The sequence below is a fragment of the Peromyscus leucopus genome, chromosome 8b (genome assembly GCF_004664715.2).
Source record: "Peromyscus leucopus breed LL Stock chromosome 8b, UCI_PerLeu_2.1, whole genome shotgun sequence".
NCBI lineage: Eukaryota > Metazoa > Chordata > Mammalia > Rodentia > Cricetidae > Peromyscus > Peromyscus leucopus.
The window spans coordinates 66440430-66499027 of record NC_051086.1 but is presented as its reverse complement, the minus strand read 5'-3'; the positions used below and the strand labels follow the sequence as shown (position 1 = coordinate 66499027).

Below are 58598 nucleotides of genomic sequence, written 5' to 3'. Positions count from 1 at the left end.
GAGATAAACATCTGCTCTTTAGAGTCAAGGACACTCTATACACCTGGACAAGACTATTGTTGCCGGGTAGAAACCCAAAGACCACTCAGCATGACCAAAGTTTGAATTGAGAGTCTGTATTAAGCCTTGAACACATATTACAGGGAGTTTTTAAAGACAAAGAACACAGAAAACTACATCCCGGTTGGCAGTTGAAGGGGGAAGTGAAGCAAGACAGCAGCTTAACAAGAGCCAACACTTGCAATCAGCTGGGGGATTTCCACCCTGAGCTTCTAGAGCAGGGTGTAGGGCTTTCCCTCTAGAAACACAGCCAGTGCTTCTAATCTCTGAGCCATTTCTCCAGCCCCATTAAATGAATAAACACCAGGTAGCACACTAATTGTCTATCCTGGAGTCTCTACATCGAAGAATGGAGGATCTTCTTGAGGTAATATTTCTTTTATTTTATTTTCTTTTTTAAAGATTTATTCATTTATTATGTATGCAGTGTTCTGCCTGCATGCATTCCCGTAGGCTAGAGAGGACACCATATCTCATTACAGATGGTTGTAAGCCACCATGTGGTTGTGGGGAATTGAACTCAGGACCTCTGGAAGAGCTGCCAGTGCTCTTAGCCTGTGCTCTTAACTTCTGAGCCATCTCTCCAGCCCCTGAGTTATATTTCTAGAGCAACATTTGAGGTGTCCTTCTTTGCCACCTTTGCATACACCACTCGTGTGAAAGGAGACATATGCTCTGGGGCCAGGTGGAGGGGTGCACTCAAGGAAGCTAAAAGGCATCTTCCTAACAAAAGGGTAGGACATTCAGGAAGACCTAAAAGATGAGAGAAACTAAACCTCCGAGTCTCCTGTACACAGTTCAGTGAATCCTAGGTGCTAATCAACACCAGTTGTCACAGTTTCATGCAGGGAGCTGTCCTGGGTTCAGTCAGGCAGAGCAGAAAGTCTGTATTCAAAAGGAAAGTAATACTTTTACCTGCCACTTCCGGCCTCCAGTTGCTAAAGAGACCTTCGGCAGAAATAGTGATGCTGGAGCTTCCAGAAGACCCAATCCTCCAGTCATGTTCTAGAGCCATAGTAACAGAAACAGTGTGGCCCTAGTACAAAACCCACACATGTAGACCCGTGGAATAAAAGAGAGGACCCAGAAATAAGCCACACAGTTACAGCCACCTAAGCTTCAACAAAGCCCTAAAAATACACATTAGAACACAGCCTCTTGACCGACTTATCCTACTTCCTGTTTGTGCTCACTGCTCATCTCTGAGTGTCATGCTTAGGCAGGCAGCTTTCTAATACAATCAGACACCACGTCCTTCTTTAGGTCTCGGTGGTTTAAGAGTCGCATGGTTGGCAGCAGCCATTCTGACCGGGGGTGAGACAGGATATCAAAGCAGTTTTAATTTTCATTTCCCGGATGATTAAGCACCATTACTCTTTTTAAAAACTTTTGAGAGTATGTATTGGTCGTTTGTATTTCTGAGGATTACCTTTTAACATCCACTTAATGACCCCTGTAGGCTTCACTCGAGAGATTCCAAGTGTTGCTCTGGTACTAATTTCTATTGGGCTTTTAATGCTTCATGTGATGGAGATCTGCTGGTGACAAATCCCTTGCTGGATCATTTTGTCAGGAAAGAACGTCATTATTTTCTGTCCAGTGGGGGGAGGGGGGGATTGAATTCTAGGTTGACTGTAGTTTCTTTCAACACTGTAGATTCATGGTCCTTGGTTATATAAACAACCTGGAAAATAAGCATTTTAAATAAAAATTTGAAGATGGTGGTCTGAAGACATACTGAACTGGAAAATGGAGTTTAGAAGCATGGGAAAACAGGTTATGAACTAAAATGCATATCGTGATGCCGTTAACTGTTTTAACACATGTCTGATAAGTGTAAATGCGTTAGGAACACACAACATATAAAGATCTGCAAGTATGAAGGGTTAATGGTGGTTAGTTTTCACCTCCGAGGACAGGGGGTGAGATCCTGATAAAAGCTCCTCTCTCACTCCCTAGACTAGCGTGAATCTCTGCTCCTGCCAGAAGCTTTCCACTGCAGAGAACTCGGCCTTCAGGCAGAGGCAGCAGCTCAGGGCTGTAACCCACTGGGCCAGGCCTGCAGTGAGGAGTTCTGCCCACGGCCCAGGATGAGGGTTTAGCTGGAGAGAGAAGGGCTGCTAGACAGTCCAATCCACCCTAAACCAACAGTGAGCTCAAGCTGGCAGCGTGCCAAAGACCTGCAGCCGGCCCAAAAAAAAAAAAAAAAAAAAAAACGAACAGTTTCGTTTTCCCCTAAGCAGAGTACTGAAGTTAGAAGGGTTGATTTCAACAGTTGGCTGCGACCACTGTCCTACCCAAGCTGGAGACAGAGCTGCTCCTCTGCGCCTCACAGGCCGGTGACCAGTCCCCCACTGGAACTCCACCCGACCACAGACCCGCAGGATTTGTGCCAGTGACTGATTTCTGGAAGGCAAAGGTTCGTGCCTGTTTCCAACTTCTGTTTTCCGAGGCAGCCAGGGGAAGCGGAGCAAGAACTCGGAGTTCTTTCCCTCAGATTAAGAGGTGAGGATTGGGCGCAACCTTCGAAGGGGCCAGGGTCGGATGGGAGGCGGGAGGCAGAGGTGAGGGCCTGGGGAAGAGCTTTTCTCCTCTGGAATGAGTTTTATCGCATCTTGTGTAATTAATATAGGCATATGAATAGATTCGATAAATAGATTGATTGATAGATGCAGATCGATGGGCAGGTGCCTGAGCGCTTGGAGAGCCGAAGAGCAGGAAGGAGTAAGAATGGCGACGGAGACCAAAAGAGGAACTAAAGACGCCAGGAACAACTCGGAAGCTCAATGTATCTAACGTTTAGGATGGTTAAAGTTTAGCTTACGAGTTTCAAGTTTCCCGGTATTTAGTAGACTTCCTATTGGTCTCTGTTTCCGCAGCTTTGGCAGGGAGCAGAGCAACCATTGGAAAGGAAAGGCGGGACCTTACGGCCAGCCTGCCAAACTTATGCCCTGCAGCCCTAGCGCCACCACCGAGGTCTAGCCCGCCAAATCCGGAACCTGGTTGAGCAGCCCAGAAGCCAAGGTGACATCTGTGTGTCTCTTCAGCCTGAAGACCCAGGTATTTTATCAGGCTCAGCCACAAGTTCCTTAAAAAGGATGAGGATGATAGGGGATGATCCTGACTAGGCTCGCACAGGGGAAGGGAGACCAGCAGAGACAGAGGAGTGAGGGAAGGGGGGAGGGGCGGCGGCGTGGGGGGCGGAACAACGCATGCATGCACGCAAGGGCTGCCCTCAGCAGCAGGTTTCTGTGCTGGCAGAGCCTGTCACGGTTATCAGGTGCAAGTTAGATTCCGAGAGTGCAAGTGCTCAGGCCCCCAGCTGCAGTTTTTGAAATTGCAATGTTGAGATTCTACAGATGCGACTTAGAAACCCCTGTAAGATAGTGCCCTTAACTGAGGCACTGAGAGGCAGAAATAGCACTGTTACTGTCTAACCCGGAGTTTATAATCTAGAAGCTGTTGGAAAAGAGCCAAAGGACCCTGTGATTTCAGTTTCCCAAATGTCTCTCGTTCTACAGCTCTATTTCTTTCTGTTCTGGTTCTGCCTCAAGATAGCCAGTTCCAACTTGTTTTGCTCAGTGTACTGCTCCAGCCCGTCTACAGTTTTGTTCGTCCCACCCTTGCTTTCCACACACATCCATCAGAGGCCTAATCTTTCACCAACAGTTTCTACGGTAGTGTAAGGCAGACAAAGATCACTTTTCTTCAGTTCTCATAGAATGGTGCTATTGACTCTGAACCTGTTGTCCCACAGGCCCCTCCATGGTAGCTCACCCATTTCCTGTTGGGAGGCATTCTGCCTATCAAACTCTAGTATAGCATTGTTCTGTGTTATGTGACATTTTTAAGATTTTACTTCCTAAAAATATGTGGAGAGTGGGCTGGGGAGATGGCTCAGGAGTGAAGAAGACTTCTTGTTTCTGCAGAAAAGCCAGGTTCAATTCCAGCACCCACATAGCAGTGAACAACTGTCTATAACTCTGGTCCTAGGGATCCGATGCCCTTTTCTGACCTCTACTGGCACCAGGCAGTTAGCAAGGACATAGGGTTAGGCATTTTTAGTATCCAGATAAATATAACAATAGTATGTTGTAACAAGTCTTTCTCTGTCCCACCAGCCAGTTCCCAAATAATGACATGGAGAATTCTTAGTAATTATGAATGCTCAGCTTTAGCTTAGGCTTGTTTCCAACTAGCTCCAAAACTTAACCCATTTCTATTAATCTACATGTTGCCATGTGGCTCATGGCTTTTACCTCTCCTCTTGCATGTCCTGCTTCCTCTGTGTTCTGCTGGTGACTCTGCCTTTCTTCTTCCCAGAGTCCTATCTATACCCAGAAGTCCTGCCTAACCTCTTTCTGCTTAGTGATTGGCAATTCAGCTCTTTATTAAACCAATCACAGTGACACATCTTCACAGAGTGTAAAGCAATATTCTGCAACATTTCCCCCATTTTGTCTAAATAAAAAGGAAAGGTTTTAACTCTAACATAATAAAACTATAAACAATAAGAACAATTATCAGGTAAGAATTACATTCACAATGTCCAGTCCATTTGTATTTGGCAAATTCAGAGAAAATATATCTGTCCTATCCTGGTGAGTCCAACATTTTGTAACTAATTCACTTCTATCCTAATTTGTATTACCAACCCAAAACTTCTTTTAGACCTCAAAACATTTTCTTAGATAAATATTTTAAGCTTTTATGTCTCTCAACCTTATATACTTTACAACACTTTTGTGAGATTCAAATTTTCTGAATTTGGTAACAAAGAAAACTGTAACTATAACTATGTATTCTTCAACTCCATCCAAGAAGGATATCACATTACCTGAGTGTAGCAGGAATCTTAAAAGTTCTTATTAATAAAATCAAACCCGAGGCGAGTTATTGGGTTCCATGCTGGTAGATCAGAGAAACAGAACAAGCCACAGCTATCTCACCTCGCCGGATCCTCAGCTGGTCTTGTCTCCTCAGACTGGAGGCTTCTGAGTCCTCATCCGGAATGGGTCTCAGCTGAACTGTGCTCAAAAGCCTGAAGCTTAACCAGGCCAAATTCTTAACCAGCCAAATGCCTTCTTGTTTCTGGTTCTCACGCCTTATATATCTTTCTGCTTTCTACCACCACTCCCTGGGATTAAAGGCTGGCTTTCTGGGATTAAAGGCGTGTGTCACCTTGCTTGGTTATTTCCAATGTGGCCTTGAACTCACAGAGATCCAGAGGGATTTCTATCTCTGGAATGCTAGAATTAAAGGTGTGAGTGCCACCATTTTCTAGCCTTTGTATCTAGTGGCTGTCTGTTCTCTGACCCCAGATAAATTTATTAAGGTACACAATATTTTGGGGAACACAATACTACCACACCTGAGTAAACAGAAGTGCAGAACAAACAACTTCCAAAACTATAGAAATGAAAGAAACAGCTGGCTGTCTGAACAGTCTCCCAAGGTTCCTCTGTAACATTGGGACATCCATTTTAACCTACAGGCCTAGAATATCTGACAGACTTTTCTGTGAAGCAGAAATTTTGAATGACTGTCCCACCTTGTCTTGGCAGAGTTTGGCAGTCACTTTCTTTTGTGTCCCACTTGTCCAGTTTGGACAGCATAATGTCAGCATTCAAGGCAAGAGCAGTTCCCTGCCCAGTGGCTAACCTTGCCACAAAGAAAGCAAACTCCATGTGAAGATTCTTGACATCCATCATCCTTTCATGAAGTAGATTGGTGCTGCCAGGAGCAAATATGTCTCATTGTCATGAAAAGCCTTAGGTTATTAAAACATCTTAAATGCCATATTCTGTAGGTCTCTGAAGTGCTTGAAGACCATCTATCTATCTACAACATATCAGTTTAACCATGAAAACGTGTAATGTGACTACAAATTTGATTGTCATAGATGACTGACTATTAATCTGTGTTTTTTATCCTGAATCACTTTCAGGGACTAAAACTTTACATTTTTAAATGAGCTGCACAGGTACAATACCTTAAACAAGAATAGAAACATATATACAGTATAACAAAAACAACCTTAAATTTGTATCAATATACAAAAATATCTTAAACAAGAGTAGAAACATATAGACAGTATAACAAAGATAACTCTAAATTTGTATCAATATACAAAAATCCAAACCAATGTAAGATATTTGAGACTAGTAGTTGGTTTTTTAGTTTGAAAGTAGATTCAATAATCTACCCTTTTACCCTATTATTTCTGTATCCCCCTTTTTCTTCTCAGAATGAGATCCCTGAATCTAATCTCCTTTGCTGAGTTTTCTCCCTGACTATAACCAATAACAACTTGAAGTCAACCCCCCCCCAAACAATGATAAACATCCATAATCTACTGAACAACTAAAAACCACCCACCCCACTTCTTGAGAATGTGGATGTCATGTTTTCTAGACGGCTTTCTGTTGTCTGGGGGTGATGAATTCTTTAAAGGACCCTGAAAAAATGGAGATAATGGCCCTGGGAGAGCTAGCTGTATCATTTGTTGTCCAGTCTCTGAGTAATGGGAACGTTCAGGGCTTATCTGAAGTCCTGGCTGGAGGAGTGCATGAGGCTAGACCATTTCAGCTAGCAGCTTCGAAGTTCTGGATGTAGAACTTTGAGGACACTAATAGAGGCATTCTGAGGTGCTGGACCACCTGGGCTACTTGTCTTCATTGGCGTTTGGTCCTTTTTTCTGAAAACACACAAACTTTTAAAGGTAACATATATATCTGCATTAATACAAGTATGGCGTGTGTAGTGTATACTAATCAGCTAAAGATGATTTTCTGTTTTATGTTTGAGCAGGTAAAACACATCTGCCAACTTTATAAGTTTGGTTGGACTGTATAACCAAACCTCTATTCATGCCATATGAAAGGATGGCATGTAATAATAAATCATGAGGACTCTGTAGCCAACAAGATTTATCATGTCTCATCCAATCTCAGAGCTGTTCCCATATCGAGGGATCAGCTTATACAAGACTATCTTGTAGTCTTTCTTGACTTTTTCCCTCATATCTGTAGCCAAGATTTTCAGGAGATGTTCCCAGGTCAAATCTGATCTCAGTTTATTTGAAGGAATACATAGCTTTTCATTTCCTGTGGAAACAAAAACACAACCTCTCCCCCAATACCACATGTTATCTGACTTCCATTCTGAAGCCAAGACATCCCTAAAGTATAATGGTAATTTAATTCAGCAATCACTTCCACAATCAAATGTCTCTCAGCAGCTGTTGTTCTCTGTTCATTAACATTTTAAAAAATTCAAAATTAACAAAGCACCATAAAGGATCCAGGCACCCTGTGTATTTTCATCCTTATGTTGCTTGTACTTTTTTATATTATTTTACTCTCTCTTTAAAGACTTTATTATGTTTAAACCATTTTTTCTATGACTGTCTATACCCATTTTCTTTTCTTTCTTCAGCATCTAAGCACATTTTTAAATATACTGTACCCTTTTACAGGTTTTCTGTGTCTGAACCTGACTTTACTAAGCATCTATAGTATTCTCTGACCAGGTGGGACAAATCTTAAACTGCTACCACATCAGCCACCACATGGCTCAGCTTAGTGCATAGCACTCCCACACAGTACCGGCAACTGACCCAGCTCACAGTCAACAGCTAGTAACCATGCCTCTGTATGCCACTGAGCACCAGCCCGACTGAGACACTGCAAGACTAGGAAGCTAAATCTGGGTCCTTGTCCAGAACTTTTCTTAGCTTTCTCAGGCCCTGTGTTTGGATATTTGAGCCCCACATTGGGCACCATATATAACAAGTCTTTCTCTGTTCACAAGGCAGCTTCCAAATAATGACATGGAGAATTCTTAGTAATTGTGAATGCTCAGCCTTGGCTAAGGCTTGTTTCTAACTGGCTCTTATAACTTAAATTAACCCATTTCTATTCATCTGAGTGTTGCCATGTGGCTGGTGGCTTTTACCTTTCCTCCTGCATGTCTTGCTCCTTCTGTATCTGGCTGACAACTCTGCCTTTCTTCTTCCCCAAGTCCTTCCTGTCCCCAGAAGTTATGTCTAACCTCTTTCTGCCTAGCTATTGGCCATTCAGCTCTTTAATAAACCAATCACAAAGACACATCTTCACACTGTATAAAGAAATATTCTGCAACAGTGTGTGATAGAAATTGCAAGCCAAGCCATGTCTGTTGGCATTCATCTCTAAGACCTCAGCTTCTGCAGTCCTTTCAAGTCACCAGTGTGTCATTCATTAAATACTTTTTGTGGGGGGTGGAGTTTTTGAGAGAGAGTTTCTCTGTGTAGTCCTGGCTGTCCTGGAACTCATTCTGTAGACCAGGCTGGGCTTGAACTCAGAGATCCTCCTACCTCTCTCACTACCTCTGCCTCCCAAGTGCTGGGATAAAACTCATGCACCACCACCTCCTGGCATTTCACTAAATCATACAATAGACTTTCCAATCTCAACTTGCAGCACCTGTCATTAGCTTACATACCTGAATTCTCAGCAGGTGGCCCTGTGCTCCATTCTCTTATACCTTATTCCCTTTGTGTTTCTCCTGCCTCTCCAGGTTTTCATGACTTTTTGATATCTCCTTCCAGTATATTCTCTATATGCCCCCTAGTTCATTGGGAATATGTTCCAAGCTGTGAAATCTCATGCCATGGCACACCCTTGTATTAGGTGATTCCTCCTGCTACTGTACCTCAATGCTGATGGCTTCACTCTAACAATTCCAGTGAGTAGGTGACATTAGATACTCCTGGGAGCATTATTAAACTACAGTTTAATGGGCAAATATGTTCAGACACCTCTTTAATGTGCTTTTCCTCCCATAGCCCATATCACATGCGATGGTAAGTTCTACTTTCATTACCCCCAAAACAATTTCTAAAGAGAAAAGACTATTTTTATTACTTGATATTTTATTGCTTTGACAGGATATATTTGACTAAGACTAAATATTTTCAGTAAGTAGATGAATGAATTGTGTGCATGAGAGAATTAATTGTAGTAAGGGTAAAACAAGTGTTTGGATTGTTTGACTGTAGGACCAACATGGAAACAAATCTCTGCTTAGAGGTGACACAGTCTCACCCAGACTTGGTCATCTGTGTAAAAGAAGTGACTCTTGGGGAAGAAAACCGAAAGAAAATGGACTTAGTGAAGAGAAAGCTGGAGAAGACAAATATTACAAAGGCTGCCTGTGCTCTGTTAAACTCTGGAGGAGGAGTGATTGAGATACAAATGGCCAACAACAGTGATCATCCTGTGGAGATGGGACTGGACTTGGAACAGTCTTTGAGAGAGCTTATCCAGTCTTCTGATTTGCAGACTTTCTTTGAGACCCAACAACGAGGAAAACATTTTTACATTTTTGTTAAATCTTGGACCTGTGGGCCTAGAAGTGGTTCTGCTAAGCCTCGTATTTGCAGCCAAAATTCTTCCTTGTACCGTAGATCTGGAACTTCTGTGATTGAAATGAATTTTATAGATGCATTCACATTTCTAAAGGACAAGAAGAGTGTCAAATGTAGTCTGACTGATGAAGGAACTTCACCTGCTAAAAAATCCAAAACTATGCATCAGAACAACCCTGAATTAAAATCTGCTTCTGAAATTTTCCAGTGTGAGAAACTTGAATATGGTCAAATCTTACCTTTTCCTGAATCTACTTATATAGAGTTTAAACAATTCTCTACAAAAAAAATCCAAAACTATATAAAAAATATAATTCCAGAGTATGTCTCTGCATTTGCAAATACCCTTGGAGGCTACCTTTTCATTGGAGTGGATGACAAGAGTAAGAGGGTCCTGGGATGCCCAAAAGACAATATTGATCGGGACTCTTTGGAAAGAGTGGCAAAGGAAGCAATATCCAAGTTGCCAGTTTTCCATTTTTGTTCATCTGAAGGAAAGGTGTCTCCCCAGACCAAAGTCATAGATGTGTTTCACGAAGGGAATTTGCATGGTTATCTCTGTGTGATCAAAGTGGAGGCTTTCTGCTGTGCTGTGTTCTCAGAAGATCCCACTTCATGGATGGTAGACAAGGAGAAACGTATCTACAACCTGACTACTAAGGAGTGGGTAGACATAATGATGGATGCTGGTCCAGGTAAGAGGGGAGAGTTCTTCCTTCTCTGTCCTTTCCAACTCTTTTGAGTTCCTCTGTATCCTTCCTACTCTGAAAGTCTGAGTTCTTTCACCTACTGAAGTTGGCTTTCTCTGGATCTTGATGCTTTTTGGATACAAGAAATTTGTAGGACTGGAGACATGGCTCAGCAGTTGAGAGCACTGGCTGTTCTTCCAGAGGTCCTGAGTTCAATTCCCAGCAACCACATGGTGGCTCACAACCATCTGTAATGAGATCTGGTGCCCTCTTCTGTCATGCAGGTTTACATGCAGGCAGAACACTGTATATAATAAATAAATAAATCTTTTTTAAAAGTTTGAAATAGATTTCTTTTGTGGCACTGGTGTGCATATGCCACAGTTCACACATGGAGGTCAGAGACCAACATGAGTCACTTCTCCTTCCACCAAGTAGGTGCCAGAATTCGAACTCAGGTCATCAAGCATGGAGGCAGGCGCCTGTCTTAGTCATGGTTTCTACTGCTGTGAAGAGACACTATGGCCACAGCACCTCTTATAAAGGAAAATACTTAACTGGGGTGGCTTGCTTACAGTTTCAGAGGTTCAGTCCATTATTGTCATGGTGGGACATGGCAGTGTGCAGGCAGATGGTTGCTGGAGAAGTAGATGAGAGTATTACATCTTGCAGGCAACAGGAAGTGATCTGAGAGACTGGACAGTATCTTGAGCACATATGAGACCTCAAAGTCAGTCTCCATGCAGACGGGGCTACCCACCATCCCCACATTTCCCCATAGTGGTCTTGAGTGAGAGTAGCAGCAAATATTAGACAGAAGGATTATAGAGGGTGGAGATAAAGATAGAAAATATAGGATAGTCTCGAGAGGGCCTGGAACCTATTCCATCAGGGTTAGACGGTCTCTGCCCTAGGGTATTTAAAGGAATGCCAAGGGGAGGAGAAAAAGACCTCCCCCAGGCACAGCCAAGTGCAGACCATTTCAGGCACCTGCACACAGGCCCGTGGTCCAATCACCCTCTCTATGCAGACCTGCTGGCTAAAGCCACTAAGAAACCTGAAAATGGGCTTCCACACCTTCACACTGGCATACTTCCTCCAACAAGGCCACACTTCTCAATAGTGCCACTCCCTTTGGGGGCCATTTTCTTTCAAACCACCACAGCACCTTTACCCACTGAGCCATCTCACCAGTACCAGGAAAATGGATTTCTTATTTATACACTTATTATTTAAAATCCAGCACTATAAGATGCTGGAACCTCATAATAATGATCACCTGGTAACAAAGTTTAGCATGTTACCAACTCTGGGAGTCAGGAACCCACAAGAGATGTGGTATATTTCGGTTGGACTTAATTTATCTTTTTGCTAAATCTTCATTGGCTAATCAGTTTCTTGTTCTTCTATATAGACTTCAGGATGTTTTTCTTAGTTCTGTGAAAAGTATCATTAGAATTTGATAGGGTTTGTATGGACTCATTGGCCTGAGTTTAGTTACAGCCATTTTCACAGGAGGCTTTTTATTCTGGTTCCTACCTCAGGGTTGAAAGTTTTCATTAGAGAGGCCTCTTGCCTCCTTTGTTAGGTATGTTCTCAGGGATTTTTTTAAAAGCAGTCATTAAGGAGATTTTCCAGATCTGTTTCTCAGCAAGTTTGTTACTGATATATAGAAGAGCTGCTGGGTTTGTCTATTGGTTTTTATATCCTGCTACTCTGCGGGAGGTTATCAAGTATAAGAGCTCACTGGTAGAGTCTTTAAGGTCTTTAAGTTTAGGGTCAGATCATCTGCAAATGGGACAATTGACTTCTTTTCTATTTGTACACTTGCCTTGAATAAGAGTGAACCTTGATTTTAGAGACAGTTCTTTTAGTTTTTTCTCACCTAGTACAATGCTAGGCTTAGGTTTGTTATATGCAGCCTTTATCATGTTGATGTTTGTTCTTTCTGTCCCTGGTTTCTTCAGGGCTTTTATTATGGAAAGATGTAAAATTCCAACACACTCATTTTCTGCATCTAGTGAGATGATCTGTGATTTTTGTCCCAGATTCTACTTATGTGACACGTTGCATTTATTCATTTGCCTATATTAAGCCACCCTTGCCTCTCTGGAATGCAGCCTACTTGATCATGGGAGGTGATCTTTTCAGAGTTGGGTTAAGTTTGGTTTGCAGGTCCTTTTAAAGTTTATCATGGAAATCGAGCAGCTAATTTTTTTATTTTATCTTTTTATGGTTGTGCTACCAAAACAATACAGCTTTATGGGGTGGATTAATAGTGTTTCTCCCCTTCTATTTCACAGAATAGTTTGAGGAACATTGCTGTTAATTCATCAGTGACGGTCTATTAGAAGTCAACATGAATCCACCCAGTTCTGGGCTTTTCTTTGCTAGGATTCTCTACATCTTCCTGTTGGGTATGCACAGATGGGAGGTTGTATTTCTGTCTCAGCTCTTTGCAAATAGACAACACAATCTTCATGCAAATGTGAGAAGGTGCATTGAATTGAAAGGGATTTAGCTGAATTTTGGCAGCTGCCACTTGAGCAATCTTGATTTAGTTTGGGTAAGTGATACATGTGCAAGGATTTCTCCTTTGATCCTAAACCCTAGATTTTTCACCTCTTTAGAATACAGGTTTTCAAAGTGTTCCCTTACGATCCTCTGGATTTTACTGATACCTGTTGTAATGTTATGTCTTCTCTTTCATTAGTTGGTTTAGCTAAGGGTTTATCAATCTTATCTATTTTTTAAAAGGTCTGTTTTACTCATTCTTTTGATTATTCTTTTCATTTCTACTTCATTAATTTCTACCCTGATGATTATTATTTTTTTTCTATATACTAATTTTTGGTTTGGGTTGTTCTTGTTTGGTGAATTGTTTCTCTGAGTTGAAATTCCATGATGCTACTTACTTGAAATGGCTCTGGTTTTTCCATGTAATCATTCATAGCTATAACCTCCACTATTGGATGTGCCTTTGAAACATTCCAAAGGTTCCTATAACTGCTGCTTCCATTTTCATTTGGTTATGTGAATGTTTTACTTTCCTGATTTCATCAATGATGTGCTGGTCATTTGTTATTTAATCTCCATGTGTTTTTAAACTTCTGTAGTTTCTCTTGCTATTGGTTTATAAATTTATTTAATTTTGGTCTAATGAGAAACTAGACATTACTATTATTTTATTTAATTTTGGTCTAATGAGAAACTAGACATTACTTTTATTTTCTTTTTTGGTTTTTCAAGACTGGATTTCTCTGCATAGCTCTGGCTATCCTGGAACCTGCTCTATATCCAGAATGGCCTCGAACTCACATAGATCTGTAATGCCTCTCCCTCCCAGCTAGTGCTCTTGAGCTCTGAGCCATCTCTCCACCCCAAGCTTCTCTTTCTGAGTCCAGCCTCCTCCTTCCTTGCCATGTCAGTGCCCTGTCCTTCCTTGCCCCATGCTTACCTTTCACAGCTGTCCCCTGCCCACAAACAGTGGCAGGCAGACATCAGGATCCCTGATTTGAGATTGTTTCTTACTATCAGGACCCCAGGGTAGCTCAGTACTCACCAGTGGGTCCTCTATCCAGTTGACACCCAGTGAAGTGACATGGTGGACCTCCTCTCCACTGCTTACCTGTGATGTCAGAGGAGTCACTGCCTCTCCAGAACCTTCTAATTGGATTTGAAGCTTTTGAGGATTCTGATGTTGTCATGTGGATGGGACTTCCAGTCTCTTCACCAGGGCTGCTTATATTACCTTCTGGATCAAGCTTCAACTTCCCTTCTGTATGATTTCTGGTGTTCTTTCAATTTTTTCCCTTTGGAATAGAGCCTATGCTTTGTTTTTCTGATTGTTTTCATTCACTGGGTCACACAGAGGCAGCTGCCAATCAGTCATCTTCCCTCCGTAACCTGTGTGAAGACTTTGAGTCTCAGCTGAGTCTCTCCAACAGCCCTCCATGCTGCAGACCAGTGTATTCTAAGAAAGGACTGGAGAATAAAGTCGAGCTCCAAAAGCGTTTATTTCCAGGTATGAACAGCTAGTTTTTCTATTAAGAGTAAGAGACCATTTAATACCTTTGCTAAAAAAGAAATCAGTGAGACTGCCTTCTGCAACACCAAGTTTATGATGCAATAGTACTACAAATCCCTTGGGAATGAGGTGTGGGTACTGTTGAAGTCATCTACCAGGGTAACTGCAAAATCTGATAAATATGCAGCAGTAAAGGCCCACACCAGGAATTTAAGACATAATGTTGCCAGGGCTTGAGCACGTGCATTTAAGTCGGCTTCTCAAGGGTTCAGACACTGGGTTCAGAACTCACTGAACCAGTACAGCCAAAGCAAAAGCCTTACACTGGAAGCACAATGACACAGTTGACGGTTTTGTCAGCTTTTAGGGACAGAGGAAAGAACACAAGCATTCACATGGCGGAATAGGAGGGCACACAGGAACCATGAGTAATTTGTCTTCAAAGAAGGTGATGAGAATGAGTCACTAGGGTCTGGGCTTGGTTCAAAATAATAATTTAAGATGATAGATTATGTCAGCTTTTAGCTATGTCTAGGAATTCCTACTTAGGAAAGATCAGGGTTTCTAAAAGAAGGAAATAGCCTCTTTAACTTCACACTCTGAATATTTGTGAGATCTATTAATTGAATACAATACAGAGACATCCTGTGTATATATAAACATGTATGATGTCCCAGATAATTAATGTATTAGGATAGCCATAGATCCATTTTATTTTTTATTTATTTTTTTTCTTTTTTTGGGTTTTGAGACAAGTTCTCTGTGTAGCTTTAATGCCTGTTCTGGATCTTGTTCTGTAGACCAGGCTGGCCTTGAACTCACAGAGATCTGCCAGGGTCTGCATCCCAGTGCTGGGATTAAAGGTGTGCGCCACCAATGCCCAGCATCATAGATCCATTTTCAAAGTTAATTTACCTGAACTCTTTTTTACTTTTTAGTTTATCAGATTTTTTTTAACCTTCCACAAAGGAATCTGATATAAAAATAACTGCACAGATTTTCTTGCACTTTTTTAGGGTCAATAAATTCCATTTTGCTTGGCACAGACTTTTCTGTAAAATAATGGGAAGGTCACATCATTCCATCAGCTTGGTGGGATATGAGTTAAAGGGGATCTCTTAAGTTGTACTACACAGAAGAGCTTAGTTCCCTTTTTATTTTTAAAATGTATTATAATTTTAATTTTTATTAAAAACAGATTTTTTCATACAATATATTCTGATTACAGTTTCCCCTCCCCTGCTCCTCCCAGATCTTTGACACCTCCCCACCCACTCAAATCCACATCCTTTCTCTCTCTCTCTCTCTCTCTCTCTCTCTCTCTCTCTCTGTCTCATTACACAACAAATGGGCAACTAAAACAAAACAAACAGAAAAAAAATTAAAAAAACAAGAAACACATACAGAGCGCACGCATGCGCGCGCGCGCACACACACACACACACACACACACACACACACACACACACCACAATAATGCAAAATTGTAAACCATAATAAATAAGCAAAAGACCTGTAAGGTAAGAAGTATACCCAGACCAAACATGTGAGAAAAAAAAAAAAACTCCAAAAAACACCATTGAGTTTCTTTTGTGCTGGCTATCTATTTAATTCTCCATTTTAGACATAGTATGTGAATCATACGAAACAATACAAACACTTATTTGAAATCTTATCTATTCTTTCCATGTCCAGTGTCACCAGGACGTTTGACATATACTCCTGAATCCCTCTGGAGCGAGCTGTGCTCAGAGCATGAGAGATTGGAGAACTTAATAAACCAGGAAATGGGTTCTGTCTCCTGTGGTTTGCTGATTGTCTCTAGAAGCTGGGCTGTGGACCTGGACCTGGAAGAGAGGCAGGGAGTCATCTGTGATGCTCTGCTGATTGCAGAGAATAGCTCCCCCACCCTCTACACCATTCTTGAGGAGCAGGATGAGTGGGGAAAGGACTACTGTACCCACACTGCCTTTACTCTGAAGCAGAAGCTAGTGAACACTGGTGGCTACACTGGGCGGGTGTGTGTCATAACCAAGGTTCTCTGTCTGAGTTGTGAGAGCAATGTAGAGACCAGTGAGTTGTCAGCCTCTTCTTTAGATTACCCACGTTCCTACAACCTTGCAAACACCCAGGAAATGGAAGCCTTGCTGCAGGCCCTTGTGATTGTCTTGCTCAACTTCAGATCTTTCTTGAGTGACCAGCTTGGCTGTGAAATTTTGAATCTTCTCACAGCCCAACAGTATGAGATATTCTCAAAAAATCTCCGCAAAGCCAAGAAACTGTTTGTGCATGGCTTGCCGGGGTCAGGGAAGACAATCATGGCCATGAAGATCATGGAAAAGATCAGAAACACATTCCACTGTGAAACAGATAGAATTCTCTACATCTGTGAAAATCAGCGTTTGAGGGACTTTATCGGGTAAGTGTTTGGATCTTCTGTCTGTGTGTTATCAATCTGGGTTTGAATTTTTCTCTTAAGTTACCCTGATTCTTGGGAATTAGAAAGTACAATGACCTGTCACAGCAGTACTGTGTTGCTGGGCATGTGATACAGTTAGAGAAACACCTAATGTCCTTTTCACTGTTACAGGGCAAAAAATATTTGCCGGGCAGTGACCCGGAAAACTTTCATGAAAAATGAATTTGAGACAGACAGAATCCAACACATCATTGTTGATGAAGCTCAGAATTTCCGCACTGAAAATGGGGACTGGTATAATAAGGCAAGAGTCATCATTCAGAGAGAGAAAAATTCTACCAGAATTCTCTGGATCTTCCTGGACTATTTTCAGACCAGCCACACGCAACAGAGTGGCCTCCCAAGTTTCTCATGCCAGGATCCAAAGGAAGAGCTCACAAGAGTGATACGCAATGCAGACAGAATAGCTGTGTTCTTACAAAAGGAGTTACAGGAAATCAGAGATAACCTTCCACCCAGGATCCCTCCCAAGTGCCTGGATATACTCAATGAATTTACCTGGGCTCAAGGTGTATCAGGCAGCTTGGAGCTCAGACAATTGAGCATGGAAGACATGGTGATCTATGTAGCAGATAAGTGCAATTTTTTCCTGAGGAATGGCTATTCTCCCCAAGATATCGCTGTGCTTTTCAGCACAGAGGAGCAAAAGAATATACATAAAGGTGATTTCCTGAGAGAAATGAGGAAGAAGAGAGTGTCTCAGATGGATGATGTCACGTTTGACAGCATCCGTCGATTCTCAGGCCTGGAAAGAACCATTGTGTTTGGTATTGATCCCCATTCAATTGAGTGGCGCATTTCCCACAACCTTCTGCTCTGCTTGGCTTCCAGAGCAAGGAAACATCTGTATATTCTGAGGCTTCCTGGTCATTTTGCTCCTGTTGATATAGCTCAGTAGTAGAAGGGGATGCTTGAGGCCTAGGTTCATTCACTGGCGATAGGAAAACAAAACCTCATCTAGGCCCTTCTGTACAAGAAGAAAGGTAAAGATAGTACAAAGCTCTGTCCCGCAGTTTCAGAAAATGCTGACAAAAAGATTACCAGTGGACACTGAAAGTTGCTGTGCATCTCAGGCTGAAAACTAAGTTGCAGAAAAGAACGGCAAAACAATGTGCACATGACACATGCTGTGAAAAAACTAAAACCACAAAGATTGAAACTATAGATAAAAACAATACAACATAGTAAGTCATATCTGAGTTCTAAAATAGACTGCCATTTTAAATTGTTAAATACATTTATGAAAACTAAATGTATTTATTTATAAGTATAAGGACCAAAAACACCCAGGGCTCAGAAGAGAAACACAGGCCCACCTTGCAGCACCAGCCAGCAGGCCACTATTAGAGTGAGCAGAGGTACAGTATGGTGTCTTATTTGGATGGGGTGAGGAGAGAGAGAGAGAGAGTTCAAGTCCTATGGACAGAGGCATATCTGAAGAAATAAGAGAGGAAGGGAGTGGGCTGAGACGGTGAGGGAGCTGACTTCTTGACCAGCAGCAACACACTGGAAAGCAGGCCCTGCACTTTGTCGGGGCAACATAGCAAAGGTGATCACACTCACGCTGAGGACATGAGTGTGGGAGAGCTAGCCCCACTCCTCATCAGCCACAAGTGGCATGGGATGGGGAGAGATGCCCTTCCACCTCCCCTCTGCCCTGCGCCCAACAACACTGGAGGCAGGTGAGAGAGCTGGCCCTGTGGTCATAAGAGTGGGAGAGCCATCCCTGACCCCCACCAGCTGTAACACTCAGGAGAGCAGGCGCTACACCTCCAGGGCAGCACAATAGAGCCAATACTGTTAGTGCAGGTGTAGGTGATCCAGTCCTGAAATTGTGACTATGGAAGAGCTGTCTCCATCACCCATCTGTTGGACCAACCCTGCAGCTGCCCAGGCCCAGAACCAGGGTTATGACTTGGCCTGCCCCAACATCCACTCCATCTATGATCTGCTGGAACACGTGAAGGAACCTGACCCACAGAAACAAAGCTGCAGGATCTCCACAACACAGGGTGGCATCGGGACGTCCCGGAAGAGTCCTAGTGGAGGCCCTGCATCGAATGTGTAGTGGAGACCAGGGGCCTCAAACCAGACAAATGACTCTTTGCAATGAACACTTGCAAGTAGAGATGTATGGACAAAGGGGTTCACAGTGTGACTTGTTGGGTCACAATGCAGCTTCCATGATGAGATTTTTAATTCCTTCCCCTTTTTTAAAATTTTTCTCATTTATTTTCTTCCTTTTTTTTCTCTTCCATTTTGTTTTGGGGATACAGGGTACATGAGTGGAGGTCAGGTGCAAAGGGACAGGGAATGGACACAATCCAGATACATGATGTGAAAAACACATAGAATAAAAAAAATATTAAAAACATAATACTATTAAGTGGTAGTGAATAGTCTGGTCCTTGTTTCCATCTAAGCACCAGCTTTCCTGCTGTAGCTGGAGTTTTCCTGCCTTGCCCACAGTCAGGACAAACCTCTGTCACCCCCCAGTCCCACAGTCACTCAGACCCAACCAAGTAAACACAGAGACTTACATTGCTTACAAACTGTATGGCCGTGGCAGGCTTCTTGTTAACTGTTCTTATATCTTAAAGTAACCCATTTCTACAAATCTATACCTTGCCACGTGGCTCGTGGCTTACCAGCATCTTCACATGCTGCTTGTCCTGGCAGTGGCTGGCAGTGACTCCTGCCTTCCTGTTCTTTTTTTTTCTCCTCTCTGTTAGTCCCGCCTATACTTCCTGCCTAGCCACAACCAATCAGGTTTTATTTATTGACCAATCAGAGCAACTTGACATACAGACCATCCCCCAGTACAGCCAAGTGCAGACCATCTCAGACACCTGCACTCAGGCCCATGGTCCTAATCATCCTCTATGCAGACCTGCTGGGTAACGCCACAAGGAGCCCAAGAAGGGCTCCCACAGGACATACATTAACATCCCACAGCACTTCCCCTTTCTTTTTTTAAAAGGAAGGTTTTAACTTTTACACATCCCCAAAGTCAGCTTGGTATATTTGGGAATTTGGGCGTAGCTTCTCTTACTACTTCCTGCTGAAGGGGGCGCTGTATCTTATGGGGACACAAAGAAAATTTTAGGATCATGGAGTAGTCCGTGAGACAGTATCGTCTGAGCCAGTTGCCTTGAAACGATTCTGGATGTTGGATCATCTGGGCCATGGTGTCATCGGAGACCTTTCAGGTGGTCTTGGCTGGTCAAACCTGATGTATCTTAATCTGGAACAAATCCATAGCCTCTGGCTTTCTGTGGGAACAAAAGCAGAGTCTCCTTTCCAAAGCAAAACATCCTTAGACATAAATTTCAAAATTGAAATACCTTTAAAATATACACATTGATTTAACTGAGCAGTCTTTACAATCAAATGTCTTTCTGCAGTTAAAAATCCCAAAGACAATATAATCCAGACTCTCTGTGTGATATCCATCTTTACATGGCTTATTTTTTATATTACTTTTACTTTCTCTTTAAAGACTTTATTATTTTAAAACTTTCTATTTCTTTATATAACTGTCTATGTTCCTTTTCCTCTCTCTTCCAAGCCTATGTACATTTTTACTCACATTGTAAAGCATTTAAAGTCTTGTTCCATCTGAATCTGTCTTATTGTGAATCTATTGCTTTAAACTGCAGCATTTGTAAGACTAAAACGGTGCTATGGCTGCTGGCTCCGCCCACCTCAGCTTCCCAACATGGCGGTGGTACATTCACCCCCAGCTCTGGGAGCTATTGAGGGTCTATGCTTTTATCCAAGCAGCGTGTAGCCCAGAAACCTTTTTTGTTTTGTACTAGCAAAGGCTAAATCCACCACACAGCTTAATGTGCCACTTGCAGAGGCCTCATTCCCGCCATACTGCAGGTCGAGCACACACACTAGGAACCTGCCAGTAGCTCAAACCTGCAGCTGCCGCTCATTTGAGAGACACAATTAGGAAGCTGTTTTTAGCTCCATTTTAGAATCTTTTTTCAGGTTTTAGGTAGAAACTCTTGCCCTCTCGTTGGGCGCCATTTGTAGCTGGAGTTTTCCTGCCTTGCCCACAGTCAGGACAAACCTCTGTCACCCCCCAGTCCCACAGTCACTCAGACCCAACCAAGTAAACACAGAGACTTACATTGCTTACAAACTATATGGCCGTGGCAGGCTTCTTGTTAACTGTTCTTATATCTTAAAGTAACCCATTTCTACAAATCTATACCTTGCCACGTGGCTCGTGGCTTACCAGCATCTTCACATGCTGCTTGTCCTGGCAGTGGCTGGCAGTGACTCCTGCCTTCCTGTTCTTTTTTTTTCTCCTCTCTGTTAGTCCCGCCTATACTTCCTGCCTAGCCACAACCAATCAGGTTTTATTTATTGACCAATCAGAGCAACTTGACATACAGACCATCCCCCAGTACAGCCAAGTGCAGACCATCTCAGACACCTGCACTCAGGCCCATGGTCCTAATCATCCTCTATGCAGACCTGCTGGGTAACACCACAAGGAACCCAAGAAGGGCTCCCACAGGACATACATTAACATCCCACAGCATCCTGCAGCCTTGCAGGCAGCCCAGTTAAGAGGCCAATGGAAGGATGCACTGCACTTGACCTCTACAATGTGCCTGCAGGTCTGTTCTTTATACCACTCCGGGTTTTTAAGAAAGGATTTAAAAAAAATAATAAACTGACCAGATCAGTACTTGAAGTAATTCCATTCAAAGACAAAGAGGCAGGAAGAAGCAAAGAAGGAAGGGGGGGCGGGAATCACACAAGATGAAACCCTGCCCCCAGTGAGAGGAAACACAGAAAACAAGGGAGAGCCAGAGGAGGAGGAAGAACCAGCAGAGGAGGAAAAATCTGAAGAAACTTCTAGGGAAAGGTCATTTGCGACTCTGTAGAGGCTAGAGAGGATTCACACAGCTGGCCTTTGAACAGTAGAGAGATGTACAGCTTAGGGGATGTCTGCTTAGGGGAGTGGATGAAATAGAAGAGATAAGAATCTGAAACAAAGGTGTAGTGATGCTTTGGAAGGCTACTCAAAACCATCCTTACCCCTAGTTCACGTAGCTTGCCTTGATTTCTGTTTTATCTGCTATACCATGGTGTGGTAGTTTGAATGTAATTGTCCCCCATAATCCCAAAGAATCTTAATCATAATCCCAAAGAACGTGAATCTTAAAAGGTCTTATTAATAAAAACCAACCCGGTGCCAGTTATCGGGGTGAACGCTGGAAGATCAGAGAAGCAGAACAGGCCACAGCTAACCTCACCTGATCTCATTTCCTCAAACTGGAAGCCTCTGTGTCCTCATCCGAATGGATCTCAGCTGAACTGTTGCTCAGAAGCCTAAAAGCTTAACTGGTTCTAGTTCCTGATCCTCATGCCTTATATACCTTTCTGCTTCCTGCCATCACTTCCTGGGATTAAAGGCGTGTGTCACCATGCCTGGCTGTTTCCAGTGTGGCTTTGAACTCACAGAGATTTAGACGGATCTCTGCCTTTTGGAATGCTAGGATTAAATGTATGAGTGCCACCATTTTCTGTACTCTGTCTATCTTGAGACTGTTCTGTTCTCTGACCCCAGATAAGTTTATTAGTGTTCACAATATATTGGGGAACTCAATATCACAAGTGGCAATATTGGGAGGTGTGGTTTTGTTAGAGTGGGTATGGCCTTGTTGGAGGAAGTGTGTCACTGTGGGGGCCGGCTTTGAGGTTTTCTATTCACAGGATACCACCCAGGGTCCCAGCCAACTTCCTGTTGTCTACAAGATGTGGGACTCTCAGCTATTCTTCCAGCACCTCATCTGCCTACACGCCACCATGCTCCTCATAATGATGATAATGGATTGAACCTGAAACTGTAAACAAGTCACCCAAATTAAATGTCTTCCTTATAAGAGTTGCCATGGTTGCCAGGTGGCGGTGATGCACGCCTTTAATCCCAGCACTCGGGAGGCAGAGTCAGAGGCTTCTCTGTGAGTTCAAGGCCAGCCTGGTCTATAGAGCAAGATTCAGGACAGGCACCAAAACTACACAGAGAAACCCTGTCTAGAAAAAAAAAAAAAGAGTTGCCATGGTCATGGTGTTTCTTCACAGCAATAAAAACCGAAACCAAGACACTTGGTGATACAGCTTTCTTTTTATCAGCATTTTCATGATACTCATTTACCCATCTTCCTACACTGAATCTGTTGCTGTTGGTGGTTTTAGATATAGCTCTTGTTTGTACCTTAGTGTTCATTATATTTGGAACCAGTCTACAGATCTCTGGGTTTTATTTAATAAAAGTTCTTTACTGATGTGTAAAAACCTGAGCTTCTGATAGGGTACAAAGTAAGAAAAGGTTGACAAAGTAATATGAGAATATTCTACTTTGAAAGACAAGAGTACCTTGTATATTACATATATGTACATGCAAACTTGTGAAAGACATAAGAATCCAATTTCAATGGTTGAATTATAAATGATATTTTCTGCTTTCTTTTGTTTTTTTCAAGACAGTGTTTCACTGTGTAGCCCTGACTGTCCTGGAACTTGCTTTGTAGACCAGGCTGTTCTTGAACTCACGGAGATCCACCTGCCTCTGCCTCTCAAATGCTAAGATTAAAGGCATGCACCAACACCGCCCAGCAAAATGGAAGCATTTAATTGGGGGCTTGCTTATAGTTTTAGAGGGTTAGTTCATGATCATCACAGCAGGAACCAAAAAGCAAAGCACTGGAGCAGTAGCTAAGATCTTTACATCCTGATCAGCAGGCAACAGACAGAGATTGGGCCTGGGTGCTACTGAAGCTTCAAAGTGCACATCCAGGAGCACACCTCCTCCAACAAAGCCACACCTTCTCCCACAAGGCCACACCTAATCCTTTCCAAACAGTTCCACTAACTGGGACAAAGCATTTAAACATATGAGAGCAATAGAGGCCATTCTTACTTAAACCATCACGCAAGGTCTCTCTACATAGCTCTGGCTGGCCTGGAACTCACAGAGATCTGCCTGTTTCTGTCTCTGGAGTGCTGGGATTAAGGCCAATACGCCTGACGCTACAGTTCTTTTTGGTCTATGTAGAAGTGAATCAGTTTCTCCTTCATAATCAAGATCGGTCACACAGGAAGTACAATTAACTTTTCTGACAATCAGTTCAGCAACCCGAGAAGTCCAAAGAGCCCAGGACAAGAGTCTTGGCTCGACATGTCATAGGACCAGCTCTATCCAGGGTATTGGATCTCCAAGACCACTAGACCCAAGGTGACAGTATTGGCAGCACCACTTCCCTAAAACCATATTAGATATGATCATGAGATGGTCTGCTGTGATCCATTCTACCTCTTGATTGTCAGACAGTTATGTTCTAATATATTCTACCTTCTGTAGAGGGCTCTCAACCTTGTGGTATTGTCTCTAAGTTTGAGCTGAGATTAATCCTGTAACAGGTAATGTCTACATTTGTATACAAATTGGCTGATTCTGAATGAAGGACACATGATCCAAGAGTTGTATAACCTTGAGCACATTGCTAAGCCATTGTGGTATAATTTCAGCTGGAATATAGTCCTTCGGGTTACCTTGAAGAACCCTGCTGTCATGAGGACTTGTGTGCCAGCAGAATGATGGCTAAGCATTGGTGCCATCCTGTTCATTCTTAGTCAGGGAATGTTCAAGTTGCTTAGCTCTCTATTTCAGAAACGTAGGATCACACCAGGATTCCAGTGTGTGGAACCCCAGCTGTGAACCTTCAAAGGAAATTTAAAACCAAATGGAAAACATTAGTCTCAAATAGTCCCTCTAGACTTATAGAATGCATAGGAATAGGTATTTCCATTTGTGTGCAATTATTCTAGAGTATTGAAAAAAAAAAGTTCACTCTTCATTTGCAAGAACATTTCCATAGAAAACCTGTAAACAGTTCTAATAAAATGCGTTCAGAATTCTTCTCTACATGTGGATAGTTGTTTGCTGTGATCAAATTGAGACAAGAAGCAACTTCAGGCCGGGTGTAGTGGTGCACGCCTTTGATCCCAGTACTTGGGAGGCAGAGGCAGGCGGATCTCTGTGAGTTTGAGTCCAGCCTGGTCTGCAGAGCAAGTTCCAGTACAGCCAAGGCTATTACACAAAAGAAACCCTGTCTCAAAAAAAAAAAACAAACAAAACAAAACAAAAAAGCAATTTAAGAAAGGAAGGGTGTATTTTTTTTTATTACAGTTTGAGGTTCTAACTTAGGAAAATGAGGCAGTTTTTAATGGAATTAAATTTAAAATGTTTTAAAGGAAAAATCACCTCTTAATACGATTGTATCCACAGTGAGGAAACAGAGAAAAATGAATGTTCATGCCCAGCCCATACAATTACCCCACCCACAATTAAGTTGGACCACTTCAGTAAGCCAAATGTAGAAACCCCCTCACAGACATGCCTAGATACGTGTCTCCTGGTGATTCTAGATTCTGACAAATTGACAATATTTCTTACTTATTTTCTGAGACAAGGTCTCACTGTGTCACCCTGACTGGCCTGGAACTGGCTCTGTAGACCAGGCTGGCCTGAAAGTCACAGAGATTCACCTGCCTCTATCTTTTGGATGCTAGGATTAAAGGCATGTACCAATACCTGGCTACAAGTTAACAATATTGACCATCATAACAGTATAGCTGGTGTATTAAAATAAGGTAGCATTTGTCTCAGGGATGTTACGCATAATTTTCTTCTCCCACAAGTGTAACAGATTCATTTATCTTAAGATTCAATTTAATATGTGGAAATCCATTATGATCCGTTGCATCATGGTTCGTTAAAGGAAAAAACCTGACAATTATCTCAATAGAGACAAAAATGTAACTTAGTACTACATGTCACACTCTCCAGAAAAAGCTCCACAGAAGGTTGAAACCAAAGGGGAACTTTCTTTTCCTGTGACTGGGAAAAGACCTCTGCTTCTGGGGTCTTTTCAAAGTCACCGGTTATGTCATTTCACTGAATCCTTTGTGGGGAGGGGAGTGTTGAAACAGGGTTTCTCTATTTAACAGCCCTGGCTGTCCTGGATCTCGCTCTGTAGACCAGGCTGGCCTTGAACTCAGAGATCTGCCTGCCTCGCCTCCTGGGTGCTAGGGCAAATAGCATGGGCCACCACCATATGGCTGACATTTCCCAAGGTTCCCAGCAAACCTTTGAACGGTTGGAATAATAGATATTTTATAGGGTCTATGTGAGGCAGTTCAAGAATGGCTCATTCTTACAAACCACCCACTACCTAGGAATGACCTTGGCCTCTTTGTTGGACATCTATCTAGTTAATTGGAGGGAGTCTGTCTTTGGATGTAACAAAATAAGAGATAAAGCGATGCCCTGGATTCCCCGGGGGTTAGTAGGAAAGGAGAGGAGAAACTGGAGCTGACTCCCACATCATCAGGTGCTACAGTTTCAGTTCTACTAACTGCCTACAGATCCAGACCAATCCAGTGTGATGGTGAAGCCAAGGAACCTTCTTCCCAAAGGATGAGCTCAGCCAAAACTCAGAGAAGAGGGAGGAGGCAAAGAAAAATCCCTCCAAACCCAGAGGTCATCACTCCTCCCCAACCCCAGACTTCTGCTCCAAACCCAGAGGCCAGCACTCCTCCCCCACCCCAGCTTCAGCTCCAAACCCAAAGTCTAGATTGGAACCCTGTCTGCACCTCACTTTTTCTTCAGTGATGGGCTGTGAGATGGCCCTCCAGAAACACTCACATTCCTGGGGTAGGGGTAGTGGCATCCCTGCTGCCATTTGAGGACATTTAGGTACATACATCCCAACCCTCACTCCTGGCCAAGGGCAAATGAGACCTGGGTTGACCATCAGGCTGTCAGTATGCCAACTGGCAATAACTGGGACGTAAGATACAAATGAGATCAGCTAAGGCCTGAACAAACTCAGACATAAGTTCCTTAAGCAACAAGGTGTTGCTGTGGCAGACTCCTGTACCAATAATATATCTATTTTCAGCCAAAACTTTGGGTAATTCTAGTTGAACAACCCAGAAGTATTCCTGTATATCACACTAATATAGCATGTGTGATCCATGACTTTGAACTAAATGCATCCCAAAGTATGACTAACTTACCTTTCTTTTTAAATTATGACCTTAAAGTAAGTATTCCTTTGGTATGTACTCCTTTACTGAGCATGCTCAGGAACAGGCCCTGGGATGGCTTGAATGAGAATGGCCCCCATAGGTTCATAGATTTGAATGCCTGGTTTGCACTTGGTGGAACTCTTCAAGATAGATTAGGAAGTGTGGAGCTGAAGGTGTGTCACACTGGGGGTGAGCTTTGAGGTTTCAAAAGCCCATGCCAAGCTGGGTGGTGATGGTGCATGCTTTTAATCCCAGCACTAGGGAGGCAGAGACAGGTAGATCTCGGAGTTCAAGGCCAGCCTGGTCTACAGAGCAAGTTCCAGGATGGCCAGGGCTACACAGCAAAGCCTGTCTCAAATAGACAGACAGACAAATAATGAATGAATGAATGAATGAATGAATGAATGAATGAAATAAAAAGCCCATGAAGCTCTCAGCTATTGCTCCAGTATCATGTGTTAATTCCACCGGGTAAGAATAAGACTACTACCACAATTTTTAAGCCAAATTTGAAGCAAGCTTTGTTAAATACTGGCCAGGTCCATGGATACTGGCCAGATCCACACCTGGGATTCCCAGAGTATAGCCCCAAAGTACATTCATCAGGAGTTGATAGAGGCAAAACCCACACATCTATGTACCTCATATCCTCCTCCAATGAGGGACAAGCACACATCCTGACAGACTTCCTGCCTATGTACCTCCTGCCTATGTGTGATACAGCACACACTTTGTGCAATTGGTGTGAGCACGCTTGTTTGCAGACGTGAAAACACCGCACTTGTTACCTTACATGAACCCCCAGTGTCCCCTCTGTCCCTGGAGGAGTGAGGCTTACAGGCTAGAGGTGTTTTTGTCTTATATATGTCTTAAGCACAGTAGTTTAAACTTCAAAATAACTTTAGCAGTCACTCATGCCCACCTGCCTGCTGCCATGCTCTCCACCATGATGGCCTTGGAGTCTAGCCCTCTGGAACTGTGAGCCCCCAAATTAAATGCTTTTTCAAATAATTTTTCTTGGTCATGGTGTTCTGTCACAGCAATAGAAAGTAACGAAGACCGACCCACCCCTACATGAGTGGCCACAGGACCACGGAACCACTTCTGTTTGACAAGAACCTTGTTTTGGAAATGACTCTCATTTTTCTTTTTTCTTTTTTTGAATAAAGTTTGCTCCTGGTTTAATAGACTTTGGTGGTCTGTCCCCCATTATTGCGAGTCCCGGGACCCAACAGATTGTGCTTTGCCATCACCAGGATTTGAACTCCCAGCATCCTGTCAGTTACAGTGTTAAGTTATTTTGCCAAAATGGGAAGAGGAGAGGCAGGGTGGCCCCTATGAACTTTTGATTTGAATCTTTGTGCATTTTGCCTTAACTTTAAATTAATTTAATTTAAAGACTGTTTTGCCGGGCAGTGGTGGCGCACGCCTTTAATCCCAGCACTTGGGAGGCAGAGGCAGGTGGATCTCTGTGAGTTCGAGGCCAGCCTGGGCTACCAAGTTAGTTCCAGGAAAGGCGCAAAGCTACACAGAGAAACCCTGTCTCGAAAAACCAAAAAAAAAATAAAATAAAATAAAGACTGTTTTACAGAAAGGGGGGGTCACCACCTCTTATATAACAAGAAATAGCAGAGAAATTGTTGTCTCTGATCCAGCGAAACTACACAATTGCCCCAGTCTTGGAACCTTGCCCAGTGTGTCTCTCTGGGACATACTGGGGAAGTTTGACCTTCCCCAAGGGGATATACTATCTCTCTACAAAGGCATACTATCTCTGTTTGGCTAGGAGTTAAATACTGGATAAAGTCCACAGGAGGAAAAAAAGTATTTAATGTTACTTAGATCTTGAAGAAAAATGAGAACATGGCTGCTGCTAGGCAAGCCATGAAAGGAAAATGGGGGGTGAGGAATGAGAGAGAGGGGGGCGTTAGAAGAGAGAGGACAGGCAGACCAAGAAAGGAGCCTAGGACCAAGAGAGTGCATGGCTGAAATGGCAGGGTTAATAGAGAAATAAGAAGCTGGGCAAAGGGAAGCAAAGCCCATGGGCTAGAGAGGGTTAAGTTAGGGGGCAGGGTGAGAAGTACTGGGAAGAGCCATAGGTACTGACTGAGCCCTGTCCTGGGCTTCTTAGGGAGCTGGCAGATCTCTGTTACAAAGACTAACAGATCTCTCTTTTAAACAACTGAAACTGTGAGTGAAGGATGTAGCCATAAGTTTCTCTGCCCAGTCCCTCAGTCAGGGCATAGTCAGGACTAATCTCTCCCACCTGCATCTCGAAGCTGCTTGATCCCAAGCAAACACACAGAGGCTTATATTACTTACAGACTGTATGGCCTACGGGTCAGCTTCTTACAACCTAGCTCTCATAACTTAACTCAACCCATTCCTATTAATCTATGTGTTGCCACATGGCCGTGGCAATACCTGTCTGCTGGCATCTTGTTGCTCCTTGGGTGGCAGGCTGGCATCTCGACACCGCCCTTATTCACCCCGTCTTCAGTTTGAATGTACCACCTAACCTGCCATAGGCCAATGAAGCTTTTTTTATCAACCAATCAGAGCAACAGCATACAGAAAGACATCCCACAGCAGAAGGAAACCTTGTTGAAACAACCTAAAGTAAGGCAGAGAAAAGCCAGATCCCAGAAACATTACTGTCATCCTCACAACCCCAGACTGTTTAATGCTTAAAAATTATATGTATGTATTTATTGTGTCGGGGAGGCGTGTGTGCCAAAGCAGTCATTGGAAGTCAGAGGACAATTGTGGATTCTGCTTTCTCTTTTCACCGTGTGGGTTACAGGGATCAAACTCCAGTTATCAGGATTGGTGCCAAGTGCCTCTACCTGCTGTGCTATCTCGAATCCCACTCCATTTACTTTTGTGGAAACTACAGATGCTGGCAGGCAGGCAACTCCTTCTTCTGACAGCTCCCACTGCCTTAAGTGCCCATAGCTGCTTGAAGAGGCTTGGTTTCAGCAGCATGTGCTGCAAGGAAATTTCCAGACGGTCACAGAAACCGTGGTAGTCCTTGCATAGCTCCTGCAGAAACCACCTCATCTGTTTCAGAGCAAGGCCACCATGATGACAGCAGCCTAGACTCTAGGACAGCCACCATCGAGGGTTGTCTAAGCAGTGCCCCCACCCCCCAGTATCAGCATGTCCAAGTCCAGGAAACCTTGATCCCAGGCATTGCCCTCCTGTGTTACAGCAGAGACCCCAGTAAAGCTCTGTCTGGGCTTCTTTATTTGTCTATGCCTGAGCCTTTAATCAAGAAAAGAGTGAGCTGGGCTAGTTGCACGAAGAGCAGACAGCACCAGAGCTGGTGAGCCAAGCACACTATTAGGGTTTTAACTGCTGTGACAAAACACCATGACCAAAAGCAAGTTGGGGAGGAGAGGGTTTATTTTGCTTGCACTTCCAGGTACCGGCCCATCACTGGGGAAGGTCGGGGCGGAAACTCAAATAGGGCAGGAATCTGTATCCACTTCCCCAGTGCTGGGATTGTGTGTACATCACCACACCCCACTTCTTTACATGGTTTCTGGGGTTTGAACTCTGCATGGCAAGCACTCCACTGTCTGAGCAATTTCCCCAGCCCTCTACTGCCTTTAGAATTACTATTGTTGCTAGAGAAATCAAATGCCAGTCATTTGAATTCCTAATGTCTTGCCTTCCACCTTCTTTCTAATGGCTAGTGTGGTCTGATGCCATCACCTCGTGTGTGTGTGTGTGTGTGTGTGTGTGTGTGTGTGTGTGTGTGTGTCACTAACAAATATCCCGAAGACCTGATTGTTGTTGTCCTTGAGGGAAAGAAAAAGAGAGTAATAAGATACAAAAGAAACAAGAATAATTCCATTTTAGTTGCAATATTTTATGTCTTTAAAAAAAAGAGCTTGAAGCAAATCCAACAATAAGTCAGCATTTCTAAATCTTATGTGCTTTAAAAAAAAAAAACTATTATCTTGTGTAGTTTTCAAATCCCCCCATTCACTATACATCAATATTCACTATGATTATGAAATGTCTATCCAGGATACAGGTTAATAAAAACTGAGAAAGTAATTCATAAAGCCATTACATTCATAAGTAAAAACACATGCCAGGTAAGATCCCATCAAGTATTACATGGTATAGAATCTAGAGTCCTAAAAGCAGAAGCTGTGGACTCCCTTCAGCATCAATTTCCCTTCCTCAGAGTCAAATACTGCTACCAATTTTAAGGAGCATCTCCAGAAATCCTTAATGTGTCTACAAGCACATGTGTCAACTCCAGAGGCATAGGATAGACATTGTTTTTGGATGATGCTTTGTTCACAACACAAAACATCTTAGAGATGGTCCCACATAGATACAATGAAGATCTCACTTTTTATGGCTTCATGGTATGATGGATGTTGTAACATTCTGCAAATTACTCCCTTTGATCCACTTGAATAGATATTTACTATTATTCTGCATTCTGATACTAGAAGCAAAGCTCTACACTTCCATCCAGAAGCCTTTTACACGCGTACAAGTTGTCTGTGTAGAATAAGTTCCTTGGGGATGAATCCCAAGCTAAAAATGTGTAAGCACTCAAGCTTTTCATGGCCATTGCTAGATCCTTCTGGAAGGAGGTAGACACCAGGCAGATTTCCCACCAAACGGCATGTCATCCATCATACATGCTGGTTACGTCACACTCCTGCCACCATCGGTAATGACACCATGTGTAGGAACTGTTTGAACTTCTGTGACCTTCCACCCATCACATTGCTTGTCCAACTTTCTTTTGATCTTGGAAATTTTCTTTTATGTCCACAAAAAATTTTTTGAAGCCAGGTCTCACTCTGCCACCCTGTCTGGCCTGGAGCTCACTCTATTAACCAGGCTGACCTCAAGCTCACAGAGATCCACCTGTCTCTGCCTCCTGAGTGTTGGGATTAAACCACCATGCATAGGAACTTTAGAGAGGAAAAAAAAACCATTGCTGCCAGCATTTCCCCAGCATACTGTTTCTTAGCCCTTTTGTCTTTTTGTTATTGTTATTGTTGTTGTTTGTTTCTCAATACAGGGTTTCTCTGTGTATCCCTGACTGTCCTAGAACTCACTCTGTAGACCAAACCTGGCCTCAAACTCAGAGATCCTCCTGCCTTTGCCTCCCAGGCGCTGGGATTAAAGGTGTGCATCCCATCCCAAGTTTTTTGTCAATTTTTTCTACAATGCTTTTAATTAGTCAATATTTTCTTTCTTCTTTTTTTCTTTTTTCTCTCTTCTTCTTCTTCTTCTTCTTCTTCTTCTTCTTCTTCTTCTTCTTCTTCTTCTTCTTCTTCTTCTTCTTCTTCTAAGATAGGGTCTCTCTACAGAGTCCTGACTGTCCTGAAGCTCACTTTGTAGACCAAGCTGGCCTGAAACTCACAGAGATTCACCTGCCTCTGCCTCCTGAGTGCTGGGATTAAAGGGGTGCACCACAATGCCTTCCATCACACACACACACACACACACACACACACACACACACACACACACCACTGAGAGAGACAGAGACAGAAACAGAGAGACAGAGAGAAAGAGAGAGGGAGAGAGAGATCTCAATGCCAGCTAATTACCCTGATGTCTCTTACTACTGTCTGAATTCTTCATACTTGTACTTGCCCCTAGCGTCGAGGAGAGTACATGACTTCGCAGGTGACTGCATATTAAATATCTTGGTATTTAAAAGTTTAGATCAAAGAGTTTCAAATTCATCTAGAGACCAACTCTACCTAATTGAAAACTGGTATCTTCCTAACAAAGTGAAACCTTTATAATATAGAGATGGGTTCTTGCCCTGGAAGCCAGACAGAGCAACAGATTGTAGAAAATGGCTGTCTCAGATTCCACTGGAATGATCCCAAACACTATGCTTCTTTCCATGCCTGAAAATTGGTGGACACTAGTCAATGTGATGTGATTACCCAGAGCATCCAACTCCTCCCTGACCTGCACTACAAAACTGGATTCCTCACTGAACTGAGACACGCTCCTCCTCCTCAATGCTAGAAGAATCTTTTCTTTACACTTTCCTATATCTCTGCTTTTGTTGAAAAGTACAGCAACATCCCTGGGATAATAGCCAGACCCCCAGAGACGTTCGCACTTCTCTGCTACAAAGATTGCCATCTGCTCCAAATTCAAGTCATCAGTTATCTCCAGAGTGCCTGTGACACCTGGAGCCCATTCAAGTTCTTGGCTCATCCTCAGGGCCTCTGGGGGCACATTCGGGGGAGGATTCTCACTGATTTGCTGCATTATATCTAGTAGGTAGTTGGCTATGTTGTCTCCATTGCGGAGCATCCTGGTGAGCTTCAGTACTGGCTTCTGTTGCTGGAGGTCAGGGAGGCCACTGCAACACAAGTGGTTGGTCTGGAAGTAATCCAGAAAAACATAGAGAACCCCTGGATCCTCTCTCCTTCGCTGGATGATGGATTTTGCCTTCGTGTACCAGTCCCCATCTTCGGTTCGGAAATTCTGAGCTTCATCCACGACGATGTGTTGAATGTTAGCAAAGGTTTTTTTCATGAAGGTTTTCCGTGTCACTGCCTGGCAGATGTTTCTCTTGCTGAAAGTGTAAGGAAAACAGTTAGGTTTCTTCACCCCAAGCCAAGCAAGTCAACCCAACCTATAGTTACAGTCCCTGAACACAGTTACTATAATCCAGAGCTTAGCCCGTGAAAGCCACACCTGCTAAAATTGCCCAGCAGAAAGAAATGAATGGAGTCAGACTACATACCTCACAAACTTCTTCAAAGACTGATTCTCACAGATGTAGAGAATGTTGTCAGCTGGACAGCTGAACACATTCCTAATCTTCTCCATGATCCTGAGAGCGAGAGTAGTCTTCCCTGATCCAGGAGAGCCATGAACAAACAGCTCCCTGCTCTTGCAAAGATCCTTTAAAAGCAACTGATACTGTTGGTCCGTGAGTAAGGTCACCACCTCAGAGTTTAACTCTCCAGGTAAGAAGGATCTGAACCCAAACAAGACGATCACAAGGGACTGCAGCAGAGCTTCCATCTGCTGCACGGTTGTGAAGTTGTAGGATTCGGGGTAAATGGGCATTTCTAAACCAGTCCTTACTCTTTGATCAGGACCCAGCTGGCAGACCAAGGGAATGATACCTAATCTCCCAGGGTATCCACCCATGTTCACCAGCCTCTGCTTCAGGGTATAGGCGACTGTCATAGAATATCTCCTGTATCCCAGATCACACTTGTCACAAATGGTATACAGAATTGGGACATTGTTTGGGGAAATTAGAAGAGCATCGCAGATGACACCCTGCTTCCTTGGAAGACCCAGGTCCACGGCCCAGCTGTGGGAGAAAATCAGTGTCCCTTGAGAGAAAGAGCGCATTTCCGTATTTATTAAGTTTCGTAGTCCTTTGTGTTCTGAGACGAGGTCCTTGTAGATGCTCTCTGGGATATATGTAATCCTGTCGGGTTGCACTAGACAGGAAAAGAATCCAAATGAATTAGAGACTCACAGGACAAGCTAATAATGACCGTGACTGTGGGAATCTTTCTGGAGTAAGCACTCGGACGCCAATGAGAGTGGAAGAGGCGATGTCACCAAGAGAGCTCCTGAAAGCCTTCAAATCCCAGGTCCAGTTCGCACTTGCATTTTATACTCTAAAACAGCAGGTAGAGTGGGCAAGCAAGCAAGATTTTACAGAAGGATACAGGGCAGTCAGCAGGACTTTAAGGGCCATGACCTATCATTGTTTCAGCTATTTCTCCAGGTTACTCTGTTTCAGGTAGCAAGCAAAGTCACCCTTGGCAAGCAAGCAGTACAAGCAGGACTTTCAGTAAACGATTAAATAAATTGATAAATAAGTATATAACAATTCTACCTTACTCTGCCACCATTACATGATGTAGATCCTGCCAACCTTTGGGCGCTACCATGTGTCAAGGATCAGTTTTATGTTAGTAACAAAAAGATAAGCAATCCTGTGTCTGGGGAAGCCCATAAACAGTTGCCATAGACCCAGACAACTCTGAATACAAAGTAGCAAAGGCAGCAAGAAAGAGCCCCTCTAGGACTGTGTGAATATTAGTGGAAAATACAGCTTAGCAAAAAAAGACAGTTGCAAGTCTTTATGGAAAGGAGACAGCTCAACTGAGCCTCAGAGGGTGCCATCTAGTTAGCCAGAGAAAGCATGTAAGAACAGAGAAATAATAAAAGGAGAAGCATGAGCTGGGAGTTTGGGCACTTATCTTTAATACCAGGCAGGACTCAGGAGGCAGAGGCAAGTGGATCTCTGTGGAGTTATAGGTCAACCAGGGCCACACGGTAAGACTGTAGTAGAGGTGTGTGTAAACATGGAGGCAACCAACGCCACAGTCCATTCAGATAACTCCACACAGTTTGTATTTCCAAAAGTGGGAGGCAAAGAAAGGGAGATGGTGGCATAGGGAAAGCATTCAAGAGCCACCTGGACACTTGGCAAAAGCCACATACTGGCTGGTTCGGGGAGCAGATCAATACCTGCCACAGGTTGTGAGTTAGGGCAGTTAGATTACAGGAGACGCAGCACGAGGGAGGTTCCCTTTGTGAATGATGGAACTGTTTTGTATGTTGACTGTGACGGTGGGCACACAAAACTACGGGTGTGATAACATCCACAACTACACAAGAGAAATGTCTGCCTCATGTAGGTTAATACTGATGTTTAAAAGTCTCTGAAAAGATTTTTATGTATTATATATATGAGTATATATAAAGATGCAAGACACCTATAAAGACTATTTGGATGTACACTATTAATAAATGATGTATACCTATTGGGTATAATATATATATGAGTCTCTTAAAACTTTGGAGGGTTATAAACCCTGATTGGAATCTAACTCAAACTATGAATACGCTTCAAAAAAATCAAATTCACACTTGAAAGGCAGAGGCAAGTGGGTCTCTGTGAGTTCAAGGCCAGTCTGATCTACATAGTGAATTCCAAGACAGCCAGGACTACATAGTGAGACCCTGTCTCAAAACAAAGACAGAAACAAAACCAAAAAAATATCAAAATAAAACCAAAATCTGTGTTTCTAATTCAAGGTACAAAGCAGAACCAGGGATGAGTCCATATTTCTGCGTTTGATTGAATGGACAATAGATACTCCAAACGATTTTTGAATTTTGAACAATTTTTTTCTTTTTTTTTTTAAAGATTTGTTTATTTTTTATGTGCATGGATGTTTGTCTGGATGAATGTCTGTGTACTGTATGTGTACCGTTACTGCAGAAGCCAGAAGGTGGCGTCTGATCTCCTGCAACTGTATAGTTTCAAATGTTTGTTAGCCATCATGTGAGTGCTGGGAATCAAACTAGGGGGGCCCTGCAAGAGCAACAAATGTTCTTAACTGCTGAGCCATCTTTCCAGCCCCTGAACAATTAATTTTTAAAGTACTTACATAGAGCAATATGCAGATTCTAAAGAAAAATGGGAGGTTGTCATAACAGTACATACATCTTGGTGATGCTTAGTTGGCCATATGGCTGGCACCATACACCGGATACACAGACAACTTGGACACACCAATGAAGTTTGTCTGGGCTAAGAAAAATGCTAGAGGGGATGGAGAGATGGCTCAGAGATTAAGATCACCGGCTGTTCTTCCAGAGGTCCTGAGTTCAATTCCCAGCAACCACATGGTAGCTCACAACCATCAATAATGAGATCTGGTGCCCTATTCTGGCCTGCAGGCATACACACAGGCAGAACATTGTATACATAGTAAATAATAAAAGAAAGAAAGAAAAATGCTAGACTGAACCCAGTAATGTCCTATTGCATTTTTTTCTACTATTATTTTAATTTAGCATTATGTTTGGAATGATTAACCAATGAACTAAAGAAATAAAAAATTCATAAATATAGGAAAAGTTACTCAAAATTATCTTTCCTTTTTATATTAATAAGTTTATTAAGTAAGAACTAAGCTTTTCCTGCAAATGGGCAGGTCACCATCAGAAATTATACTCATAAAAGAATCCACTCTAAAGAAGATATTAGCATATGAAAGAACAATGTTATAAAGCTTTGAAATGAGTGGGATACATGCCACATTTCAGTGACTGCAAATGTACTTCAATGTTTCACTAGTCACATATCTTATAGTTTAATTAGCAATATTATTTTTCAGAGCTAATAAAATGATAGTAGGTTGTTAAGCAAATGTAAGAGAAGATTTGTGTGATCAACCAGACAATCCATGTTGAACTATGAGAAAATTTACTATTGTAAAATTGACAATTCTTTCCACATCAGCTCATTGACTGCATATATTGGCCATCAAAATAATATCAGATTCCTCTCTTTTCTTTTTGATACAATGAAATGCTTCTAAGATTCTTCTAGAAGAAAAATCACCATGGTAAGACAATATTGGTGAACATGAGTCTGGGCATATATTTTGGATTACCCTTTGGCAATCTTCATCTAAATTTATAAGCAATCATTACTCCTCAAAACTTATCCTTAGAGCATGTCAGTTATTTATAGAAAAATATGTATCATACTGTTTAAAATACAAAAAGGTGCTGGATTTGTGGCACATATCTTTAATTCTGAATTCCACACAAGCCTGGTCTACAAAGTGAGTTCCAGGACAGCCAGGGACTACACAGAAAAACCCTGTCTTGAAAAACCAAAAAAGAAAAAGAAAGAGAGAGAGAGAGAAGAAAAAGAGAAAGAAAGAAAGAAAGGAAGGAAGGAAGGAAGGAAGGGAGGGAGGAAGGGAGGAAGGAAGGGAGGAAGGAAGGAAGGAAGGAAGGAAGGAAGGAAGGAAGGAAGGAAGGAAGGAAGGAAGGAAGGAAGGAAGAAGGAAATTTTTTTCAAAAGAAGGGAATCTGGAAAAGAAACAGCAGCAGAGTGTTTGCAGAGTTTTAGTTGCTTATTTTATTTAAGTGATGGTTACATGAGTTTCATGGTACAATTGCTTATTAAATTATACCTTTGTTCTACGTCCTGTCTGTATGCAAGAAAGTTTCATAGTGAAATAACTAAAACTAAGAAAAATCCATGTTTAGAAACACTAGAATGTTTAGAAACATTTTATAATCAACCAAAGAATCAAGAAAACCCACGAACAAGATCCTAACAAGATCTGCCCAAACAGTCTTTATGCTCAGCCCTGTGCTTTCACATAGCAATTAATGAACCCATTTGCACTACTAATGCTCCATTCTGTAACTGTATTGCAATATACTTACCCGTTCTGGTAATGGTTGTAAGCCATCATGTGGGTGCTGGGAACCAAACCTGCTAAGGAACAGCTCCAGCCCCTCTCTAAACTTTCCATAAGTGGTTTTATATGGACATAAGAATCAAGGCTTTTTCCCCCTAAATATAGGAACAATAAACATGTCCCAAAGCAGCCAGAGATGATAATTACCTGGGAAGTAATTCTTCTGCAATTCTTCAACACATTTCATATTCTTATGTCTGTACACAGTCCTGCTGCGGGGTGTGGTGTCTAACATACTTCTCGAGATGACCATCTGAGGAAAACTGGAAAGCTCTGAGGAAGCAAGAAACAAGAGTTGAGTATACAGAAGGCAGACCCCACTTCTTAGCTGGGCCAGGTTAAACTCAAAGCTGGGATCTGCAGCTATTGGCATTTCCATTACAGGTCAAACCCAGGTCCTCTGCAAGAGATGTCCATGCTCTTAACCTCTAAGCCACCTCTCCAAATCCTTAATATTTACTCACATTGAAATAAAATTGTTTTATATTTTCAGAATACTATTTTAAGTACATGTGAGTAGAAGATGTGAAGGTCAATGGTATAGAATGCTATGCAGTTCTGAAACGAACCCTTCTGTTTGTTTTGTGACTTTTGAAGTTATCATTGGCTTTCTCTCATTTATTTTCATTTTATCTTTCCTTTTCCAAAGTAGATGCCTATCACATCCCTGGTCTCTAGTCTATCACTTATGGTTATCCTACCTTGTGTCCTGAAATGGGAAAATGGGGGAATTATGGTTTGTTCATGAAAAGCTCCAAGAAAAGATTAAGAATATTTTTGATGGTTTGGGAGATGGCTCAGCATTTAAGAGCACTGGCTATTCTTCCAGAGGATCCAGTTTCTGTCTCCAGCACCCACATGGCAGCTCACAACCATCCAGGCGATCTGATGCCCTCTTCTGGCCTCCACAGGCACTGCAGTACACGCAGGCAAAATACCTATACATGTGAAGCAAAATTAACGTGGTGTGAATAATTAAATACAAGCTGGTATCAGAAAGGAAGAAGTTTTAACATGCACATGAAGCAGCCTATGCCAGGCATGGTGGTTCACACCTGTTATCCAACTCTCTTGAAGGCTGCAGCAGGAAGGGTTTGAGTTTGAGGCCAGCCTAGGCAACCCTGACTCAAAATTAAACAAGAAAGGATGTGGAATAGAAATAATTAGTTCAGATTGCCCCTGCACCAGCCTCTAATGGGACTGCCATTCTGATGAACATAGAATATTCAAGATGAGTAGTCAGGGGGAAGGGCAGTAACCCGCCATCTATAGGAATTAATCTCTTTCCCCAAGTACCAGGGAATTACACATCTCCCTTTTCTCTCTGCCCTCCCTCCCACCACCCCACCCCCCAGCAAACATTCTATCATTTCAGTCTTGTTCCCTGACCTGAGTCAGTTTCTATCATCCAAGCTGCCCAGTCCTTCATGGCTAGCTGCTTCATCTGGGTGTCCCTCATCTCCCAGGAATCAGGCGCCTTGGCAAACACTGCACAGCAGAACCGGTCCACCTTGATTGCACAGACATACCCACGGAAGGCCCCCTTATCATACACTTCAAGGGATCTGAGGTCACACTGCACTTTATGGGCCTGTGAACAGAAGTGATGGACAGGCATCTTCCTGATACAGCCGTTAATCATAGCCAACAAGCTGGAATGATTTCCTTTTTCCTTTTCACATCCAACGACTTGACTGGTCTTGTCGTGCACACCAAAAAACACATATCCCCCTTCATAATTGGCAAGTGCAGAAACACACTTGGGGAGTCTCTCTTTAATGCCCTGGGCAAGGTCTGCCGAGAACATTTGAAATACAACGTGTGGGGACTCTGTAAAGTTGAGTTTTTCCAGGTACTGAAGCTGCTGTTCACCAAATAAAGCAGAAGCTAAGGTCATCTGAATATCAACCGGAGATTCCTGTGGATTTAATGAGTTGGGATCATCAACATTCCCAAGAGCCTGGACCCTTCTTCTCAAGAACTGTAGAGCTTCTAGAGAATCCATGACCTCCGTAGATGTTCCACATCTGTGGTACAAATTGGAACACAAGGTGGCGAGCCGCACGCCTGAGGCTGCCACATTCCAGGAATTCACAAATATTAAGAAGAGCTTCCCCTGCAGCATCTCTTCTAAATGGTTTCTGAACAATGGCGGCAGATCCAGGCCCACTCCATCACACTCATAATTATAGTCTTCGTTCTCAATCTCAACCTTGACCACTCCCCCACCGGAATTGAGCAGAGCACACACTGCTTGTGAGATGACCTCATTCTGTCTCATCCGCTGTGCAGGGTCCATTCCTGCCCTTTGCCTGACTCCAAGGGTGGCTTTTCCTCCATCTACGATACATTCAGCAAAGCTCAATTCCAAATTTGCCAGGAAACTCATCTTGTCAGCCTTTAGCTGAAATGGTTTCCTGAAAGCCGGAAAGATAGAACGAACCATTAGGATAGGATGAGAATGAGAAGGTGGGAAATCAAATGTAAGGACGCCTTTCTGAAGTTGTCCCTTTATTCCCATACAACCTGAGGGTAGCTTCACAAAAGAAGCTTATGGTGGTATTTTATTTGTACTGAAATGTGATTTTAATTGTATGTTAATAAATAAAGTTGCCCGGGGGTCAGAGCTATTAGAGCCATAGCAAGAGCGTGGCGGCGCACACCTTTAATCCCAGCACTTGGTAGATGAGCTAGGTAGATTTCTGTGTGTTCAGGGATACAGCCAGCATTGGAGACATACGCCTTTAAGACCTGGAGGGCGGTACTTACAGGCAGTGATGAGGCAGTCATGTGTTTGGGTTTACAACCAATGAGAAGGCATAACAGAAAGACTATTTAAAGACAGACACACAGGAAGTAGCTCTCTTTCGGGGAAGCTAGGAGCACTGCAGGAGGTAAGATTTTAGCTCTGAGCTCTGACCTCTCGGCTGACTCTTTTACATTGGTTCTGTGTTTCTTATTTTAATAAGACGGTTGGTTACATCTACAGAAGCTAAGTCTGTGGGAAACCCATTTTCACCACAGAAATGGCCACAAGGCATTGCTCATCCTGATTTTGCTTTCTTTTTAAATCTGTGTGTGTGTGTGTGTGTGTGTGTGTGTGTGTGTGTGTGTGTGTGTGTGTGTCCATGCACAGAATATCCATGCAATGCAAATTTGATCAGGGAGGTTAAAACAGAATGCTTACAGCTATACCTGGCAGAATTTGGAGTTCTCTAAATCATAAAGAAAATGAGTGAGTATTTGGAACAATAAGGATGTCAGATTGATGTAGACTGTAGACATTTAGGAAGGTGTGTGACTTAGTATACATGTAAGAACAGGTGTTTCTAGATGAGCGGGGTATCTAGACTTAGAACACCCTGAAGAGCTGTCAGTCATCAGAAAGAATGAAAAGTATCTCTCCACCAGCACCTCATGTCTCCAACCTTTGACCCCAGACTCAACAATCTGTGTCCCCTCAAGAGGCTATAAACCAGATAGATGACTTACTGGATCAAAGCTAAAATCTCACGACAGAAACTCAAGACAGATAGGGAACCATACTTGGTTGTATTAGTGACCTATGATTCATTGTCTAAATGGACACCAGTTCTGAGAGAATTGCAAATTCATTGATCTGTAAGACTAGTTCTGCCCTGCAAATCTGTGTAATGAACAGCAGGAAAGAGAAGGGAATAAAAAGGAATGAGCTGGCTCTACCAAGGACTCCACAGAACGAGAACTACTAACAAAACTCAGGTTTCAAACTGAAAATAAATCGCTGCAAGCTCAGTACAAAGAAAAAGAATTCAGAGTCGGTTCTTGCTCACCACATCAGTGCAGAATCACCAAGCGCCTACCTGCAATGTGCAAGAGGCTCTGTGGGTACTCCCCTGGCCAAAGGCTGGGATCTAGAGCTGAGATGAGATCCAGTGGTGAGACAGTGTCTTGTTGGCCCCTCCAGGAAACTGTGGGTATTAAGATGAACACTCGCTTGAGAACATGGTATTGGTTCTGAACTCTCTATAACAAGGGATTCAGCCACCATTACTTTCATTGGCAGGCAGGGGGTGTGTGAAAACAACAGAGGAAGTTTGGGTGTGGTCTGACTGAGATTGTTGCCAGTGGGGAAACAGGCCATCTGCTAGAAATGGATCATCCTTCATGATTAATTTAGGAGAATATTTTTGGCTTCCTGAGTTAGAAGTGGAGGCAAAATTAGGGAAGCTGTCAGTTATTAGTCAACCAACTTTTGAACAATCCAGAGTTGTAGTCTGGTTGCTCAGAGTGTGTCAAAATCGTTTCTCTCTCTCTCTCTCTCTCTCTCTCTTTCTCTCTCTCTCTCTCTCTCTCTCTCAATATTCTTCCCTTGGGTTAGGCAGACATTTCATATAAATATTTAACATAGAAAGAAAGGGATGGAGAGATGGCTCAATGAAAGAGTACTGGCGGCTCTTCCAGAGGAACTAGGTTTAAATCCCAGGCCCATGTGGTGGCTCACATCTGTCTGTAATGCCAGTTCCAGGGGATCTGACACCCTCTTCTGACTTCCGAGGGCACTACATGGACATGGTGAACAGGCGTGCATACAGGTCAAGCACCCAGACACATAAAATAAAATAAGTCTTTTTTAAAAAAAAAAAGATTTATTTATTATGTATACAGAATTCTGCCTGCATGTGTCCTTGAAGGCCAGAAGAGGGCATCAGATCTCATTACAGATTGTTGTGAGCCACCATGTGGTTGCTGGGAATAAAACTCAGGACCTCCAGAAGAGCAATCAGTGCTCTTAACCACTAAGCCATCTTTCCAGCACTAAATTTTTAAAATTTATTTATTTGTTTGTTTGTTTGTTTTTGGTTTTTCAAAAACAAACAGCTCCGGCTGTCCTGGAACTTGCTCTGTAGACCAGGCTGGCCTTGAACTCACAGAGATCTGCCTGCCTCTGCCTCCAGAGTGCTGGGATTAAAGGCATGTGCCACCACAGCCTGGCTTATTTTTATTTTATGTATCTGGGTATTTGGTCCACATATATGCATGTGTGTGTCTGGTACCTGTGGAGGCCAGAAGATCGAGTAAGATCCTTGAAATTGGAGTTACTGATGGTGATGAGCTACCATGTGAGAACTAGGAATCAACCAAAGTCTTCTGGAAGAGTAACCAGTGCTTTTAATTGCTGAGCCACCTCTGTAGCCCAAAACAATTCAATCTTTTTTTTTTTTTTTTTTTTTTTTTTTTTTGGTTTTTTGAGACAGGATTTCTCTGTGTAGCTTTGCACCTTTCCTGGATCTCACGCTGTAGACCAGGCTGGCCTCGAACTCACAGAGATCTGCCTGCCTCTGCCTCCCAGAGTGCTGGGATTAAAGGCGTGCACCACCACCACCACCACCACCACCACCACCACCACCACCACCACCGCCGCCCGGCTAATTCAATCTTTTTTAAAAATAGAAGAGAAAAGCTCATCATACTGAGCTATAAGAATTTCCCTTCTTGGAAGATATTGTTGAGAATGAAAATATAAGCACTTGGTTGAAAGAACATATTTGCAAATTATGTATCTGATGAAGAATTCATGTCTAAATTACATTCAGAAGATACAAAAGGCAACAAGAAAACAGGAAGTAGGGTGTGGCACAGCACTTACCTTAAATGGGGAGACCCTGACCAAATTTGCTCTTTGTCACCACCAGAAACCAAAACAAAGCCAGAAAACAGGAAGGGTGAGCTTGGTGACCTGAAACCCCGGTGCTTAGTGGAGGTGGGATTTCTAGGCTGAGCTGAGATATATAGCTAGACCCCGTCAAAACAAAGAAAGGGGGTGAAGAGAAAGATGGGAGGAAGAGGGGGAAGGAGGGAGGAAAGAAAAGAAGGAAGAAACCCAGTTTTACATTTGGATAAAGGAGATGATAGAGAGACAGCTCAGTGGCTGCTTTCCAGCCGACCTGGGTTGGATTCAGTAATGCCTCAATAAATCTATCCAAGACTACATGCATAAATTATCTTGAAGATACAAATTTAAAACATTTCAAAATGGTCAAAACTCACCAGGAAATTCACGTGTCTACTGATTTTTTTTTTCTGTAGAAACTAAATCTATGGTAAGAATCAATGGCTCTAATTCTGCACACTGCACTTTGAAACTTTATTTTTAAAGCCCTGACTGACTTAGAACTTACTACAGGGACCAGGTTGGCCTTGAACTCATAGAGATCCACCAGCATCTGTCTCCGTAGTGTTGGGATTCATGGAGTAGGTCTCACCAGGCACTTTGAGACTTTGGGACTTTTAGATGCCTCCAATTTTTGAGCAAGGTGAGAGAAGCCTGTCAGTCTCCCCTGAGGTTATGTAAGAGCCGGATGTAATCTCCTCAAGGGATCTGAGAGTAGTTTTTTCTGTTTTGTTTTGTGTCACATTGTCACTAACAAAGTAATCCTCCATGACACCAGGACTGTTGTTTGGACCCAAGAGCCGACTACTGAAAGTCCTCCCACCAAGATAATTATGAAATGAATTTCCACTTTCTGATGGGCATAATTCCTATACGGCCAGGAAATCCCGTGGTCACGCCACTCTCTTCTTTCACTTGCGCGATGATGGTAAAACTCACGCCAAGTTTTTAAATGCCTCCGGACATTTAAACCTTTCCTTCTGGTGCAAATGTTGTCACACTAAGTAGCTGCTCTAGTATTGATGGAGCCACAGGAACCCTCATTTCCCCTCCGACTGCCCCCCCAACCCCCTCCCCCCCACACACACAAACACATTAAAGATTAGTTTCTATTTCCCCATCAGGACAAGCCCAGTTTTGATCTTTTGGGTGGGGAGGGCCAGGCAACCTTTCAAAGACTGCACCCACTTCCTCTCTTAGGAGCTTGCCTCTGAACCACCAGCCACCACCTCACCCCAACCCTATCAGAGGAGGGCCTGAGGAGCTACTACCAAATCCCTCCATCTCTCCCCTCCCCTCCTCTCTCGCTTCTGCTTTCAGAACCACACTGCGTTAAAGAAAAACAGTCACGAGATCACTCTCTGCAGACCTGCTTCTTCGGGCTGCCCATTGAATTGTACTTAACCCGGTTGTCATCAGTGCTGGGCTCCCCTGGGTCATTGAAGACCAAGCCAGGGGCTTAGGGGCGGCTCTGGTGACAGACTGGACACTACCCCTCTCCTCCTCGAGGACAGGACCTCACTTGGCCTCTGTCCTCAGGACGCCGAGTACCAGATTCAGCTGTTTGCTCTCAAGTTCAGCAAGACAGATCTTACAAAACTGGGTTTGGGACGGTTTGGGGTCTCCTTCCCAAGCCTCCCCGCCTCCCAAGCCTCCGGGCTCCTGGCCACCCAGTGGGAAGCGAACTCTGGAATTCCAGGAATACCCTGCCTCTCCACAACCTCGCGCCAGAGGGCAGTGGTGTGGAGCGGGCGGGGGCGACCCCGATGACTAGGGTTTTGAGACAACTTCTACAAGGGACCGCGGGAACCCGTTACCGGCCAGTGTCTGTCCTTCGCAGCGCGCCCGCCTCCTGCAGTCAGAGATGAAGTCCCCTCGGACTTTAGAGTGGAGACCTCTACCCTGAAGGTTCTTGTTCTTATATCAACTGAGCGTGGTGACATCGCACGGGGTGGGGCACTGTGTAGAAAACAGCCCTGTTCGATTGGACCAGGAAACCCTCGTGCTACCAACAACCGTGGTTAACTTTGAGGAGAAAGGAAAGGACTTTTTTTTTTTTTTCTTATTCTTCACTTTGAAGGGGAGTGTAAACTATAAAGTTACCGCCACTCAGGGAAGGAAACCCGGTGTAATCCCATGTCCCCCAAACCTTCCCGACTCTATCTGGCTCTTCTTGGGACACCCCAGACTCCACTGCTCCGGGGTCCCTCTCCTCTGGGTTTGGAAGTCCCTCGGTTTCTGCTGGAACCGCCACGTCCAGGGCTTCACCTCGCCAAGAGACAGCGATCCTCGGGATGGAGGGAGTGGGTCGGTGGAGGCATCGGGGAGAACTCCAGGCAGAAAATTAAAGCTCTCCTTCGTCTCTATTTTCCCAAACTTTCGATGCCTCTGCTTTCTTCTGCCGGTGCTCTACCCTCCAGACGCTGGTTCCTACTGGACACGTTGGTGCGTTGGGCCGGGAGCGGGAGCCTGGGGGGGGCGGGCATGCAACTGAGGAGATACGGGGAGAGACCCTGGTCCAGCCTAGATCTCCTGATCTTGCGACACTTGGGATTCCTAAAGCGTTCGCTCCAATCCTGACTCCAGCTGTCGCCTCTTCTGCCCTTCCTTACGCTTCTTAATATTCTGACAAGCACATATTTCTCTTCTCACAACTCAGGTACCGACAGCCCCTGGAACCCCTGGAGCCGAGGGAAGTTGCCCAGCCCCTCCTCTCCCCTCCCCTTCTCTCTCCAACAAAAGCAAGCTAAAGAAATGGGGAGAGGTGTTAAAGAGACTTAAAGCCGTGGGTATTATTTAGGGACTCAGCCGCCAGTACTCTCCCTCCTTCTCCAGTCTCTACGACACAGCTGGAGGCTTTAGTCAGTCAGTCCTGGTTCGTGAAAAGTTCACGGCTGCCACAGAGAGACTGATGTTGGGATGCTGTGGCATCGTGGCTGGTGAGGCCTTTGGGGAGGGGGCGGGAAGGAGGGGCAACCAAGAGCATAGAGCCTGATCAGCCCTTTTACATTTTTTCTTTCTTTTCTTTCTTTCTCTTTCTTTTTTTTTTTTTTTTTTTTGGTTTTGTTTGGTTTTTCAAGACAAGGTTTCTCTGTGTAGCCTTGGCTATCCTGGAACTCACTCTGTAGACCAGGCTGGTCTCTGCCTCCACCACTTGGCTTACATTTTCTATCTTTTTGAAATTCAAATAACTGGTTTATGATATTCCCTTTTAAGCAAAAATACATTTCCCACTTTCCTTGCATGTGTGCGTGTATTCATGTGTGTGCAGGTGCACATGTGTATACAGATACACATACACATGTATGTGTTTATACATGGAGACCAGAGGACATCTCATCCATCATTCTGTAAACATCATCTACCTTGTGTTTTGAGACAGAATCTTTCATTGGCCTGGAACTCACCAAAGAGACTAAGATGGCTAGCCAGGAAGCCCCATGGATCTGCCTGAGTGCCTCACAGGCATTGGGATGACAAGCACCATGGCTTCTAGAGATGGAACTCAGATCTGAGCTACAGCTCCAAGCCTCTTTCCTGACAACAAGTTAAAAGTAATTTTTTCATAAACATGTTTATGATGCTCCTTACAATGTTTGCCATTTGACAAAGTAGAATAAAGCCTTTTCCAAACAAGTTCAAGTAGGAGGATTCTGACACTTTATCAACATTTGTTTAAATGAACAGTACATAGCATAGTTAGTGGAAGGGAGAATTAATCCTGCTTTCTGACCCTCAGAGCACCTACATAGGTCCAGGAGTGTCCTGACATTTTCCCTATCCCAGGGAGTAGATGTCTCAGTCCCATCTGATACTTGATTGCTCTTGCAGGTACAAGAAAACGGAAGTGGCTTGGAATTTTCCTTCTGCTCTTCCCCTCAGACTGTAATCATCCTGAAAGGAGCAAAAACATTCTAAAAAGTGCCTGTCCCTTGGATTGTCAGACCACTGAGGCAGTGGACCCTGAGGACTCTGAAATTGCCTGGGGATCTCACACTAGAAAAAAGGGAAAGGCTGGTGGCAGCCGGAGGAGGAATGTGACTCTCAGGAAGAGATTTCACACAGTTCTGACAACTTGTCAGAGCATCAGGCCGGACCTAATGGAGCCTGGACAAGGATTGGTCAGTTTACTAGCAAGACCACACCTTGACCAGGACTGCTTAACTATGCATACCTTTTGCCTCTGTTTAAACCTAAGCTTCATCAAAACCTAGAAGAAGGATTTGTGGATCACTAGGCCTCTTTATTTGTTAATATGATATGAAAGTTTGTGCATAGTCTTATCCTGTTGTGCTGTGTTCATTGGATACCCCTGGGAGGCCTGCTCTTTTCTGAAGGGAAGAGGAGGAGTAGATCTGGGGGAGAGGGAGGTTGGGGAGGGACTGGGAGGAGTAGGGGGTACTGGGAGGACTGGATGGAGAGGAAACTGTGGTGGGGATATATTGGGAACGTGAGGGATCGGGTTGAGGGGTGGATGGATGGAGAGAGCAATGAAAGAGATGACTTGATGGGGGTGGCATTTCAGGGTCATGTGCAAGGGAAACTCCCATGAATCTACAAGGATGACCCCAGCTAAGACACCTAACAATAGTGGCTAGGCAGCCTGAACTGGCTGTCTCCTGTAATCAGATTGGTAACTACCCCAATTGTCATTGGAGAGCCCTCATCCAGGAAATGATGGAAACAGATGCAATGATCTACAGCCAAGCACTGGACTGAACCCAGGGAATCCTGTTGAGGAGAGGGAGAAAGGATTGTAAGAGCTGAGGGAATCAGGACCCTCACAGGGGAACCAACAGAAGCAACTGATCTGCTTGTGGGAGCTCACAGACTGTGGACCGAAGGCTAGGGAGCCTGCATGGGACCAGCCTAGCTCTCTACATAAGTGTGGCAGTTGTGTGGCTTGGTGTACTTGTGGGACTCCCGGCAGTGGCTGCAGGGCTTGTCCCTAATGCTTTGCCTGGCTTTGGGGAACCTGTACCTAGTGCTGGGTTGCCTGACCCAGCCTTAATACAAGGAGAGGAGCTTAGTCCTACCTCAACTTGATATGCCATGCTTTGTTGGCACCCATGAGAGGCCTGCCCCTTTCTGAATAGAGGTGGAGGAGGAGTGGATTGGAGAGGGGGAACAGAGAGGAAGTGAAGGGAGGGTATGGGAGGAGGGAGAAGGGAAAGCTGTGGTCAGGAAGTAAAATAAATTTAAAAATGTAATTAATAACAAATAAATTTTAAAAGGAATGTAACATAAATAAATAAGAGTTCATCCTGGCTGCCTATGATAATCAAAAAGATGCTATGAGTATGAGGGAGGCAACACAGTGATGGGGTGGGAGAATGGCCTCCCTGGCAGCTGCTGGCCTTGGAAATGGGAGGTGGCATACCACAGTTCTTAACCAGAAAAAGCAGTTTGGGGCCAGCAAAATGGTTCATCGGGTAAAAGCTCTTGCTGCCAAGCCTGCCAACCTCAGTTCAGTACTCAGGACCTATATGGTAGAAGGAGAGAACTAACTCCTACAAGGAGTCCTCTGAGCTTCGTTTGCACACAGTGGCACATGCATGCGTAGACAAACACACACTTACATGTGCACATAAAAATATAAAAGTTTTAATGAAACCATTTCTTACAGCCTTTTGATATATATATAGAAAGATACTTCAAGCTTGGGCTAAAGCATCTGTAAGAAAAAATCAGACTCTTTTCTTGGAGTGTCATGAGAGCCTAAACTCTCTAGGCTCTGGGCTATCTTAGTATGAAAGTGTAAAGTTGGAGACCTTTTGGCAGTTTGTAAGATGTTCCTGCTAAATTTTAAAAGCAATTGCTTGGTAGGCTGGAGAGATGGCTCAGCAGTTAAGAGCACTGGCTGCTCTTCCAGAGGACTCAGCACCAATGTGGCCGTTCACAACCTGCTGTAGCTCCAGTTGCAGGAGATCTGACGCCCTCTCTGGCCTCAAAGGGCATTGCATGTGCATGGTTCACAGATACACATGTAGGCAAACACCCATACACATAAAATAAAAATAAGATTTTAAAAAATTAATATATATATATAATATAAACATTTATAACTAAGGTGGTTCTTCCTGTAACCTATCAAGCAGGAAGAAATCACTCAGCCTTGAAGTACACGTTTTAAAGAAGTTCATAAAGCTGAGCCGGGTGGTGGTGGCACATGCCTTTAATCCCAGCACTTGGGAGGCAAAGGCAGGCAGATCTCTGTGAGTTTGAGGCCAGCCTGGCCTCAGATCAAGTTCCAGGACAGGCTCCAAAGCTACACAGAGAAACCTTGTCTTGAAAAAAAAAAGAAAAAGAAAAAAGAAAAAAAGAAGTTCATAAAGCTAAAGCACATTGACTTAAGAAGATATGATTGAATTAAAGGAGACTGAGGTTTTAATTTAGAACCTGGAGGAGAAAATGCTTCCAAAGTAGTGAAGGATTTGAATCAGTATGGAAAGAGTCCATGGAAGAGACACCAGGCACATTAGAAGGCGTCAACGCAAGAATGGACTGTCCCTTCCTTGCCCTTCCGATCACTTTCTGCACACATGCTTCCTATCACTCTGAAGCTGTCAAGCAAAACAAAAGGTAGGCCCTGTAACAGCTGGAGAAACTGTCGAATTCTCAATAACAAGGAAGCCAGCTGCTTAACCAGCACACTTCCTGTGTGTGCCACAGCCAATGAAGACCAAGAAGCTACCTTGCTGGCGCGGTGCTCAGAGGGATCTTAGGGTGGCGAGAGACTGCTCTGTGTTTACTGCAATGGCAGTGTTTGTCAAAATCCACAGGCCACATGACCTAGAGTGAATCCTAACATAGACTGTGGACTTTGAAAGATCACATTATGCCAGGGTAGTATGCTGTGCCAATTTAGGCACATCAGTCGTAACAAATATGCCACTGTGCATCAGACACCCTTGTGTGGGGACAAAAGGTATGTGGGAACTCTACATTCTAATCCATTTTTTCCATGAACATTGAACTGGAGAGATGGTTCAGCAGTAGAGGGCACATCGCTTTTCCAGAGGACCCTAGTTCAGTCCTCACCCTTAGGTGGGTCACAATTGCCTGTAACTTCAGCACCAGGTCAGGTCCTCTTGGCACTCACACTCATGTGTACATACTGTACCTCCACATATATATAATCTTTAAAAGGTAAGTAAAACTGTTCCAGTTGACATTTAGTCATCTTAAAGTAGCGTGTGTGTGTGTGTGTGAGTGTGTGTGTGTGTGTGTGTGTGTGTGTAAGGCACACATGACTCAAAAAGGAAGCTTACTTTACCTAGCCAAGAGTCATCCTGTTTGTGTTATATGCACTGAAGATCAAGAGCCAGCCTTAATAGCACGGTGCTCAACTGCAGAACATCCTCATGTTGATGAAGGTTCAAAGTGCATCGCAGTGGTCTGACATGATGCCATTATGTAGTAATTTTAAGGTCCATATGAATCAGTGGGGGAATCCTGTTTTTAAACTGCAGGTGTTTTAGAAAAAAGAAGCAGGTGGAGAAGGAGGAAGGGGAGATAAAAGAAAGAAAAGTGGAGATGATACAGTTAAAGCGCAATGTTTACAGGTATGAAGATGTCACAGCTGGCCAGAAAGATGGCCGGCCCGGGGATAAAGGCACTTACAGCAAAGCCTGATGACCAGAGCTCACATAAAGTTAGAAAGAAACAAATACTCCACAAAGCTGTCCTCAGGCCTCCATAGGTGTGCCTTGACATTTACAACACACACACACACACACACACACACACACACACACACACACCATTCTGTAGATATACAGATTCTTTATTTTTAATGTTGATTTTTAGTATATATGTTTTGCTTATGTGTATGTATGTGACTCAGATTTCTTGGAACTGGATTTAGAGACAGTTGTGATTTGTCCTGTGGGTGCTGGGGAATAAATCCTGGTCCTTTGGAAAAACAGGCAGTGTTCTTAACCACTAAGCCATCTCTGCAGACCATAAACTGGTTTTTGTTTTCATTTGGAGTGGGATACACACGTGTGGGTGACTGTGCATTTGTATTGCACACGCACATAGAAGTCAACGAACTACCTCCAGTGTCCTTACTCCTCAAGAGCCATCGCCCCTGACTCTGTTTATATGTTTTTAGATTTTTAAAACATTTATATGTAGGGGCTGGAGAGATGGCTCCACCGTCAAGAGTATTTGTTGCTCTTCCAGAGGACTCAGGTTCAATTCCCAGCACCCACATGGTGGCTCACAACCATCTATAACCCCAGTTCCATGGGATCCAGAGCCCTCTTCTGTTCTCTGTGGCACCAGGGCCACACATGGTGCACAGACATACATGCGAACTATCCATGCACATAAAGTAAAAAAAATTTTAAAAAGATTTTTAAAAATGCATGTGCATCTGTGTGCTCCCACATACGTTTATATGCACTACATGAGTACCTCCTGGTACCAAAGGAGGTCAGAGAATTCCACACCCTGGAATCAAAATGACTGGCAGTTGCCACCATGTGGGTGCTTGGATGAGAATCCAGGTCTTCTGCAAGAGCAGTAAGTGCACGGGCCTGGCGGTGGCGGCCAGCAGAGGTAGACTGGCCTGGCAGAGGCAGTCAGGCACAGCAGGCGGCGGCGGCGGCAGCGGAAACACAGTCGCAATAAAGACCAGAAACAGAGCTATTACCCGCTGAAGAGCTAGTGAAAACAAACTCTTACTCAAAAGCTTGGAACAGGGACGCCTCTAACCCCAATACCCGGGGAAGAAGCTATCTCCGTGGGACGGAACCAGAACGAATCTGAACACTCTGTCTGAGGACAACCCAGGGCCCAGCTGCTGATCCTGCGAAACCCAACAACTTGGAGGTGTTGGTGAGACTACCCCGCTCAGCTGAAATCCATCTGGGAGAGGATTCAGATGCCTACAGTTTGAAGTCTGAAGAAACAAGATCAGCTGAGGAGTTGATGAATAAACAAAACGTGACCTGGGAACACAGAAGAAGGCGCTGCCCAGCCACCAAACCAGATCACCAGAATCATAAGTATATACTACACCGACTGAGATCAGCTGCCCCTGAAGAAACAGCCCAATAGCACCAATTTAACCAAGAACTCCTACTAAACCAAGACTAAAAATTAGAACAAGAGAGGCACTCTCAGACACAGACACCACCTGCACCGAGCAGAGGAAGAGATGAGTAGACGCCAGTGCAAAAATACAGGCAACAACATAAAGACCTATATGGCAACATCAGAACCTAGTGATTCTACACCTGCAAGACCTGAACATACCAAGACAGAAGAAACAGAAGAAAACAACCCTAAAAATGACTTTAAGAAGATGGTAGAGGCCCTTAAAGAAGAAATAAAACATTCCCTTAAAGAGGAAATAAAAACTTACCTTAAAGAGGAAATGAAAAACTCCCTTAAAGAGGAAATAAAAACTTACCTTAAAGAGGAAATGAAAAACTCCATTAAAGAGAAAATAAAAACTTACCTTAAAGAGGAATGAAAAACTCCATTAAAGAGGAAATAAAGAAACTCCCTTAAAGAAATGGAAGAAAAAACGAACAAAAAATGGGAAGAAATCAAATCAAGCCAAGAAAAAGCAATTAAACAGATGAAAGAAACATTCCAAGATCTGAAAAATGAATTTGAGACAATAAAGAAAACACATGCTGAGGGAATGCTGGAAATAGAAATCCTGACAAAACGAACAGGAACTACAGAAACAAGCATAACCAACCGATTGCAAGAGATGGAACAGAGAATCTCTGACACTGAAGACACAATAGAGAAAATAGATTCGTCAGTAAAAAAAAACACTAAAGACAAAAAAGTCGTAACACAAAACGTCCAGGAAATTGGGACACCATGAAAAGACCAAACCTAAGAATAATAGGGATAGAAGAAGGAGAAGAATACCAACTCAAAGGCACAGAAAATATATTCAACAAAATCATAGAAGAAAACTTTCCTAACCTAAAGAAAGAAATACCTATGAAGATACAAGAAGCTTACAGAACACCGAATAGGCTGGATCCAAAAATAAAGTCCCCTCGCCACATAATAATCAAAACACTAAACACACAGAACAAAGAAAAAATATTAAGAGCCGCAAAGGAAAAAGACCAAGTAACATATAAAGGCAAACCCATCAGAATAACACCAGACTACTCAATAGAGACTATGAAAGCTAGAAGATCATGGACAAATCTTATGCAGACACTAAGAGACCATGGATGCCAACCCAGACTATTATACCCAGCAAAACTCTCAGTCACCATAGGCGGAGTAAACAAAATATTTCAGGATAAAACCAGATTTAATCAATACCTGTCCACAAACCCAGCCCTACAGAAAGCACTAGAAGGGAAAACCCAACCCAAAGAAGCTAAACACATCCATGAAAAATCAAGCAATAGATAATCCCACACCAACATACACCACAGAAGGAGAACACAACCACAAAAAATAACAGGAATTAACAATCACTGGTCATTAATATCCATCAATATCAATGGTCTCAACTCACCTATAAAAAGACACAGGCTAACAGAATGGATAAGAAAACAGGACCCATCCATCTGCTGCATACAAGAAACATACCTTAACTTCAAAGACAGACACTACCTCCGAGTAAAGGGCTGGGAAAAGGCTTTCCAAGCAAATGGACCTAAGAAACAAGCTGGTGTAACTATCCTAATATCTAATAAAATAGACTTCAAACTAAAATCAATCAAAAGAGATCAGGATGGACATTACATATTTATCACGGAAAAAATCCACCAAGATGAAGTCTCGATTCTAAACACTTATGCTCCAAATACAAAAGCACCCACATTCATAAGAGAAACACTATTAAAGTTTAAAATGCACATCAAACCCCACACATTAGTAGTGGGAGATTTTAACACACCAATCTCACCAAAAGACAGATCTACCAGACTGAAACTTAACAAAGAAATAAAGGACCGCCGGGCGGTGGTGGTGCATGCCTTTAATCCCAGCACTTGGGAGGCAGAGGCAGGCGGATCTCTGTGAGTTCGAGGCCAGCCTGGACTACCAAGTGAGTTCCAGGAAAGGCGCAAAGCTACACAGAGAAACCCTGTCTCGAAAAACAAAAAAAAAAAAAAAAAAAAAAAAAAAGAAATAAAGGACCTAACAGATGTTATGACTCAAATGGAATTAATAGATATCTACAGAACATTCCATCCTAACACAAAAGAATATACCTTCTTCTCAGCACCCCATGGAACCTTCTCAAAAATTGACCACATGCTTGGACACAAAATAAATCTCAACAGATACAAAAAAATTGGAATAACCTCCTGTATTTTATCTGACCACCATGCCTTAAAGTTAGACCTCAACAACAACAAAAAATATAGAAAACCCACAAACTCATGGAAACTGAATAATGCCCACCTGAAACATCAATGGGTCTAGGAAGAAATAAAGAAAGAAATTAAAGATTTCCTAGAATTCAATGAAAATGAAAGTACAACATACCCAAACTTATGGGACACTATGAAAGCAGTGCTAAGAGGAAAATTCATAGCTCTAAATGCACACATAAAGAAGATGGAGCAGTCCCATACCAATGAATTAACAGCACAACTGAAAGCTCTAGAACAAAAAGAAACAAACTCACCCAGGAGAAATAGACACCAGGAAATAATCAAATTGAGGGCTGAAATCAACGAAATAGAAAACAAGAGAACAATACAAAAAAATCAATGAAACAAAGAGTTGGTTCTTTGAAAAAAAATCAACAAGATAGACAAACCCCTAGCCAAATTAACCAAAAGGCAAAGAGAGAGCACCCAAATTAGCAATATCAGAAATGAAAAGGGAGACATAACAACAGACAACGAGGAAATCCAGAGAATCATCAGATCATACTTTAAAAACCTGTATTCCACAAAAACAGAAAACCAGGAAGAAATGGGCAATTTTCTGGATAAATACCACATACCAAAATTAAATCAAGACCAGATAAACCATTTAAATAGACCAATAACCCCTAAAGAAATAGAAACAGTCATCAAAAGTCTCCCAACCAAAAAAAAGCCCAGGACCAGATGGTTTCAGTGCAGAATTCTACCAGACTTTCAAAGAAGAACTAATACCAATCCTCTTCAAAGTGTTCCACACAATAGAAACAGAAGGAACACTACCAAACTCTTTTTATGAGGCTACAATTACCCTGATACCCAAACCACACAAAGATGCAACAAAGAAAGAGAACTACAGACCAATCTCCCTCATGAACATTGATGCAAAAATACTCAACAAAATATTGGCAAACCAAATCCAAGAATACATCAAAACAATCATCCATCACAACCAAGTAGGATTCATCCCAGGGATGCAAGGATGGTTCAACATACGAAAATCAGTCAATGTAATACACCATATAAACAAACTGAAAGAAAAAATCCACATGATCATCTCCTTAGATGCTGAAAAAGCCTTTGACAAAATCCAACACCCCTTCATGATAAAGGTCTTATAAAGATCAGGAATACAAGGAACATTTCTAAACATAATAAAAGCAATTTATAGCAAGCCAACAGCAAACATCAAATTAAATGGAGAGAAACTCAAAGCGATACCACTAAATTCAGGAACAAGACAAGGCTGTCCACTCTCCCCATATTTATTCAATATAGTACTAGAAGTTCTAGCTAGAGCAATAAGACAACAAAAGGAGATCAAAGTAATACAAATTGGCAAGGAAGAAGTCAAACTTTCACTATTTGCAGATGATATGATAGTATACATAAGTGACCCCAAAAACTCTACCGGGGAACTCCTACAGCTGATAAACTCCTTCAGTAAAGTGGCAGGATACAAGATCAACTCAAAAAAATCAGTAGCCCTCCTATACACAAATGATAAAAGGGCTGAGAAAGAAGTCAGAGAAATAGCACCCTTTACAATAGCCACAAATAATATAAAATACCTTGGGATAACACTAACTAAACAAGTGAAGGACCTTTTTGACAAGAACTTTAAATCTCTAAAGAAAGAAATTGAAGAAGATATCAGAAAATGGAAGGATCTCCCATGCTCATGGATAGGTAGGATTAACATAGTAAAAATGGCAATCTTACCAAAAGCAATCTACAGATTCAATGCAATCCCCATCAAAATCCCAACACAATTCTTCACAGTCTTGGAAAGAAAAATACTCAACTTCATATGGAAAAACAAAAGACCCAGGATAGCTAAAAGAATCCTATACAATAAAGCAACCTTTGGAGGCATCACCATCCCTGACCTCAAACTCTACTATAGAGCGATAGTAATAAAAACAGCTTGGTACTGGTATAAAAACCAACATACGGACCAATGGAATCGAATTGAAGACCGACATTAATCCATGCACATATGAACACCTGGTTTTTGACAAAGGAGCCAAAACTATACAATGGAAAAAAGAAAGTATCTTCAACAAATGGTGCTGGCACAACGATGTCAATATGTAAAAGATTACAAATAGATCCATATCTGTCACCATGCACAAAACTCAAGTCCAAGTGGATCAAAGACCTGAACATAAATCCAGTTACACTAAACTTAATAGAAAAGAAAGTAGGAAGCACTCTTGAACACATTGGCACCGGAGACCATTTCCTAAATAAAACACCAACAGCACAGACCCTGAGCACAACAATTAATAAATGGGACTTCTCGAAACTGAGAAGCTTTTGCAGGGCAAAAGACACAGTCAATAAGACAAAAAGACAGCCAACAGAATGGGAAAAGATCTTCACCAACCCCACATCTGACAGAGGATTGATCTCCACAGTATATAAAGAACTCAAGAAACTAGACATCAAAATACTGAACAGTCCAATTAAAAAATGGGCTAAAGAGCTAAATAGAGAATTCACAAAACAAGAAATACAAATGGCTGAAAGACATTTAAAGAAATGCTCAACATCCTTAATCATCAGAGAAATGCAAATCAAAACGACTCTGAGATACCACCTTACACCTGTCAGAATGGCTACGATCAAAAACACCAATGACAGTCAATGTTGGAGAGGATGTGGAGCAAAGGGAACACTCCTCCACTGTTGGTGGGAATGTAAACTTGTACAACCACTGTGGAAATCAGTATGGCAGTTTTTCAGAAAATTAGGAAGCGAACTACCTCAAGACCCATCCATCCCACTCTTGGGCATGTACCCAAGGAATGCTGATTCATACCATAAAGATAAATGCTCAGCTATGTTCATGGCAGCACTATTTGTAATAGCCAGAACCTGGAAACAACCTAGATGCCCGTGTCAATGGGAGAATGGATGAAAAAAATGTGGTACATATACACAATGGAGTACTACTCAGCAGAGAAAAACAATGAAAGCATGAAATTTGCAGGCAAATGGATGGAACTAGAAAAAAATCATCCTGAGTGAGGTAACCCAAACCCAGAAAGACAGTCATGGTATGTACTCACTCATAAGTGGATTCTAGATATAAAATAAAGAACAATCAGACCACAACCCATAGAACCATAGAGGCTATATATATAGCATGGAGGTCCCTAGGACAACTGTGGCTTATACTAAATTTCGGTTTTACTCAATTATTGAAAAAAAATAGCCAAATGAATGGAAACACAAAGGCTGAGGGGCCCCCAGCTGGATCAGGCCCTCTGAATAGGTGAGACAGTTGATTGGCTTGATCAGTTTGGGAGGCAACTAGGCAGTGTGACCAAGGCCTGTGCTCATTGCATGAGTTGGCTGTTTGAAACCTGGAGCTTATGCAGGGACACTTGGCTCAGGCTGGGAGGAAGGGACTGGACCTGCCTGGACTGAGTCTACCAGGTTGATCGCAGTCCTGGGGGAGGATTTGCCCTGGAGGAGGTGGGAATGGGGGGTGGACTGGGGGTAAGGGGAGGGAGTG

General features: G+C 43.0%; 2 protein-coding genes and 1 long non-coding RNA gene across 6 annotated transcripts; 2 read left to right on the top strand and 1 right to left on the bottom strand.

The window, feature by feature from the left end:
- The first annotated feature begins 2286 nt into the window (after nt 1–2286).
- Nucleotides 2287–18380, top strand: LOC114691564 (schlafen family member 13). Its single transcript, XM_028867006.2, has 6 exons — nt 2287–2565; nt 2940–3120; nt 9101–10164; nt 14030–14182; nt 15881–16604; nt 16776–18380. The coding sequence occupies exons 3-6, from the start codon at nt 9108–9110 to the stop codon at nt 17560–17562; spliced, it is 2721 nt and encodes a 906-aa protein (XP_028722839.2). The 5' UTR covers nt 2287–2565; nt 2940–3120; nt 9101–9107; the 3' UTR covers nt 17563–18380.
- Slfn5 (schlafen family member 5) lies at nt 15967–45612 on the bottom strand. 4 transcript variants are annotated; one of them, XM_037200536.1, is made up of 6 exons: nt 45524–45612; nt 41866–42003; nt 39443–40470; nt 38201–38326; nt 33535–34249; nt 32279–33363 (listed from the first exon to the last, which is right to left on the bottom strand). In XM_037200536.1, exons 2-6 carry the CDS (start codon nt 41868–41870, stop codon nt 32550–32552), a joined length of 2688 nt encoding a protein of 895 aa, XP_037056431.1. In that variant the 5' UTR covers nt 41871–42003; nt 45524–45612; the 3' UTR covers nt 32279–32549. The 4 variants fall into 4 exon arrangements, with proteins under 4 accessions (XP_037056432.1, XP_037056431.1, XP_028722836.1 ...); XM_028867003.2 differs by lacking the exon at nt 41866–42003 and having other exon boundaries at nt 45524–45603; XM_028867002.2 differs by lacking the exon at nt 45524–45612 and having other exon boundaries at nt 41896–42470.
- Nucleotides 45613–45632: 20 nt separating this feature from the next.
- Nucleotides 45633–47989, top strand: LOC119086901. The gene is made up of 2 exons (XR_005090290.1): nt 45633–46151; nt 47089–47989. It is a non-coding gene; the product is annotated as an uncharacterized LOC119086901 (long non-coding RNA).
- The last annotated feature ends 10609 nt before the right edge of the window (nt 47990–58598 follow it).

Excerpts from the sequence above, each read along its gene's own strand:
- Slfn5 (XM_028867002.2), bottom strand. The coding sequence starts at position 42,176 with ATGGCCTGTTTCCCCACTGGCAACAATCTCAGTCAGACCACACCCAAA. Across the intron at positions 38,327-39,442 it reads GATGATAGAAACTGACTCAG|AGCTTTCCAGTTTTCCTCAG; the intron begins GTCAGGGAACAA and ends TTGCTTCCTCAG. Across the intron at positions 33,364-33,534 it reads TCTTTGAAGAAGTTTGTGAG|CAAGAGAAACATCTGCCAGG; the intron begins GTATGTAGTCTG and ends TTACACTTTCAG.
- LOC114691564 (XM_028867006.2), top strand. The coding sequence starts at position 9,108 with ATGGAAACAAATCTCTGCTTAGAGGTGACACAGTCTCACCCAGACTTG. Across the intron at positions 10,165-14,029 it reads AATGATGGATGCTGGTCCAG|AGGCAGCTGCCAATCAGTCA; the intron begins GTAAGAGGGGAG and ends TGGGTCACACAG. Across the intron at positions 14,183-15,880 it reads CCAAAAGCGTTTATTTCCAG|TGTCACCAGGACGTTTGACA; the intron begins GTATGAACAGCT and ends TTCCATGTCCAG.